We start from the raw sequence: 71,299 nt of genomic DNA on the forward strand, positions 1-71,299 counted from the left end.
TAATTTGTGATTGGTTGGTGCATGTGTTGCATCAACATTAAAGGAGATAGAATGGAATGTGCAAGGCAAAGGTATAACCTATAGGGCATTTCATTTCACCGGTCTAAGTTGATTATAGAAGTGCTTAACTAGATTTAGGATAGATAGCCGTACTATAAAGAGAGAAAATCTTTTAGTTGTAACGGTTATCTAGTGCCACTAAGTGTGAGTCTCATTTGCATATGCATTGCGCTTAGTGATGTGGTGAGGTGCAAGAGAAAAGCCTTTCAAAATGATTGAGAAATGCTAACTCACAAACTTGACTTGTTGAACACTTAGTGGAGTTGAGCACATTGAAAAGGCCTTAAAAATGAAGTTTGGTGGGCTATTTCTATGTTCCTCGAAATTTCCAAGCTTGTCTCGGAATGTCTAAGAGGGTCCAAATATCCAAAGAAATTTCCGACCAACCTTCTCTGTTTGGTTTGTGATTTTTGACTTGGATATTCTAAATTTGGACAAACGCGCCTAGATATTCTGAACCTGGACGAATGCGCTTGGATATTCCAAACCTAGATGAACGCACCTGGATATTCTAAACCTAGACAAATGCGCCTGGATATTTTGAATCTAGACGAACACGCTTGGATATTCTAAGGCAGGAGCTCCCCAACGGTCAGGAGGACCGTTGGTTGAGGGGACGCTCCAAAATATCCAAGCCAATATCCAAGTCATGCTTGGACATTCCAAGGTGGGAGTCAGTTGGGCTGCTAGTTAAAAGGGGTGCCTTCCCCTTTCCCCATTCACCCTTTTGGCCATTGTTGTTCCATTTGAGCTAGGGTTCATCCCTCCTCTCTCCCTCTCCCATGCTATGTGCTAATTTCTAGTGAGGGATTGAGAGCCCTTTGTGGGTGTGGATGAGATATTGAAGATCCACCACCTCCCCTTCCTGTCATTCTCAAGCTTGGTGCAAATTTGAATGAGGGATTGAGAGCCTAGTGTTTGTGCATTTGAGAATTGCATTTGGTGGCACTAGGAAATCTTTGTGATTGGGGGATTTCTTGTTACTCTTAATGATTGGCATTGCCTAGATGGCTTAGTGGATTGTGGTCTCCATTGTGAAGTCCATGTGAAGATTGTGTGTGGCTCCGGAGAAGGATTTATGAGGGGTGTTGTGCTCGTCCCGTGGGAGCTACGAAGAACAACTCTAGTAGAGCGTGTCATTGAGCTACCCTCACTTTTGGAGATAGGTTCTTGCAGTGCCAATGTGTGGGCTAGGTTTGTGAAACACCTATTTATAACACCCTAGGTGTTACGAGCTTGCTTAGCACTTGAGATTTAGCTCCGAGAGGAATTAGCCAAACAAGTTTTTGGGTTTTCAAAATTTATAATGCACGTGAAATGTTAAACAAATTCTATGTGACTCACTTTTATGGTTGAGAAAAATCAAAATAAATAGTATTAACTAGTGCTCTTAGGAGCTCAAAAATCAAATTTGACGTTAAGATAAGCTCTTTTTGTTAAGTCGGCAAACACTTGAACTATTGTTAAAATACCATTTTTGGCTGAATTATTATGAGCAAAATAGTTAAATGGTGCTTAAATATTTTGCTACTATGGGTTAGTATAAGGTATGGAGTATTGCATGAAGTATTTGTGGTTGAAGTTAACAAGGTTTAGATCTATTAAAATTGCGATAAAAGAGTTAATGGTTACTTAGCCTCGATGGAAATCCTTAAATTTCCTAAGTATGGAAAAGTAGTAAGACAATGCTATTTTGACATTTAATTTCTAACAAAAATGTTTAAACACTGGCAGCATGTTTTGGTATTATTGAGTGCATCAAAGTGAGTACATGAGCATGGTGTTGGTCAAAGTTATGTTGGATGTCACGTTGCTCTCGTAAAAACTGTCCCAAACCTCCTTAGAATGCGTTGTAACCATGTTGTTGGTGCTCTGTTCATGAACCAGGCAGCTCCAGCGATGAACCCTAAGTTGGCACCCTTGTATCTCCCTCTTTGATTGCTCTTGGGTCATGACAATTGCTCTGCTACCTAGCTGGTAGTGTCGACTTTAGGTTAGTAGGATTGATTGAACTTCGGTTGAGATTATCGGCATCCTTTGCTTCGCTTTAAAAGTCATGCATGTCATATGTCTGGCTCATGTGCGTGGTCACCTCGTGTAGCCGCTCGTGTTATGTGGCTAGCCACAATCCTGCACACCGCGATGCCGAGCCCAGGTCGGCCTAACTAGCCATGGGTGGCCGTGACCGGCCCTAGCGGGCCGCTGTCATCGCCTAGTTGTGGCGGGTCGCTGCGCTACTGCCCCACGCCAGTGGTTGCGGTTGCATTAGCTCGGTCGACGTGGCATCCGCCTAACCCCTCGTATCACCTACCTGCATCATGCCCTTGGTGTATGCCTGCCATCATCATGTTTGGTTGATGGCCTGCTCACAGTGGTGATGGGATGCCTTCCTGCCTCACTTGCCCTCGCTAACCGATGCCGGTGCGATCGGCTTGGGTTCGGTCACTCCACTTCAAGCATGTCGCACCAATCCCTCCACTGTCTCGCCACCTATGCGCATGTGCTTGTGTTGCAGCTATCGATAGGAGCTGCTCGTCTTAATCTGCTCGTGCTTACTTGTGTGCTCCTCCACGGCTTGATCTCTGCTTTTTCGCCCTCCAATTTGCCTAGCGTCAGCGGCTTCGCTATTCAATTCCTTGCTCTAGTAGGGAGCTTAGGAAGTAGGCTAGCCATCTCCTTCCCCTCAAGCTCGATCATGCCCTATCGACCGATAATTTGGCCTTGTGCTCATCGCTGGTCATGGGCGTCGCCGAATTGGTGGGTTGGGAGGTAAGGCATGTAGGAGTGATAGCAGTTCAATTGATCATAACCCTGAGCTCACATTGACTCCCTCTATTCGGTGCTCGCATCTATTTTGGCAAGGGTGCCCATCGTTGGTGGGGTGACGTGTCGGTGTCCATCGTAGAGCACCGCCGCCCCACCCGGTCTCATGTGGCCAAACCGTTGCAGTGCTCCCCTACTTCAACCGTCAGTAGGGAATGCACCACGGTGAGCTACTGATGCTCCTCCGCCATCTCTATCTTTCTGTGAGGTCGTAGGCTCGCCAGAATAGAAGTGCCACCACCGTGGATAGCCGCTCACCGCTGCTAACCCACGACAGTGCGCCTCCAAGTCCCTAACCGCCACCCATCCATGCATGTTTAATTGTACAAGGTGGTCGACCTCTTACTTCCATCGTAGAACACCTAGGTTTCTCGGCGTAACCGCCTTATGCCATCGGCGCCGCGTCGGCGCACGTGGGGATCCCTAGGGACCTCCCCGTGGTAAAGGCAAAAATATCCGAGGGTTTGGTTGCAAAGTTACTACCGGTAGGAATAGTATGTATAGTAGAAATGTTATTATCTAAAAGCGCGGGGTCTTTTCTACAAAGCCATCATCGCGTGCGGGCACCCCGGCCTTGGGTCGTTGCTGAGCCACCGCGACACACACGTAGCCACGCCGCGCTAGGCTGCCGGGCCTGAGAGGGTTGTTGCTGGTTCTTTTTCTAATGTATTTTCTAATTTAGTTTCTAAGGTAAACTTGTAAATTCAGTATAAAATTGTGTAGTTAACAAAAAATTATGAAGCTAATTTTGTTAGGTTTCTAAAATCATGATCTATCTGCTAGAATATTTTGTTCACTTAGTTTTATAATATTTTCTAGAGTTATCTAATTAATTTGAGATGCTTAATATTGTTAAGATATAAACTTGAAGGAATTTTTTGAGATAAATCGGTGATAGTGTTGACTCTAAAATTTTCACAGTAAATTCCTCACATTATTAGGTGCTCACTATAATTTTTATAGCTCCATAATAATTAGTTTGCTAAAGTAGCTAAATGATCCTGGTTCGAAAATATATGTTTAATCAATAAAATGCCAAAACACCTTGGGATTTTAGAACTAAAACATTTTTTCTGGAGACAAAGCCTTACTTGATGACATGGATACGTAGACTAGTATGTTACTCATTAAATCTAACTCATTGGCTTGCGGAGCATAATCGTATTTATAAGAGTTTCGGTTTCCGTTGATTATTTACATCTCTGCGTTGCATCCATGTGTATCATAATAGGAACAACGATGGATCATAGAGTCGACTGAAGTAGCAGAAAAGATGATGCCTTGATGATCGTGTCACTACGATGGAATGCTAACTTTTGGTTATATCTTACACAGGCAAGCCCTGGTGCATAACCCCTATTATTCTATACTTTATTTTATGCTTGTGTATTAAGTTTTAAGGAGTTGAATGAAAACCACTTGCATATATATATCCTTATCCTATGAGTCCTACTAGTATATCAAGATCATGTAGATTGCTGTGGTAGAACCACCCGAAATAACACACTTACGGCGGCGCTCGTCTTTCACCAGACACTAAGCACCCCGAAAGCAAGCTACAGTGGACGGTATCCATCGGGCACACCCTAAGGAAGAACCCAAAAGATCTACATTTTTCTCCAAGGATCCAATAGTGAGAATGAGTTACAATACTTAATCCATTTCATACATCCAGAGTTCTTAAAAATTACATTATTACATTTCCAAAGTCAAAATGTGGAATATTAAACAGCGGAATAAAAATAAACATCTAACAATAAGGAACAAGGATCTATCTATGCCCACCAGAAGAATCTTTCACATAATGGTACTCCTCAAGCATTACCTGCAATAGGGGTAAATAAACTCTAAGTACACAATGTACTCGCAAGACTTATCCGACTAGTGGAAATAATTTCCTAACTCCAAAGGATATGCAAAGCTTTATGATTTGCTGGTTTTCTTTTTACAGAAAGCAATACTAATAGTGAGTCCTTATTTATGTTATTATTATCAGCCATGATTAATTTATTATCTAGCCATTATATGAAAGCACATGTTCTACTTTCAAGCAAGAGTTGAGCAATCAGTTCTATTTCATCACCTTTCCTCTTTCAGTTCTTACTACGATGCTAGACCCAAAACAAGTTATACCGGATTGCCCAGCGATTCGCGAATCAATGCCCCCAGCTGGGTACCCTCGAAAACTCATGCCCCACTTGTACCCCAGGCACAAGCAGGACCAACCCATCACCCTCCAATCATGGGGTCCAGGTCCCCATCCAAACTTGGACTTCAAGCCCCCACTTCTAAGTCCCTGGATTTAGTGCGGTGCAAGGACCTCCTAGCATCTCCTGCCTCCAATCAGTCGGTCTAGAAAGAGCTGGAACCCACGATAAGAGAGCAACAAGTCTTCTCTTTGCACATACTCAAGTATATGCTCTGGATAATAAATCTGTGTCTTACCTCGAGACTTATGCAACGGACCGATCCTTAACCGAACATAGACAGGAAAAAAGTATAACCAAGCTATGCCTTGTTGGCCACAGGACACAACCTCTTACACCCACTAATATCCTAAACCATATCCCTACCCGGTCACCACTTTTTCTTTCCACCACTTTACCCTGAGTAATCATAATCATCACCTATTGTGAGTAACGACTAGGTTACTCACGCTACCGATACCCTGAGCATAGCAGCTACTTGACCTATACTAGTAGGACTCATAGATAGATATATTTATTGCAGGTAGTTTCCATAAAATGACTATAACATAAATGCACATCATATATATATTCAGTGATCATTAAAAATACGGATTATGCACCGGGGCTTGCCTTGGGCAGATGGTGGGTCAACAAAGTCAGCAACAAAAGGCTTCGTGGCTCCCTCCTGCACTGAGGATCTCCTCCTCGTACTCCTCAATGACCTCCTCGTAGTCTTGTTCCTCCATAGGCACGAACTCTACCAACTCAGTGATCTACATGCATGAAATGATGATGCAACACTTAGTAATACGGCAATAGCAGCTCTTAAAATATAATACAACTATCAAGTTACTAAGCTAGTCCTACCGACTAAGGTGCTAAGTTACCTACTGTTACCACTAACAAGTATGAAGCATGACATATATTATCTTAGCAACTAAAGGTATTCTTACTCTTAATACTGATTTACTCTTATATGATAAAACAAGGGGTACTAGCTACTCTATTTATCAACCTACCTAGGCCTACAAAAATTACAATGAGTACATAATAATCTAATGATCCTACTTTAAAAATTTCATGGCTACAGCTATCATCAATTTGCCACAAAAATTCCTACAAATATTAATCTATATAATACTAAACTCTCTAATTTGAATTTCTGAACCTATCATTATCATAGCTAACTATAAACTAACTACACTAACAGATAGAGGGCATTTTTGTGAACCCAATAAATTTTGTTTCACTATTTTTGGACTTTTATAAGATTTACTACAATTTATCAAAGTTTAGCTCAAAACTAAATTGAATAAGCATTTATTACCTTACTAGGAAAATGGAAAACTCAATTCTACCGTGTGGCCCAACACGAGCGGCTCAGCCCACGCGGGCGACGATGGCCTGTGACGGGGAGGCCCGCGCACGCTGGTCATCTTGCGAAAATGCCCTCGGACTTCCTAGTAATAGCATGAGCACTAAGCACACTATTCTAATAGTCAGCTAACTTACAATTCGACCCCTCCCCTTTTCTTCTTTACCACGGCCATACCCTCAACCTCCCGTGCACGCACCGGCATGGCGGCGTTGGCACTGGGCGGTTACGCCGACCACACCAGTCCCTCCCCGCCCTATCTACGGAGCCGATACCTTACTAGGCTTGAACATGAAGCACTGGGCGAAGGAAGCGCGAGCTGGGATGCCGTAGTAAGGCTGATCCATGGCGGTGGAGCTCCTGCACTGAAACGATGACGTTCTGGTGAGCTACAACAACGCCAAGGCAAATAGGACAGCGGGTGAGCTCCAGGTACTCAACACGGACCCAAAAGAGGTGGCGGTTTGATCAGAGGTGGCCCAAGCCAAGCTAGCCGCGTGCGCACGGACGGTGCGGTGGCGCACGGCGGTGGCAAGGCTACGTCAGGTAAGGCTAGGTGGTGGTAGTGATTAGGCAAAGGTGCGTAGGGTGACGAGCAGGTGGAGGCGAAGTTGGTGGTGCGACGAATTGACACGAGCTACACTAGATAGGGAGCTGGCCTTCGACGCGTGCCACGGCGGTCTTAATGACCCGGCGAGGGAAAACTCTGAATTGGAGCATGCCACGACGAGGCTCGCTGCAAGGTGGGGTTGGGCGGTTGGCTGGCTACACGACGGAGTTGCGGACAGGGGTTAATTGAACTGAGATGGCTCCACTACTGGCGAATTTAGAGGAAGCGGGTTCCGGCGACCACGACGCCAGAAGAATAGGGGAGACAGGCATGGCGTGGCCCTGTCGCTGCCGTGGTAGGACGTGGCTGTACCACTTTGGTGCACAATCACGATACGGCTATAGGACGATGGGGAAAACAGGCCAACGCGTTTAGGACGGTGGGCCAGCACGGCCATAATTTACAAACTGACGACGACGGCTCGGCTCTGCGTGTCGTAGTGGCATGGCGCCGATCAGAGGAGGCAGCAGCGTAGCATCATCGAGCGCCGACGTGACGGCAAGGCAGACGAGGCAAGGCGACGTGCGAGCAATGCCAAATGTGGCTACGTGCTCACTGGCACTGCACAGGCGAGCGCGAGGCGGTAGGTGGACTCGATGGCGGTGGTAGAGCGCACAGTGGGCGACTTCGCACAAGCGGCCGTGGCTAGCAGCAGCGCAGTGGCGTGACGCGTGGGAACAGCAACACGGTGAAGCGGCGCCAGTGGCCGAGCTAGGGCAACGGGCCCGCGACGACGGTGGTGCTGGCCGAGTGGCCAGGTCACTGGGCGCGGCGTGCGCGTGTGGGTGCTTGCACGAGCGCGGCACTGGTGGTGCGGGTGTGCACGCCAGGGCGCGGCAATAGTGGGGCGGGTTCGCGCGTCAGGGCGCGGCAGCGGTGGGGCGGGTGCGCGGCTGGGCAAGCCAGAGCCACGGGGCCGAGCCAAACCGAGACAATGACCGCGTCCAAATGCTGACACCGACCGGAACATGCCATGCACGATTTTTAAAGCTGCCCCAAAACCCACCTCAATGCTTGAATTGCTAAACCAACTATTTTACGCTCGAGATGGTATATCAAATTACTAAAACAAACTCTAAGACCACACCACTACTTAACCCGATTCTTCTATAAAAATTCCCAAACTTACCTTCGTCGATCCAATTTTTTACTTAAGAAAATGACTAAGTTTTTGTTCGGATTCGCGTCAACTTCGGTTTCCAGGCTATTAAGTAAGCTATCTAGCGAATCTCGTTCTCGACCGCAAGTATTTCATCGTCGCCTACGAAGTTCATACTACAAACTTTACTAAAGTTTCGTATAGGCATTCTATAGCATTCTCTTTCAGTAAAAATTCGTTTAGAACACTAAGTATTTCATCCAGCTCGTTGATCTAAGAAAAGGAAAAAACCCATGGTCTAAGAAAAGAGAAAAAATATATAAAATAAAAACAGGACTGTTGACAAATCGCAGTATCATTTTTTCCTTTTCAAATAGAAGCCAGGAAATCGGTTGCAAATCGATTATACAGTAGATTTAAAGATAGCACATCATTCAAGGAGTCACCTTCAGTTCTTGTTGGCTGAGCCTGAGCTCCATCTGACGAAACAGATAGTAATAATATCAACAGAAACCGATCCATATAGCAGATCAGAAGATAACATCTTTGTACAACTGACATTTTCTTCGATAACCGATGGGTATCTTGTTCCTTGAACCTGATCTCCACCTCTTTGAGAAAAAAAAAAGTTAAATCTGAGCATGCTGTTAAGTGTCATTGATAACCTGTAAACTATCATTTGCTTGAGAAGTGCATTCTCAGATTCTAATTGGTGCCATGGTTTGGCTATCTAGGTCTGCATTCTAAGTAAACGGTCATATGCAAGACGAAGACAACTTACATTGCCAAGGTGCTGCTGTTGCATATGCACAGAAGGGAGGGCAGCAATAGGTCGGGAACCCAGCAAGCTGCAACTAATGACCCCTTCCTCACAATGAACTGAAAATCAGTAACAGCGGCTCCTAAGTAGACACACACATTCAGTAAATGCAACTACAGTCTGTAAATGCCATGTATCAAGCACACATTGGATTGTGTCTCCAAACTGAAAGAAAGGAGGGAACCAAGCCAACCTATCTTGGCGAGGCTTGGGCTTCGTGTTTATATATAGTCCAAAGGACAACAGATTACATCCAGGCGTTTACAACTTCAGGAGCAAGTCACGGTCTATCTCTACCATATTTGGTTCTACCATAATTAGGAGTCCTAACTCAACCGTGACATGCATACCTGACGGTTCAACCGTGAGTACTACTCACGTGTTGCTACATGTTACAGCCATGCCATACTTTAGATAATTACATGTTTAACACCCTCCTGCAATCTTAACTTGGTTTCTTAACCAGATTTATATTGTTTCTAAATCTCTCAAACTCCCGACTAGGCAATGCTTTTGTAAATCCATCAGCGAGTTGATCTTTCGAAGGAATAAATCTGACCTCCAACTGACGCCTTGCAACTCTTTCTCTTACGAAGTGAAAATCAATCTCAATATGTTTTGCTCTAGCATGAAACACGGGATTTGCTGATAAATATGTCGCACCGAGATTGTCACACCACAGACACGGCAGCTCCTTCAGTCTTACGCCCAATTCAGTCAATAGTTTCTGAACCCACACGGTTTCAGCAGTGACATTGGCCAAGGCCTTGTATTCTGCTTCGGTACTGGACCGAGACACTGTTGGCTGTTTCTTTGCACTCCATGAGATCAAATTTGGACCGAAATAGACTGCAAATCCTCCTGTAGATCGCCTATCATCAATATCACCAGCCCAATCCGCATCGGAAAAAGCACTTAGCAAAGTTGAATGAGAACTCCAAATCTTAAATCCCGTATCAATAGTTCCTTTTACAAATCTTAAGATCCTTTTTACTGCCGACCAATGAGCTACGGTTGGAGCATGCAGAAACTGGCACACCTTATTAACAACAAATGCTAAATCAGGACGTGTGAGTGTTAAATATTGTAATGCTCCAACAATACTACGATATTTTGTACTGTCTTCAAGTGATAGCAATGCCCCATCTCTGACAGATAGCTTCTCGGTTGCAGCTAAAGGAGTCGACACTGGTTTGCACTTCGTCATGTGAACCCGTTTTAGGATATCCGACGCATACTTTGACTGCGATAGCACAATACCATGTTGTGTCGGCTTGACTTCAATTCCAAGAAAGTAATTCAGATTTCCCAAATCTTTCAGCGCAAAATCAGCTCGAAGATCCCTTAATAATGCGGAGATTGCTTCCATAGAAGACCCGGTAACAATTATGTCATCAACATATATGAGCATAAATATAACTGTATTTGACTTTGAATAAATAAAGAGTGACGTATCTGATTTAGACGCCACAAAACCGAGGCTAAGCAATTTTGAACTTAGCCTCGAGTACCACGCTCTTGGTGCTTGTTTTAATCCATAGATCGCTTTATCAAGCTTGCAAACATAATTGGGAAACCTTGCATCTTCAAATCCTGGAGGTTGTCGCATATAGACTTCTTCCTCAAGAACGCCATGAAGAAACGCGTTCTGCACATCTAACTGCCGAAGGCACCATCCACGTGATACTGCAATTGATAGAACAAGACGAATCGTGGCAATTTTTACCACTGGGCTGAACGTGTCTTCATAATCAATACCGTATCGCTGCTTGAACCCTTTTGCGACCAACCTTGCTTTGTAGCGATCTATACTACCATCAGCCTTCCTTTTCAATTTATATACCCATTTGCAATCAATAAGATTGTTACCTTTGGAGGGAGGCACAAGATGCCAAGTGTTATTTTTGTGAAGTGCTGTGATCTCATCCTGCATTGCATTTGCCCATCTTTGATTCCCAAGAGCTTCTTGTAATGTCTGTGGCTCTCCTGTAGAAGAGAAAAATGTATATCTGATAGTACCATCAGTAAAAATCTTAGGCTTGCTAATACCGCTTTGAGAACGTGTCCTGGGTCGAGGTGCACTTGATTCGCCTACAGTTGTGTCCTCTGTGGCGGATCCGGCCTGGAGAATACCGTGCCCAGTGCTGCGAGATGATCCTCCCGGGGGCTCGTGCGCCGTACTGACACGAGGCAGCCCTCCTGCACTTGGAGGCGAGGCGGACGCAGGACTGGTGCTCGGCAAATTTGTGGTTGAAGAATGGGAGTCCAGGGCTGGTGCGCTGCTGTCGCTCACAAAATCCTCCGCGGAATCGAAGCCATTGCTGGCAGGCAAATCAGGCTCGATATCTGCACTAGTAGGAACCCCTTCTGCAGCGTGTTGTTCTGGAGTCAAATGAGCACCAAATTGAGCACGGTTTTCTTCAACAAGCTCCTGCACACATGGCGAATCACTGGAAGCATCATTGTGATTATGATCATTAGAAGCATCAGCATTACAACTTACATCCCCCATATTATTCAAAAGATGAGAAGGCAAAAGAAGGATCTCATTGCGAAGGCGAGCACCGGCATTTTTATGGAGGCTCTCAAACGGAAAAACTGATTCATCAAAGACCACATCCCTTGAGATGTAGACACGGCCAGTCGAGATATCAAGGCATTTATATCCTTTATGCATAGAACTATATCCAAGAAAAGCACATCGCTGGGATCGAAAAGCAAGTTTTCTTGGATTGAAAGGTCGAAGGTTTGGCCAACACGCGCATCCAAAGACACGCAAGGAAGAATAATTCGGTTTCTCTTTGAACAGAAGCTCGACCGGTGTCTTGTAATTGATAACTCTGCTAGGCAAAAGATTAATCAAATATGTGGTAGTGAGAAAAGCCTCGTCCCAGAACTTGAGAGGCATGGAAGCGTTTGCTAAAAGAGCAAGGCCAATTTCTACAATATGCCGATGCTTTCTCTCAGACGAGCCATTTTGCTGATGGGCATGAGGACATGACACCCTATGGGCTATTCCAATTTGCTGGAAGAAGGAATTTAGGCTCTCATATTCTCCTCCCCAGTCGGTTTGCATGGACAAGATTTTCCTATTGAATTTGCGTTCAACGAGACTTTGGAAATTTCGGAAAACATGGAAAACATCAGACTTCTTGCGCAGGAGGTAGATCCAAGTATACTTGCTATAGTCATCTATAAAACTTACATAATAGGTGTGTCTACCAACGGACTCAGGAGCAGGCCCCCACACATCAGAGTGAATTAACTGGAGAGGGTAGGTAGACATATTATTTGTATTCGCATAAGGCAATTGATGACTCTTAGCTCTTTGACACGGATCACAAACTGACTTCTCACTAGCATCATCTAAGAATGATAACTCATTATTCTTTAAAACATGCCTAACAATGGGAAAGGAAGGATGACCTAAACGACTATGCCATCTATACATAGACGGCTTATTGACTCCAAACACCACTCTGGATTTTTTTTCTTTGGTTGCGCCAGGAACAAGGGGATAAAGGCCGCCTTCACACTTTCCTCGATGAAGAGTTTTCTTCGTTGCCTTGTCCTTAATGAGAAAAAAATTGGGATGAAACTCCAGAAAAACATTATTATCGGAAGTAAAATGATGAACGGAGGCAAGGCTTTTATGAGCACTAGGCACATGCAAGATATTCTTAAGCAAAAAATTGCGAGATGGGGTATGTAAAGTTGAATGACCAATGCCACTAATTTTCATACCTGAGCCGCTGGCGGTGTGAACTTGATCATGACCACCATATTTTTCTCGAATAGTCATCTTTTCCAATTCGCTTGTAACATGGTCGGATGCTCCACTATCCATATACCAATTGGTGTCAATGCCATAAGCAGCTGTGCTGAATTTGCTGCTATTATTGCTGTTGGGTGGCTGATAGTCCTCCTCAAATCTGTAGTAACAATCTATGGCCGAGTGGTTTGTTCTTCCACAAATCTGGCAAGGGGCACGGTTGGATTGATTTCCACCTTGTGAATTCCTGTTTCCTGAGAAATTTCCATTGCCTCTTCCTTGAAACCCGTGGCCTCCAGGGCGCCCACGGTTGCTGTTGTTGCCACGACCCCGTGGATTGAATGAGCCACGACCTCTTCCACGAGAAGCCGAGTTTGCTGATGATTGATACTTGCTGCCTGAACCTTGATCAAACATCTCAAGACGCATCTCAAATGCCATGATTTGGGCATACAGATCATTAATACTGATTGGATCTGTCCGACCAAGAATAGAAGATACAATGGGGTTATACTCAAAATCTAAACCATTCAGAATAAAGGATACCATCTCATCATTATCGATGGGTTTTCCAGCAGCAGCGATTTCATCTCCCAATGTCTTCATCTTGTCGAAATACGCAGCAACGTTCATGCTTCCCTTCTTGAGGCTTGCAAGTTGCATACGTAGGTTTGTCACTCGTGCACGAGATTGTGCCGAGTACATGTTCTCCAGAGCCGCCCAAACTTCAGATGATGTTGTCAAGGTTGCTACCTGCGCCAGAATTGTAGGTGACAGGGAGTTGACGAGGAAGGCAAGCACCTGCTGATCTTGTGCCAGCCATGTCGCATATGCTGGATTGGGGACTTCTTCTGTTTTGTCTCCCTTTTCTGCCTTAATGGTCTTTGCTGGTGGAGGCGTGGTACCATCGAGGATGCCGAGAAATTGTGCTCCCCTGATTGGCGGCAACACCTGAGCCTTCCATAAGATGTAGTTGTCCCTTGTCAACTTTTCAGAGACCGCCGGACCAAGATGGTTTGTCGACGATGATGAGGATGAAGCCATGGCAGATTAGATGTGTTTCTTGAGGGGTTTGGCTCTGATAACCATGAAAGAAAGGAGGGAACCAAGCCAACCTATCTTGGCGAGGCTTGGGCTTCGTGTTTATATATAGTCCAAAGGACAACAGATTACATCCAGGCGTTTACAACTTCAGGAGCAAGTCACGGTCTATCTCTACCATATTTGGTTCTACCATAATTAGGAGTCCTAACTCAACCGTGACATGCATACCTGACGGTTCAACCGTGAGTACTACTCACGTGTTGCTACATGTTACAGCCATGCCATACTTTAGATAATTACATGTTTAACACAAACCATATCCGTTCGCTTCGCTGAAAAAACAAGCCGAAACACTGTTCCGGCTGATTTGTTGTGAGAGAAAAACACTGTTCCGGCTGAACAAACAAGCTGAAAAAGACGGATTATAAAAGAAGCGAACATGGTAAAGATATATTCTTCAGGCAGACATTTTAGAATCCACCAGTTCCATGAACTTTAAATCGCCATCGATCACACGCAGTGGAATCATCCAAACATGTATAGGTTAAATAACGGAGCAGGTTCCTTAACCCAATTACCACTAATCTAAACAGCATCAGATTCTCAATAGCAAGCTTTTTATCAGCACGGATGACATATGAACTGTAAGTAGAAAGCAGTTAGCTCATGGCCATAAATATTGAACCTCTTATGCATGTTGAAGGCACACCTAACAAAGATTCATAACCAGAAACCAACAAAATGGAATTATCTTTATTTTCTTATTTCGGGAGAGTAAGCAACATGGTCAATCAATACGACAAAAAACAGGAAAACCCCAATTTATGCATGTTCAAGTTCTGCAAACAGCGTGTCAAGGAGAATGCTTGGCAGACAATTTAGTAAAGAATGGCATGAGCACATCATATGATTTCTTCTTCAATTCACCGCTGAAACATATAATTTGCTTAGCCCCAGACTGCCACCTCTCTAATGTGTATGACATACAGTTCTATCAGACGGAAGGTCACCAACAACTGTGTATACAAACTACTAATGCCTGCCCAAACCTTTCGCACAAGATCCATCTCAACAACCTCTGAATGAGTAAATAAAAGTCAACTATAAACAATACAGAGTTGCTGGGAGCACAGCCTTATGGACCACATCACAGCAAAACAGAAGGAAAATCAGTATGCATATAGTCGTCTAAAAAAATGGGAATTTTACATATTTACCATTATTAAGATCGCCACTCATCCGTTTCTCATCCTTATGATGGCTCTTAAAGATTTAGCATCTTTAAAAATTATGCGTCTTCGTTTTGCCATATTTGCTCGTCTGGCACGCCACGGCGACATGTCACAGTCAGCAGTGCCCTGCAAAAAGACTTGGCTGCCCCTGCCCATTTGCTCGCCCGCTCAAAGACAGGAAAACTGGCCGGCCCAGGCGCTCGCTCGCCCATTCTATTTCCCCCAGGCCTGGAACTGTCATGTTGTCTGTGTTTGAATAAATCATATGGCAATAAAAAAAATAAGAACATTTTGGCCATGCTAATTAAGAGAGGCAAATTGTGGCCATCTAAAATAAGAGAGGCACATTGTGTCCATGCAAAGTAATAGAGGCACATTACATAGTATCACATATGACAACCAAATAAGATAGGCACATCAGCTATGAAAAATTAAGATCACTATATAAAGTACTTGTTTCTGACAACCAAATAGGGGCACATTGTGGCCATACATATAGAGTTTTTGGCATTTGCCCATTACACACGACTAGGGATGAAAACGGATCGGATACGGACGGATATCACCGATATTATATTTGTTTTCATATTTCTGTCCGGATTATGATTCGAATACGGATAGTGTCAACTATGTCGGATAGGATACGATTGGATATCGCCATCATAAATATGCGATTTGAGTATTCGAATACAGATACGGTATCGGATGTTGGATATCCGGACTCGGATACGGACAGATCTCAACCTCTCTAAACGGATTCGGTTTCGAATACGGTCGGAAAATATCCGTACCGTTTCATCCCTGCACACGACAGCATGCTGATAGTTATGCCCATTTGATTACAATAGAAGGCCATGCAAAATAAAAGTTCTGGCCAATTACACATATTATCAAGAGTTCAAGCTCTTAGCAAAATAAAAGCAATGTTCTGGTTCATCTTAAGTTCCCAGTTCATCCTTAGTTCTTCCTCACTTTCTTTGCCAACTTCTTCTTCCTAGGTGTCATTTTCTTGACAGGCTCAATTTGCAGTTCATCTTCTGAGAATAGGTTCCTGTTCAAAACAATAAAAGTCATGGTACAGCAAGGGACATGAACTCCTAGCTGTAGACTCAATAGCATACCTCCTAGCTTTTGTAGTTTCTGGGACATCAACCTCTAAAGCCAAGGCTTCCAGGACATCTTCCTGTGCATGAGTTGCAGATAACTCATTTCTTGTATTCTCAATTTCTTCCCTAGTTGCTGCTTCTGCTGCTTGTCTTGCTGCCGCAGCCTTGAGTTCAGCTTCTTCAACATCCCTTCTTGCTTTTGCTGCAGCTTCCCTTGCTAGTGCTCTTCTGGTAACACTTACCAAGACGGGCAGTCACTGCTTGCCATTGTGACCTCGATTGATTGATGCCACCTACTACATCAGAATCCTACGAAGCAAAAAAAATGGATGGAGATAAAGTGAGCAACCATTAGTGGCGGAGCCAGAACCAAAATATGGGGGGATGAAAAGCAGCAGCCAGCTCAGACTTGTTCAGAGCTTATGACGAGGCAGTGATAGCAGCCATCAGCATATGATTTTTTATCAGTATGTATGTTGATAGATGCTAACTTGCATTTTTTTCTGATAGCTCATGAATGGGGGGGGGAATGTAAAAAAAATCAGACACATATTCCTAATGATACATAGTATTTTCTGTAATTTACGTATATTTTTTAGCTAACGTATGGATCACTAGAAAAATTTGTGAAGTAAATTAAAAAATGAACACAGACGTACACAACCAATCACTAGCTTCTCGTTTCTATGCGGGCAGCGGCCACAAACAGGATTGCGGGCTTGCGGCCGCTGCGTCAAAGGATGCACTCACGTACGCGGCTGAATACGGCCGCCCCAGAAGCCCGCGAACGAGGACGCGGCGCTTGCGGACGCAGGATGGGCTGCCCGCCATGCGTACACCCATGAACCCTAACCCTAAATGCCGTGGAATGTGGGTGCAAAGGGGGCGACAGGGGCCACGTACCTTCGATCCGTCGCGAGCAGCAGCTGGCGGCCGTGGCTCAGGGACAGCCGGAGGGGAGCAGGCGTGGTGGCGGCGGGCGAGCTAGAGAAGAAGGGGACCGAGAAAAAGCAGGCGGCGACGGTGTTCAGGGGGAAGAAGAGAACGCGTCGGGCGTCAGCGTTGCCCGCACGAGAAAATGGGCGAGCGAGCGACTGGCCCGGCCCGTTTTCCCTTCTTCCAAATAGCCAGGGCAGGCAGGTCATTTTGCTGCGCCCTGCTGACTATGCGCCACCGTGTCATGTCGCCGTGGCGTGCCAGACGAGCAAATATGGCAACACGAAGACGCACGATTTTTAAAGATGCTAAATACGTAAGAGCCATCGTAAGGATGAGAAACGGATAAGTGGCGATCTTAACAATGGTAAATATGTAAAATTCCCTTAAAAAATCAGGTGGACATGTGACGGTAAACAGTTCCAATACTGCACTGTAACATTTTTTGGGGGCTCGGAATTCTCTTGGAGCAAGCTATTTTAGTGATATGCTAATTTGTGCCATCCTAAATAAAAGATGCTTCATGTACAGAATGGAACCTAAAGTCGAAACATTTAAGGAGCTATCAGATGCAAGTGCAAGTAGGCAATAAGCTGCATATTTCTATAGCCTTGAGTTGGAAGCTGTGTTTCTTGCTAAAAAAAATCTATAAATCAGACACCTCAGTTTTATCTTAGTATAAGAAATGAAAGCTGTATACAAGAATTCAATAAGCATGAATTAAAACATAGGCAAAGAAGATGCGAACTCACTCCGTATAGGGTGATAAGCTCGTGAAGCCCTTTGGCAACATCATCCTTCTAAGTTATCACATCCTCACAACAAATCTGTGAAATAACAATGACAGCGAAAGTATGCTGCAGCAATGAAGAAGGCAAGAATCTTTTTTTTTTGGAATGAAGACAGGATTTTTAGAGGCCTCACAAGCATAGCCGTCATCATTTGTTCATCAACTTGGAGCTTCAAGGCATGCTGACAACCGGTTTACCCTAAAAAATTGCATGATATAAGCAACAGCCATGCCACGAACCTCGCAAGCGAATGAACATCAGAACAGATCAATGAGCAACAGATACAGAATTTTCATCACAGGCTGAAGAAGGGAAAAATGGCAAATGGCAAACGATGAGAACATCGAAGAGGCGTTCAGCAGGGGCGGAGCGGCGATGGGGCGGCGCTGGGAGGCGGCGAAGCAGGGGCATAGCAAACCGGGGGTGCCGCCGGCCCGGCAGCACGCAACGTCGGTGCCCGCCCGATCTGGGACGGCCGGTGACGGAGAGGCGAAACCCTAGGTCGGCGCCACCGCCGTGCTGGGGCCCCTCCGTCGCCATGCGGCGCGAGGGGGCGTGGAGGAGGAGAAGGACGGTCGCCGCCGTGCCGAGTCCCGACCACCGTGGAGGTCCGCTCGCGCCGCCACCAGCGTCGAGAGAGCTAGGGAGAGAGAGAGGGATGGGAAGAGAAGAGGCTGCCGGGACTCACCAACGCGAAGGACGGAGGGGGAGGGGGCTGGCGTTGCTCCGGACCTGGGGGACGCCATCGCCCGCCGTGGCCGCCTCAGGAGAGATTGAGAGGGAGGAGCCTTTTAAATGTGTGTCATTAAAGGAGTATGTAATTACACACAAGCTATTAAAAAAAGTTGACCCTACAAAGGTGCCACTGCTCTAAACTTCTTTGCCGTACAAGTCATTTCGTCATTGTTCTGTTTGTTTTTCAACGTTTGGTAGCCCTTACAGGTAGGACCGGCCAGTGAAATTGCCCATATTGCCCTTGGACTAGTACAGAGACCGAGAGACGTGCGAAGAACTTCCTGCTCGCCTTCTTGCTCCTCCTCCTCCGCGGCAGCGGCGACGGCCACCACCTCGCCCTCCTCACGACGTCCGTGGCCGCCCGCTGCTCGTCCTCGCACTCCCGCTCGCCTTCTTGCTCCTGCTCCTCCTCCGTGGCTGCGGCGACGGCCACCACCTCGCCCTCCTCACGGCGTCCGTGGCCGCCCACTGCTTGTCCTCGCGCTCCCGCTCGCCTTCCTTCTCCTGCTCCTCCTGCTCCTCCGCGGCGGCGGCGGCGATGGCCACCACCTCGCCCTCCTCGCGGCGTCCGCGGCCGCCGCGCTCGCCGCCGCCGCGGGGGCCGCTCGCCTGCTCCGAGGACGCCTGTGCCTGCACCGCTCGCCGGGCTATGGCTCCGTCAAGTGGTTCATCGGGGACGACGACGACAAGCCGCGAAAGTGGGCGGACAAGGCCGCCACGCCGCACGGACGCATCGTGCAGGAGGGCATCGAGTTCTACAGCAATGGGGACTGCTACGAGGGTGAGTTCCACAAGGGCCACTGCAACGGCACGCGGCCGTTGGAGCACAGGTCGCGGCCGCCGGGAGGCGCTGGGGCTCGAGGTGAGACCACGGGGCCGTCGGGGTTCGCCGCACGACCGCCTGGGAGGTCGTCGACCGAGACATGGGTCGGGTCGCCGGGGAGCAGGCGCTGGCGCGCGGCCGGCGTGGCTGCCGATGCGGGCCTGGAGCGTGCGCGGTCGCCGGGGGCATGGGGCCGGGCTGCCACCGCCAAGGGTGTAGGGCGATGCCGGGGCTAGGAGCGTGGGGCTAGGCCGTCGGGGTCGTAGGGCGGGGCTAGTACCGGAGCCGTCGGGGGCGAAGGGCGGGGCCGAGGCCTGGAGGTGCCGGGGGCACAGGGCCGGGGCACCGGGCGCGGTGCTGACGACGCGCAAGCCGTGTTGCGGTGCATAGGAGCGTCGGGGTCGTGGGAAGAAGATAAGGAGGAAGAATCGTACACGGTTTCCATCGCCCAAGGGCAACATGGATAATTTCACTGGCCAGTCCCACCTGTAAGGGCTACCAAAAGGTGAAAAATAAACAGAACAAGGACAGAATGGCTTGTAAGGTAAAAAAGTTTAGAGCAATGGCACCTGTGTGCGGTCAACTTTTTTAATGGCTTATGTGTAATTACAAACTTTTTTAATGGCACACATATAAAAGGCTCGAGAGAGAGACGACAAGGAGCGGTGTGCGTGTGTGCCTTTTTTCGATGAGAAGGGGGAGAGCGCGGGATATTTTATTTCTGTGAAGGAGGTTTTCCGGACGATGTGGGTGCACGGTGGCCAAGCAAACGAATTTCAGGAGACGTGGATAGCGTGGTTGAATTCCGGGTGACGTGGCCGGTGTGAGAGATCGCAGGGAAACATATAGGTTTGAAGAGGTGAATATCTGATTATAGTTTGCCTGGTTCTGCCAAAGTCCCATTTAAAAAAAATCTAATAAAACCGGTCTAAATTTTTACCTGCAAAAATGCCAAGATGCCACGATTCCTGAGTGCCTGAAATAAATCACTGTAAACCAGCGCTAACTATAAGCAAAAATCGATGTGTTCAGGAGCTATAAACATTTTTTAACCCATACATAGCATAAATCTTGACACAAAATCTAAGATCACAAAGTGGATGACGGGTCCAGCGATATACAGACGGAGAGATGCACCTCGTACAGGAAAGCTAGAGCAGATTCGGTAAAAAAAAATTAAATGGATTCGGCACTTTTCGCATGTGCGAAAAAAAGAGAGGAAAAGAAAATTGTGGAAAAGGAAAGGAAAACACCCGGCACGAAATTATCCATCAAAAGATGTCAAATCCTATGAGATCCTATGAGGCGCATATTTTGAAAAGCAGACGAGTGAGACGACGGTCCACCAAAAGTAATAACCATTTCTTGAAATACAGTATTCTTCACCAACGTTTTTTTCATGCATGTGTGGTAAACAACATTGCCTCGCCGGACACGAAGCTAACCAGCTAGCTGCTACTCACCACAGGCATATCTGGCGCCGCCCTGTCGAGAATCGCTGGAGCGATCTCGTCGCCGTGGGGGGTGGACGATGTCGGCGACGGCGTGGTGAAAAGAGATGCCGACCGCCAGACCGGCGCCTGCACCGATCGACAGCACGGCCGGGAGCTGTGAGCACACCCGCCACCCGGACGTCGACCTCAGGCACGGCCTGGCCGAGGACAGCACGGGAGCTACGTTCCTAACTACTACTAGGCATGTACGTATATTTTCTTCTACTAAAAATCTGATACTCCTATTTTATTACAGTAGCTTTTTAGTCCGCTATCCTACCAAAGTTTAGTCGAACTTCGCTTCAATTTATCAGAATGTTTTCTCTCACAATAAATCAACATAAACTGACTTATTAGCCAAAAAAAAAAAAAAAAAAACATCGGCCGATAAGGACAGTCCCACGTTCGAGCGTCAAGGCTCATTACTTGCTGGTCGATTTCGAGTCAGCAAGTGACACCTGACAGGTCCCAACTCACAACTCCCAAATGAAAATCATAGCCTAGCCTAAACCTTCGGCTTCATCTCAGTAATAACACTCAAATAGAGTGTGCTTAACAAATAGCATGGGATGGTTAATCCACAACAGCACCACGCCACAATGCGGCACAGCCGCCCGACCATGGATCACCTCGTCACGTAGGCGACGAGCTCGTCCAGGTCCCACCTGGACGACCCGCCCTCGGCCACGGCGCCGCTCCTAGGGGCGCACGAGCACGCCGGCGTGGAGGTACTTGCAGACGAGCTCGGCGTCCCAGGGCTGGTCGCTGTGCATGGGCCACGCCAGGATGGGCTTCCCGTGGCTGAGGCTCTCCACGGTGGAGTTCCAGCCGCAGTGGCTCATGAACGCCGCCGTCGCGCCGTGCGCCGGGATCTCCAGTTGCGGCGCCCACCCGGTGACCACCACGCCAACGCGGGCGTCGCCAAGGCCGAGCTCGGACGCCGCGGTGGCACGGAGGGTCTCGGCCGCGGCATCCCCTTCCCCGCCACCACGCAGGTCCACGCGGTCGGCGTCGCGTAGCACCCACACGAAGCGCGCCCTGCTGTCCCGCAGCGCGGCGGCCAGCTTGCGCACCTGCTCTAGGCGCAGCGACGACGTCGTGCCGAATGAGACGTACAGCACCGACGGCGGCGGCTGCGCGTCGAGCCAGTCCAGGCACTCGTGCCACCGCGAGCTCCCGCTGCCAGTCCCACTGCTTGCGCCGGCACCGGGGAGGAGCACCGGACTGAGAGGCCCGACGGCGAACAGCCTGCGGCCGTCAGAAGACGGGATCCCCTGGAGCGCGTCGAGGAAGTCGCCATCGAGCGCGCGACAGGTGTTGACGACCATGCTGGCGCCGGGCACGCACCGGTGCTCCTGCACCATCCGCCTGGCGAGCGCGACGAACTCCGGGGTGGCGCAAGCGCAGGCGGGTGGAACACGAGGCCGTGGCGGCGCAGCAGGGCGTGCTCCCGGTCCGCCCACCCGACGTTGTAGGAGGCGGCGAGGCAGTGCACGCCGAGGGCCTCAGCCACCGCGAACACCGCCATGCGGTCGTGGAGGACAACGACGCGGCGGTGGGTCGCGGCGAGCTCCGCCAGGAGCGCGGCCAGCGGGGCCCGCGCGCCGATGCAGTAGGCCTCGAAGAGCGGCTGCATGTGCGCCGGGAAAGGGGAGCGCGGGTCCAGGGCAGGGGACTCATGCGCGGGCACGTCCAGCGCGCGGAAGTGCACCGCCACGGGGAGGGTCTGTGCAGGCGCGCGCGGGCCTCCTGGAGGTGCGGCTCTGGCGCCGCGAAGTGGACGGGGAGCCCCCGCGTGGCGAGGAGCATGGACAGGTGTAGCAGCTGGTTCAGGTGGCCCTGCGCCGAGAACGGCACCGTCACGATGGCCACGACGGCGGATTCCATTTCCATCGCCGGGTTGGGGTGCGGCCTTGGCTTGGACTGGATGTGATTGTGATGTGAGAGCTGAAAGCCTGAACCTGACCCTGAGAGGAAGGTCGCGGCGCCGGCGAGGGTGCTCGTTTAGGGGGTGTTTAGTTTGCGAAATGAAAATTTTTGGATGTCACATCGGATGTTTTGGAGATGTTGGAAAGGGGTTTTCGGATACTAATAAAAAAACTAATTACATAGCTCGGCGAGACGAATTTATTAAGCCTAATTAATCCATCATTTACGCATGTTAGTTACTGTAGCACTTATGGCTAATCATGGCCTAATTAGTCTTAAAACATTCGTTTCGCGATTTCCAACCAAACTGTGCAATTAGTTTTTTTTTTCTATATCTAGTACTCCATGAATGTGCCACAAGATTCGATGTGATAGTTTGGGGTAAAAATTTTTGGAAACTAAACCAGGCCTTAGTAACCCAAACCTTTACGGTTTTTTAATGGAAAAGATTGAGAAAAAGTTTTGCCATTGCCAGCCCAGCTCCACTGACGTGTGATGAAGAAACTGAAGAGGAAGGAGCTCGGCCGTTTGACCGTTTCGTGGCAAGATGCTCGCCTCGCCGCCCGCGCGACACACGGCGGCGCGCCACTCCCGCCGCGCCCGCCCGCACCCGCCACACCACGAACGCCAGCGCGCCACGGCCGCCCGCTGCGCCCGCCGCGTCCGCACGTCGGTGTGCCACCCCCTCCGGCCGCCCGCCGCATCCTCCGGCCACGCACATAGGTATTTGTAAAATTCAGCTAGCTTTTGTAAAATTCATATAGGTATTTGTTAGGGATATCAAGAGTCTCGTGTGCAATAAATTCTGCAAGTATATTTTGTTAAATTTCTTTTATAAAATATATTCATCACCTTTCGTTTTAGAGTTGGCAAAGAAGCTTCTGGTATATATTTTATTATCGTGGGGCTATGGTTATCTTTATATATTATCTGTATTTATTTTTATTTTAAAGTTAGCAAAGAATTTTTTAGCATACTCAGCGACACGAAACCATGGTTTTGTTTTCCTAAATTGTCCATAGATACGTTCACCCGCCCATAGATACATTCATCTGTTTTTGTATTGCAGTTAGTAACGAAACCTCTAGCATACTCATTAGCACGGTGTCGTGAATAGCTTTCCATATTATCCGTATTCGTTTTCATTCTAAAGTTGGCAACGAAGCTTTTAGCGTACTCGCTAGCGTGAAGCCGTGGCTTTAATTTGTCTTTTCAAGTTGGGCGTAAATGCTGAAATATGGGGAGCGAGTGGGGAAAGGGCGTCGCTTCTGGTGGATGAAAACGGGCTATCATGAGAGAAAAAAAGGAAAGCTATATAGCAAATGCAGTTATAACATCTCCCCAATTATAGATTGTGTAAATTATATAGTGTAAATCAATAGTGCAATGAAAAAGAAAGAAAAGCTATATGGCAAATGCAGTTATGGCATCTTCTAGTTGTCTTGTGTCTGAACAGCTATACATAGAAGTTGCTTATTTTTCTAGTGAAGTTGTTAAATATGTTTGTTAATGTTACTTTGAATATATACATGTGCTTTCATATTGTGTTCGTATTGCATAACAAGTAGTTCAAATTTTATAATGCTATATAATATTAATTTGAATACTCTAACCCTTTGTTTATCAATTTATAACAGGATGACCCCTCTCACGTAGCACCACTTGTACCCTCTTCTTGAGGTAGAGTACAACGACCCGTATCGAGCACACTTCTTGACTGACACCGATGCAGAGGTGTCATTGCCTCCTTTGAGGTCCCGCACGCATACCAGGACGCACCAGTGGGACGAGCGTTATGTGTCGTACATACGGTGTGTCGGCTTCCTCGAGCTTGTCTGTGTTGTCAACTACGATCTTCTGTCCCTTGACCCAGCACTACTTACCGCAGTTACAGACAGATACGCGTGCCTTCATTGTACGTAAACATTCTTATAATAAATTTGAGGTAACTAACAGTCGTTCTATTCTTATAACAGGTGGAGGCCTGAGATCCACTAGTTCCACCCACCTTGCGGCGAGATGACTTTGACCATACAGGACGTGAAGGCTATCTTTGGCCTTCGGTTAGGGGAACTTCCCGTGATAGGTATAGTTGACAACGATCACCAGAGGGAGTTGGTGGCTCAGTTCACTGGCTTTTTTTTCACCGAACAACGAGGTTTTTAAGAAAAATAAGTGAGCAATTCAATGCTATTTAATACTTGCATTGTTTTTATGCAGCAATCGGGTCTCATTTTCTTTGGTGAATTTTAGAAAAAGTTTCGGTGTTTCGTCATCGTGGATCACAGAGCGCTTTGATTACTTGGACCTACAGGCTAATGAGGCTCAGATCGACAGGTTCGCTAGAGTGTGGCTCTGGCTCTTCCTTGGTGCTTTCCTATTCCTAGACGCATCGGGCAACACCATCAGCTGGATCTTTCTTGACATACTACGCTAGCCGTGCGATAACATAGCGGCGTACAACTGGGGTAGCGCAGTCCTAGCATGGACGTATCGACAGCTTGCGTTGCCTACTATCGCACCTCAGGGTATGCAAACCTTGGGGTTGCTCCTATCTACTCCAGGTTTGGTGTTGAGAACGATGGCCCGTTGGAAGGCCCCTTGTTACTGGTTTCCCTGTAAGTACTTCGGTTCACTATATTCTTTGAAGCAATTACATGTGATGAAATTATTAATGGCTAATTCATTATCGTATTCAATGCAGTATTGGAACGGACAGGATACACTGTCTACAGCTCTATATATCTGGACGCAAGCAGAGTTAGTTAGAGGGAATACGAGATGCAAGTACAAGGAGTACACGGACTGTCTCGACGTCCTGACACAGCACCAGGTTACGCTCTCTTTACTATCATACATGTGTCTTGTTCGATGTACACTGTATCATAACCTAACTCAATTACGAAATGTTCAGGTACATTGGTGTCCTTAGGATGCTCCGGAGCTCCATGACTATCTGAGTCCTGTCACTAGGGATAAGTCAGACGAGTATCGCTGCAACATCCCTCTTTATTTTCTTTCACGTGGGTTGAGATTCACTTGCCCATCAGGGTTTGCAGGTAGTTTGGAAGAATGACAGACTATCTACCACCGCTTTACTCTACCAACCAAAAATTGCACGGGTGCGTTTTCGATTAATAACAAAGCTATAATTCCGAGGACACATATCAAGCCCCTGTATACTGAGGAGGCGATTGACGAGGACGACGAGGAAGATGTGATCGAAGATGTGTAAAGCATTGCCACTAGAGACGATACACAACTACTGAGAGCTCTGCTTCAAAGATACATGGTAAGATACTCGAATGGTACAATTTGTTATCCATTTGGTATTAAGTATGTGTACTAAAACTATCCAGCCGCATTTCTATACCCAAGCGACACAATTGTCAAGACTGTCCAACGAAGCAGCGTTTCGGCTTCACGAGTCTAGAGGGTAGGGGCCAGACGTTCTCAAGGCTTTTGTGGAGGTAAACATAAACTTGTCCGTTCTAAAAATGTTTCTTTAGTGTATATGCGTTTGAGAAATGCACTAACTTTAACGTCTATTTATGCAGAAGGTGAAGCGGAGTTGTAGGAAGCTAGCTCAGAAGTTGAGCTGCATGGACACTCCTTGGGTGAAACCCGATTACCCGGCGCGGTCGGGTGGCGCGTCTTCTGACTCTTTGAGGACACCAACCGACTCTTCTCAGCTGGTGATAGGTGCCGCTTTCGTTGTGCGTACACCACCACATTATAGCGCTGGGAAGGACCTTGCAAATAAGGACGACGATGACGATGACGACGACGACCACTCGGACTTCCGCATACAGCACCACCAGTGAGACCCTTGGCAGCAGGACGAGATCGGCATGTCTCAGCTAGGTGGTGCCCCGCTTAGTACCCAAAGAGCCTCACAGGTAGTAACAAAGATAGTTTCTTTAAATACGTAGGTTTCATGAACTAACAATAAAAAAGATTATAAGTAATCGTGCATATCATATACTTGCAGAGTACGAGCCATACGCACCGGCAACGCGACCACACCGACATTGGCTACACTCCCAATGTGTTGCCTACAAATCCGAAGAGACAGAGGCGTCTGAGGGATCCTTACACTCCTGAGACTTAGTTGGTTATGTCGAACTTATGTCGAATGAATATTATCGTCTGAAACTTGTCGACTTAGTTGGTTATGTCGAACTTATGTCGAACCAATGAAAATGTTGTGTGGCAACTTGTTAACTTGCGCACAGACTTCATTTATTTGCTTCATATTCGTTTCAATGCGTCGCGGTAGCACTCGTAGTTGTTCAGCTCCCGTACAATTACAATTGAGACTGGTCAGCTTTTGTCTGTGTCCAGGTCCTGCCGCGCCGTGGACCTTGGCGCGTCAGTGCCGCGCTAAGATCGGTGGCGCGGCTGACCCTGCCACGTCACCGGTCAGCGCCCCGGTCGTCGCCACGTCATCCCTCTCGCCGCGCCACCATGCATGGCGCGGCACAGGCGTTTCGTCGCGTCAGGGAAATAGGCACGGGCAAAAGTGTTGATTTTGGAAGAAAAAAATAAAACAGCGTTAGATTTAAAATTAATTTACAAAAAGTGTTAAAAATAAAAAAATCTAGATGACAACCTTTCCAAATCTGAAGAGATATTTCTGACTTGTTTAGTTAAGATCAATCAACGTGCTATCGGCAACCATGCATTTCGTGTCTGATCACCAGTTTCAACAAATTAATTTACCCTGCCGTCTGATGCAGTTAATTTTGATGAATAACTTCCGCACTGTGCCTTCAACGTGCAGGTGCAGGGTTCTGAAAAAAACGGTTACTATTTGTGCCATGACTGACGAGCATTTGTCCACTGTCTCCGCTCTCAAAAAAAAAGAAATCCTTGCTAGAAGCTAGAAGCATGTTAAAACCAGTCCGTTTAGTTTCCAATTTCCATTTTTAGGCAGGTCCATCCTGCTCTTTTTTTTTTCTTTTCATTGCAGACGACATCAGGTCGAGTCAAATCAGTTTTTTTCGTCCGAGCCGGTCGGGTGGCTCATGAAAAACAATGATTACATTTGGTTGCCCAACTTGGCTAGAGGTTGCTCATCTTAGTTTATCTTTCTCGTGGTGAGTATACTCTATGACCTTAACTCTTTTGATCTGTGAACAAGGGAATAGGAAAATCATTCACCACTCACCAGTCACCAGGGACCATGCAAGTAACTAGTATTGAGTCTCAGTCAGTCCACCATCGTCCAGCTCCATCATCATCAAGCAGAGAAAGAAAAGGCCGAGTTTTTTTTCCACCTTCTTCAATTTTTCACCAAGCTGGGGTTGGGACACGAGTCGCGCCGTAGCCCACCACCAGAAGGCCGGCTTGCCTTTGCCAGAACCACAGCCTCTCGTCTCCCCTCTCCTCGAAAGCAACCTCGGTTCGTTCCCTTCCCTCCGGACTCCTGACTCCTGAGCCCTGAGCCTGAGCAGCTTCGCGATAAGACTATAAATCCAACGGCTCTCGCGATAAGCCAATCCTCTCCCTTCCCAGGGCCGTAGCGGCGACTGACTGGGGGCGGGCGAGGCATTCCTCCCTCTGCGCTTCGCCGGCGACGGCGACGAATAGGTGCGCCGCCCCTTTCCCTTCCGTTCCTGTCGTACGGGGCTGGGCTGGGCGATGCGCGACGCCGGGCTGCGGCCGTGCGGGGGTGACGCGGCGCCGGCGGCAGGATGGGGATTCGTTTCGTGCCGTCAGGCAGCCGCGTCTTTTCCTGTAGGCAGTGTGAGATGTTTTGTCTGTTGCTTGGTTGGGTAGCCATGTACATTTCGTCGGGAGTCCTGTTTGGCTCCAATATCACCACCATATTCTGATGTTCGTGTTCACAATCGACAGCTTTCGTTTATAGCGAGTGCTATGTGTCATCAAGCTTTCCAGGGCCTAGGGGGTGAGGTGTAGATTGAATTCAGTTTGCGCTTTGCCTGTATGAATGAACATAAGCAACTTCTTCACTTCTTCCCGAGCCTGAACATAGATCAAGAGAGCATTCTTGTTTGGTTGGTACTATGCTTGAAATGCTACTCTTGTGCAGTGAAGCAATGATGCCTTGGGCTTAAAGTCCCATGCGGTTTTCAATTTTTGTTTGGTAGGAATACTTGCTGTAGGTGGCATGCTCTATCTATTTATTTCCCACAAACATGATGGTATTAACAAGGACCTCCTTGCATTATTTTCTCTAACGACTTACCTCTGCTGCGCAGGGTTCTGAAGGGACTGAGATTCTGGATACCTCATTCCCTTGATTCAAAATGACTCCAGTGAGTCATTGCTCCGTTGGCAATATCAGCCTGTTTCACATCGGAAGCTTCAGGATCAGCCGAGAAATCCAAATAAGAAGGTTCCAGGGCTCGGCGAGGTACTCGAGAGTAGCATCGCCGTCGCCTCGGAGACTGCTGCAGCCACAGACAGCGTTCCACCTGATCAGTATCTACAAGAGAAGAAGCTGGTCCTCTGCCCAGAGGCCAAGAACCCTGTCCGCGGCGACCGTGGGGACTGATGTCACGGTGGAGGATCAAAATCCGGAAACTTCAGTTGAAAACTCTGAGGCTGCACCTGACGCCGTCGAAGCGAGCGAGCAGGCCGAGGCTAGCACGGGACAAGCTTCTTCTCCTCGCAAGTTGGGACGCAACATTCGGAAGAGCGAGATGCCTCCGCTGAATGAGGAGGATCTGGTGCCTGGTGCATCTTTTACTGGGAAGGTGATGTCTATCAAGCCATTTGGAGTTTTCGTTGACATTGGAGCATATACAGAAGGCCTTGTTCATATCTCCAGAGTAAGTGATGGGTTTGTAAAAGATATATCTTCCCTCTTCACTGTTGGACAAGAGGTGTCAGTCAGGTTGCTTGAAGCAAATAAGGAAACGAAGCGTATCTCTCTGACGATGAGGGAAGGTGATGACTACGTCAAGCCTAAAAAAGAAACACCTAAGGCTGCAAACGGTGGGCGCAGTGCCACCGCAACTCCAAGGCAAACAAGGGAAAGGCAGGAAGCCAAGGAGACGGTCGAGGCAAAGTATGTACCAGGGCAGTCTCTGAATGGCACTGTGAAAAGTACGACGAGAGCAGGGACATTTGTGACATTGCCTGATGGGAGTGAAGGATTCCTTCCCAGAGAAGAGGAAGCACTGGCATTGTTTACCCTTATTGGACAATCTGCAATGGAAGTTGGTAAACAGATAAGGGTTAAAGTACTGAATGTAGCACAAGGTCAGGCCACTTTGACAATGAAACGGGTGGAAGATGATGAAGACGATCTGAAGACGCTAAACATGGAGCTTAAGCGGGACTGGTCCAGAGGGACCAATGCGTTCGAGTTGGCTTTCCGTAGGAACAAGGAGATCTCTGCATTCTTGGATCAGAGGGAAAAGACAAATGTGCCGGAAGTACAAGCAGCTGCTGAGGAAAGTAGCAAAGAATTGAGCTCTGTGTCAGAAGTAGCAACTGGTGTTCCTGCTCCTGTATCTGATCCCTCTTCTCAGGTGGGAATCGAGGATTCTAGTTCTGTGGCAACTGCTGCTGAGGACCAAACTGTAGAATCTGAAAGCTCACCTGTAATTAGTGTTGAACTGTCCTCCAACGGGGTCCCAGATAGCACTAGTGTGTCTTCAGTTTCAGAAACTGCGGAGAAACCTGCTGAACCTGAAGAATCTTCAGCAGTTGAAGAGGTCCTTGTAACTGCAAGTAGCGAGGTGGAGAAAGAACCAGCTGCTGCTGCTACTGGAGTTGCACAAACAAGCACCACAACAGGTCTGTAGTAATTTTATCAGTGAGTCAGTGATGGTATCCCCTAAAGGCTTTGACATGCAATATTCTGATAAGCCATGCCTTATCTGTAAAAGCCTCTTGAAGAAGCAACGCTGCCTAATTAGAATAGAATAGGGGATGCTATAATAGATTGCAAGAAACCTGTTTAAGCTACTGTTTTTTTCCAGTTACTCATTTTAATTTTTTGTTACATGGTTGTTTCACACATTGGTACCAATCCTTGAGTTCTGCCCCTGGTAGCCAAAAGGGTTGATCTGATTGTTATTTTTTTTGTCTCTACAAGATCATACATAGTTCATTTTCATCTCACCTTCTAATGTATTCTTTAGATCAATCATTTCTCCACATTTGCAAATATTTTTTTCTTTGATTTATGTTTCTTGTGACATGTCAGCTGCATAGTTTTGCTCATACTATTTTTATAAGACAAAAACATGTTACTTGTCTGCTGACGCTTTAAATGGAGGCAAGACTGACTTCCTGATGGTATATGAAGTTGTTATGTGGCTGCTAGGATTGAGAGGGAGAGAGCTGAGGGAGAGGCAGCGTCTGGCGGGCTACAGTACCGGCGTTGCTACAGTAAAACGGGTACAGTCGCGGCCATAATTGTGGCGGCTGGGGCTGCGAGGGAGGCAGGAGGCCGGCTGGGGGCCTTGCCCACGGCCGAGCAAGAGGGAAGGGATTTCTTTCTTAATTCTTGCTTCCTTAGATTAATACATCTCCTCTCCTTATATAGAGAGGTTTACTTGACTCACAAGCAAGGCTTACTTGACCCTTAAGCAAGCGACCCTTATCTCTAATTAACCCTAACACTAGCGGGCTATACCGCCAGTCCAGGCCCAATAGGCTCATGACGTACTCTAAGAGAAGTCCTATAGCTTGGCCTACCACAGTGTTTCTTGAAATAAGTAATTGCTTGGTTCAAAATTTTATTTCTGTCGATTTTTGTTAATTGGACAATGTAACCCTGAAACATAATTCTGTAACTTGTCTATTGAATTTGTGCCAATTAAGAGTGATAATAAAGTCTTGCATCTTGATTTTTCATTTCTTATAATTACTTCAATCTCCTTTGTGGACATGCTGTACCCTGCATTTTCCTTAGCAAAAGTTCACCGCATATTGCAATTTGTTGACAAACCATTGCTAAGACAGCACAAGGAAGATTTTGATAATCTTTTCTGCACTTGAGCAGCCATTATTTCTCCTGCCCTTGTCAAGCAATTGCGCGAGGCAACTGGAGCAGGCATGATGGACTGCAAAAAGGCTCTTGCTGAAACAGCAGGTGACATTGATAAAGCTCAAGAATTCCTACGAAAGAAAGGGTTGGCGGCTGCTGACAAGAGGGCCGGCAGAGCAACAGCTGAGGGAAGAGTTGGCTCTTACATACATGACAGCAGAATCGGGGTCCTTATTGAAGTGAATTGTGAGACTGACTTTGTGTCCCGAGGCGACATCTTCAAAGAGTTAGTTGATGATCTTGCCATGCAAGTTGCTGCCTGCCCTCAAGTACAGTACATCTCTATTGATGACGTCCCTGAGGAGTTTGTGAAGAAGGAGACCGAGCTGGAGATGCAGAGGGAGGACCTTTTGTCAAAGCCCGGGCAGATTCGGGCTAAGATCGTTGAAGGGCGTGTAAAGAAGAGGCTTGGAGAATTTGCATTGTTTGAACAGCCATTCATCAAGAATGACAAGGTCACAATAAGTGAGTGGCTGAAGCAAACTATAGCTACAACCGGAGAGAATATGAAGGTCAAGAGATTTGCCCGATACAACCTAGGTGAAGGGTTGGAGAAGAAAAGCCAGGATTTTGCTGCTGAAGTTGCAGCCCAGACAGCAGTGAAGGCTCCTCCATCTGCTCCTCCAAAGGATGACAAGCCTGCTGAAACAACAGAATCCGCCGAGAAGTAATCTCCCTCCTCATGCTTTTTCATTCCTTTGTGCTCATGTTTATGAGTGTGCGCACAAGATGTGCATCAGTGTGTGTTTAGGCATTTCTAACTGAAAACTACACTGTTATGCCTCTTAGAGACAACACCACTTACATTTGACACACATGTTTCCAGGAAGCCGGCTGTTGCAGTTTCAGCTTCATTGGTAAAGCAACTCCGAAATGAAACCGGTGCTGGTATGATGGACTGCAAGAAAGCTCTGGCTGAGTCTGATGGTGACCTTCAGAAGGCTCAGGAGTTCCTCAGGAAGAAGGGCCTCTCATCTGCAGACAAGAAATCTTCTCGGCTAGCTGCTGAAGGACTGATTGGCTCCTACATCCACGACAACCGCATCGGATGCATGATTGAGGTCAACTCCGAGACCGACTTTGTGGCTCGCAACGAGAAGTTCAAGGAGCTTGTGAACGACCTCGCGATGCAAGTGGTGGCATGTCCACAGGTCGACTATGTCTCGGTGGAGGACATCCCACAGAGCATCATCAGCAAAGAGAAGGAGATTGAGATGCAGAGGGACGACCTGCAGTCAAAACCCGAGAACATCAGGGAGAAGATCGTCGAAGGGCGGATAGCAAAGAGGCTCGGAGTGATGGCCCTCCTGGAGCAGCCCTATATCAAGGATGACAGCAAGACAGTGAAGGATCTCGTGAAGGAGATGATCGCCTCGCTTGGGGAGAACATCAAGGTGCGGAGGTTTGTCCGGTACACCCTGGGTGAGAACTGAGTGGTGTGTGGCGGTGATCTTATTCAGAGTCCTGACATGGGAAGTTGGGCACATTTTGGTTCAAGGAGGTGCATAGCTGTTGTTAGTCTGTACTCAGTTCCATCTGTAATTCCGTATCACCTGTTACTGCTGTTCCTGGTTCAAAAGAGTGAACTTTAGTACTTTGTAGATGATATAAGATGGTTCAGTATGTCCATCAAAGCATTACAACATTACGGCAAATTAAATTTTGTATCTTTTCCTGTGCTTCGTTTCAAATTTTCTTGCAATCCTTCATTTTACAACAGATGGGGTTCTCTTTGTACCAGATGTGAGGGGTAAGTCAGTGGGCTGTGCCTGTGCATGCATCAGTTATACTGTTTAGCAACTTGTAATGCACTGTAAATGCTGAATTCTGCTTTTCTCAATCATGTTGCCCTTATTGACCTTTGCTGTGCACCTCGTTCTGAAATAGGCCTAGTTTGATGTCAGGAAATTACGTTTTATTCAGGCATCGAGCATTTCTGAATATTTCTGGAGAGGGTCGATGCGCCTTCTTCAAAACATCATTGAATTGTAGTATCGTCTTGGCCAATGTCAAGTCTCGCTCATGTGGTTCCATGAAGGCCACGTTCATCGTCAGCAGGCAGTGACGTGCAGGCAGATTACTTCTTCCCGGCGTGCCACCGAGTATGAGGATCTGGAATCATGTTTTTCAATGCTATGGATTCAGTTCAAATTTGTAACGACTGTTTTGGTCAAAATGCAAACCCATCCTGACCCCTGCGTCGCCCGTATGGGCGGCTCGGGCGGAGCCCCTCACCCCCCACCGCCAGGCCTCCCCCTCCCCACCCCCGTCCCCTCGCCGCCGCCGGAGCGTGCCACCGATGGCCGATGGCCACAAGGAGGGCGGCGGCGGGGCGTTTTCTGGCAGCGCGAGCAACTATGGCGGGGTGGTGGCGGCGGCGCTGCCGCCTCCGCCCTCTAGTGGTTCCGGCGTCCGCTGGTCGGGGTCTGCGCGGATCCAGTGCCCCCCGGCGTGGATCTATGGCGGCGCGGCTACGGCGACGACCAAGGCCAGGGCGTCGATGCGGGCGCGGCAGTGGCTGCGGCATAGGCCCGTGCGCCTGCACGGGCGTGGCGGCAAGGCTGCTCCGGCTCCCTTTCCTCCAGATCTGGCCATCCCGCGGCTGCAGCTGCTGCCACCCATGCGGATCTGGCCGGAACTCGCTGGTGCGGGCGGTGATGCGGTCGATGTGGCGTGGGGCGACGGTGGAGGGCAGGGGTGGCGTGACTTCAAGGCTCTCTATTTTGGTTGTGCTGGATGTGGGCAAGCACCGGCGAAAGCCATGTCGGATCTGCCGGCAAGACGACGGCGACGCCTTCGGGCGTCGTCTTCCTCCTTGGAGGCGTTGTCATGGTGTTTTCCCGCTTCGGCCGCCTGCAGAGGTGCGTCGGCTGTGCCGTGGTGGCGTGGACGACAACGGCTTGCTTGGATGAGTCCCAGTGCCGCCGTGGTGGTGTGGCTGGCAGTAGCCAAGCAGGGACACCAGTGGTGCCATGGTGGCGTGGCTGGTGGAACCTGGCTGCTGCTTCAAGGCCAAGAGGTTGTGGCTCGGCGCGGCGCGAGGAAGGCATCAAGGGGGCCGCGGAGGTGTTTGTATGGTGGCAGCGAGTGGGCAGCAAGGCCCGGCGACAGAAACGAAGTGGAGGCTCATGTCGATGACCTAATCCAACCGAGCGGAGTTTTTATTTCCATTGAGGCTTGTGTCGATGTCCCAATCTGACCGGGCTTGACTGGGTGAGGAGAAGGCCAAGGTGGTGAGCTGTGTCTCTGAAAGCTTTGTGTTCGTGCACGTGGTGCAGCTGAGATTCCGGTGGCGGCGAGACGAAGGTGAAGTTAATGGAGCAACTCGGTGGTACCAAGTCACCCCGACGGCAAAGCAAGCCCGGATCCTCGGAGAGTCTAGCAGCAAGAGTGGCGAGGTCCCCGTGCGCTTTAAGGTGGTGTGTCCGAGGAGTGGTGTGCGGTGGTGGATGTGGCGAGGCCCCCACGCGTTTGAGTTGCCTTGGAGGTCTAGGATCCGGTGCGGTGTTTCGGTCGTTTGGTGTGTAAGGTGCAGCAGCGGTACTTCGGCGAGGGGTCCTGCATGGCGATGGCCTCTTCGGTGTGGTGCGGTGGGCTTCTCTTCTTACTTCTTCCAACACATGGCCGTGGTTGGGAGATTGACGATCATGTGCGCATGACCTGAAGACAACGACGTCATGGTGGGGGAGTTGTGGTACCTTCACGGCTTGCAGCGGACTGCGACGGCTAGTTCTGCATGGCAGCGACTGGTTGGCGTGGTCGTCGGTAACGATGGCGCTTGTGAGGGCTACTTTTCAGCTCTACCCTTGGTTTGTGGGGGTGCGGCGTGGAGAACTGTTTGGAGTTGAGTGGAGTTGGTGTGCCCGTGTTATGTCTCAATCCAACCGGCAGTTGTTGAGTCCGAGTGCTGTTGTGTGGCGCAGGTTGAGGTACCGGTCCAACTGGCCGCTTTCTTTTTCTGAGCTTTGTTGTTGTCATAGTTTTCTTCCATTTGTTGTTTTGCCCAGTTTGGGTTTACTTCTGCTTTTTAATACAATTGGCAGCTCTTCTGTCTGATTCGTTTAAAAAAATTGCAAACCGAGCCTGTTTCAACTTCAGTCAAATTTCTTCACTTGAAAAGCTGCCATGCTAGTCCAGTTGGTTAGTAGTTCTGGAGGCACCTCTCAGGTCTTGAGTTCGAACTCCCATGAGAGCGAATTTTAGGCTGAGAGTAAAAAAAATCCCCCCGCTCGCCCCAGGCCAAAGCATAGGTTAAGAGATAGTCCTTCTCACGGGTGGCGGCTCTCCGTGTATGGATGTGGCGGAAGTTTGGAAATTTTCTCGGTCTGTGAGCCTCTTCTTAGTCACAGTACCGTAAGGGGTGGTCATGACCCCCGAAGGCCGACTCTTTTTTTCTTGAAAAGCTAGAACGAGTGTGACTGCATAATTGTGCGACTTTGTACCTACCGTGAGCGCACACACACAAAAAAGGTTCAAAATTCTTCTATTCCAAAGCTGTTCTGCCGTGATGTCTTCAAGGGTGAGGCGGGTCTAGCAGTCTTCACAAACAATTCATCAGCTCAAATTCAAACTGGTACAAGGATTTGGATCAATTTCTATCACAAAATATGCCTATCGCCCTGAGCCCCTGACACTGACTCAATCGAAGGCGGTCTTCAGCAAACTGAACAAGAGCCATCTTTTTATTTATTTTTAATCCTTTTTTATTTAATATTTTAATAATGATCGTTTCTAAAAATATCTTGCGGATTTGGCCTTTTTGTCACGCCAGTGGGGCTAGCGCGACCATATAACGCTATCACGCTACATGCGTTGGCGCAACAAGATGTGCCACGTTGGACGGCGTTTTTGACGTGGAAAACCTTAGTTGCGCTACTCCCATTGGTCCGACAGTTCAGTCTTGTCACGCCACCGGAAGTAGCGTGGCAAAACTGAATTTTCAAACAATCATAACTCTTCAATACGACGCCAGATGAAGATGTTTTTATATAAAAATGGTAGATTCATCTACAACTTTCTAATTTTGAAGTTTTTCAATTAAGGACATTAAAATGCTTAAAAAATTATATAAGATTTCAGCAGCATAATAATCGCGTACTAGCGCTTATCGTATTAGAAAAATAATATCTTTTTTAAAAGGTGCCACATAAAGATACTTTTTATATAAAAATTATAGCTCTCAATGCGATCTACAACTCTATAGTTTTAAGATTTTACATTTGAAGTTGTTAAGATGCACGAAAAAATAATATAAAGTTTCAGTTGCATATTAATCGAGATACTTTATATTATTTTCTCGAGCATCTAACAACTTCAAATGTAAAAACTTAAAACTATTAAATTATAGATCACACTAAAAGCTACAACTTTAATATAAAATGCATCTTTATTTGATACCTTATAGAAAAGATATTATTTTTCTAATACGATAAGCGTCATTACGCGATCATTATACTGCTGAAATCTTATATAATTTTTTTGAGAATCTTAACATTTTTCAATGAAAAAACTCAAAATTAGAAAGTTGTAGATCTCATCGAGATCTATAATTTTTATATAGAAATCATCTTCATTCGACATCATATTGAAGAGTTATGATTTTTCAAAAATTCAGTCTCATCGTGCCACTGCCGGTGGCGCCATAATACTGAAATGCCATGCCGGCGGGGCGCGACAAGTGTTCGAAACGCCGTCGAACGTCACACATCTTGTCGTGCCGACGCACGTGTCGCGATAGACTGGCGCGACCAAAGGGACCGATCTAAATTTTTTTTTGAGCGGTTATTATTAAAATATTTAATAAAAATGATTAAAATATAAAAATTCTTCCATAGAAGACCGGCCGAGGGCGAAGCAAGAGGAGAGGCCGCCGCCATGGACACTGAGACTGAGAGGAAGGCGGCGGTGGTCGAGGAGACGAGGGAGTGGTGCGTCGCTCTCCCCAAGGTGGAGCTCCACGCGCACCTCAACGGCTCCGTCCGCAATTCCACCCTTCTGTCAGTGCTCCGCTCCGCACCGCCCCCCACCCATCTCCCCCTCTCTCCCCTGGCCTCCCGGTTCTTGATTTTTACCCACCGGTAGGGGTAGCTTAGCTCCTCCAGGTTCTTGATTCGATGCTAGAGCAGCGCCAATCCATGACTTCAGCCAATCCTTGGGCAACATCTGTAGTCTGTTCCATGACAATTATGATTTTGTGACAAAGTTTGGGAGAGGAACTTGCTAGGAAATTGGTGGCTCGAATCTGATCTTGTTTACCAGCAAGCAAATCTGGTTTGCTTGCAAACTGTGAGATTGTAGGCATTGTAGCTTTTTAGGAAGCAGGGCATACAGTAGCAGTGTGCAGACATGTGGACTCATTGCATTGTATTAACGTGAGGGCTCATGTAGGTGAGAACCTTTGCTTGTTTTGATGACAAAAGAAAATTTCTAATGGAGCTTTTGGTTCACACAAATCACAGATGACTTGACCTCCTTGAAAATGACCTTATTAGTTATTACTTATATATGAGATAATTGAAGATAGGTCTCAAAATTATGTTTGTCGTTGGAGTAAACAAATGTGCCATGTGTTACATGGTTGGCTAGTTCAACTAAGACATTACATGTTTACAGAGATGCTCTGTTTCCCCTTTTTTCTATTTCTTTTACAAAATATTCAGATCCTTTAGTGAGTGCAATGCTAGTTCACAGGTTGGTTCTTTTTGTTTGAATATGTAATTCTAGGCTCTAGCTATTTATATTTGGACTAAACAGCTTACATACCATTTAAAACACCTATGCTTATTTTCTGGAGAATATATTGGCAATATTATGCTTAGCATATTATAAGTTTTACCAATGTTCTCTCCTTTCTGGACATCATATTATCATTATTAACATACAAAGTTGACCTTTCAAGTGGTAAATTTGAACAGAGAACTTGCAAAACAGCTAGGTGACAAAGGAGTCATTGTCTTCGAAGATGTTAAGGATGTGATCATGAAGAGTTAGTGTCCAATTCCCTTGAAATTGTTTTCTAATACAGTTACTAATATAAATTGTATCAAAACTCTTATATGGAATCTTGGTACTTTTGCTTTACAATCGCAATATGTATACGAGGCTTCTAACTGTGTCTTCAAGTGATAAACGTTAAACAGGTGATAGGTCTCTTCCAGAGTGTTTCAAGCTTTTTGACCTGTTTCATATACTTACAACTGACCATGATACAGTAACAAGGGTTGCTAAGGAGGTATCTACCATTATGATTACAAGATTGCATTTTTTTTGTATTACCGTTGTACACTCAGTTACTTATTAAATTAACCCAGACAAAATTAACAGGTTGTGGAAGATTTTGCTGCAGAGAATGTTGTATATTTGGAAATAAGAACAACACCTAAGGTACTACTTTTTTTTTTGCGTATTTTGTGCAATTTTCTAAGCAATACGACAATATTGTGAATCGTTTTATGATTTTTCTTTTGCTCACATATCGTCCAGAACAATGAAGCAAAGGGGATGACCAAGAGGTCTTACATGGATGCTGTTATTAAAGGTCTGAAAGAAGTTGAAGCTGTTGATGTCGCATTATTTGATTCTAATTTCAGAACAAATGAAACACTAAATTCTAAGCTGTTGGATGGTGATGCAAAGAAAAAGAAGATATATGTTAGGCTCCTTCTTAGTATTGATCGCCGTGAGACAACTTCGGCTGCAATGGATACCGTATGTTAATATTTTTCACACCAACCAATATTCTGAACTAATACAGGCGGGGCCTATTGAGAATCTGCACAAATCATTTATTTCTCTTGGTCAGGTTAATTTAGCCATGGAAATGAAGGACCAAGGTGTCATAGGCATCGATCTTTCTGGCAATCCAGTTGTGGGGGAATGGTAAAAGCATTTTTCATCTGGCTAAAACTAGTTGGAAACGTGCTAAATATCTATGTGCTTATATGCCTCGACATTGCAACATTTTATGTAGGGAAACATACTTGCCTGCCCTACAACATGCTAAAAATCTTGGAATCCCCATTACAATTCACTGTGGAGAGGTTTGGGAAAACATGCCATCAACTCCAAAACCACTCTTTCCTTATAGATCTTTATTTGGTTGCAGCAACATTTGTAAATCTTTCCCTATACTATTTGACCAACAAAGCAAAGATTAGTGACAATAGGTAGCAAATCGGAAGGAAATCCAAGCAGTGCTGGACTTCTTCCCTCAGAGGTTGGGTCATGTATGCTGTCTGAATGATGTAGAATGGGAGAAGCTCAAGTCTCTTATGATTCCGGTAAACTTATTTTTATCCATTGCATGTCTAATGGTCAATTAGGTGTGACATGTAAATATGCTTAACTCAAAAGACAAAATGCAGGTCGAGATATGTTTAACTTCAAATGTTATGACAGGAGGTGCTCCTTCCCTAGAGCTTCATCACTTTGGTTGGTCCCTAGACTTACAGAACTCAAAAGTTCATATCAAGAATCATCATCTTCTCAGCACTGAATTTTGCCATACTGAAATTGTGCAGCTGACCTCTATAATGCAAAGCACCCTCTGTCCCTGTGCACAGATGATTCTGGACTGTTCTCAACAAGCCTCTCAAATGAGTATTACCTTGTTGCAACGACTTTCGGTATGCCCTCTACTACTTGCAAATAAGGATCCGTTTCTGATTCAGACCTGACTGACACGCATGCTTTTGGTAGGTCTCAGCAAGTCCGAGCTGTTTCAGCTAGCCCAGGATGCAGCACAGTTTGTTTTTGCTGATGATGTGGTGAAGAAGTCTCTGAAGGAGGTGTTCAAGCATGCTGAGAAGGGACTACTCATGCAGGATGAACTTGCTGCACCAAACTAACGTGTGTGTCCGTTATTAGATCAGTATGTATCAACCCAATTGTATGATTTATGGTGCAAAGAAATGTACTGGCTGTGTAACCTCGTTTATGTACCCTTTTTCAAAATCTTATTAGAAGAAGAATCATAGTAATATTCCTTAAAAAAAGAATCACAGTAATGATTATTATTAACGTAATTCCATACATTTCTTTGCTATTTGGTATATAGAAGGAAACTTCGACTCTTCGACGGGCCGGCCCAATTATACATCTCAAACTAACATGGGCTTATTCTGTCGAGGGGGGCGAACCAGACTAGGCCACCAACGGGCCCAAACAAGCCCACTTCCTCCCCTGGTCCGTATCCGTATCGTCCCCAGCTTCATCGAGTATACGGCAACCGGCAATTCGCCGATTCACTTTTCGGCGCAAGATGATCGACATGACCGGATAAATAGACTTTCCTGTTCTCTATTGCAGGCCGATCTATCTGCATAGAAGGAGGTCAGAGGACGTTGAAAAGGATAAAATAAGGTAAGGCGATGGGACCGGATGATATTTCAATTGAGGTGTGGAGATACTTTGGTGACATAGCTATAGTATGGCTAACCAAGCTGTTCAACCATATTTTTCGATCGAACAAGATGTCTGATGAGTGGAGGAGAAGTATATTGGTACCGATCTACGAGAATAAAGGGAATATTCAAAGTTGTACTAATTACTGGGGAATTAAGTTAATGAGCTATACTATGAAGCTATGGGAGAGAGTTATCGAGCATCGCTTGAGAGCAATAATACGGGTCTCTATGAACCAATTTGGTTTCATGTCCAGAAGGTCAACCATGGAAGCTATTTTTTTAATAAGACAAGTTATGGAGCGGTATAGGGAGAAGAAGGACTACACATGATTTTTATTAACTTGGAGAAGGCTTATGATAAAATATCAAAAAATGTTATGTGGTGGGCTTTGGACAAACATAAAATTCCAACGAAGTACGTCGGACTCATTAAGGGCATATACAACAATGTTGTGACTAAGTTCGAATAAGTGGTGGAGACACGGATGACTTCCCGATTAGGATAGGACTTCATCAAGGGTTAGCTTTGAGCCCTTATTTGTTTGCCTTAGTGATGGATGAGGTCACAAGGGACATACTATGGGATATCCCTTGGTGTATGCTTTTCGCGGACGATGTAGTGCTAGTTGATGAAAGTCGGACATGAGTGAATCAAAAACTAAAGTTATGGCGGGAGACTTTGGAGTCCAAATGTTTTAGACTTAGTAGAACTAAAACTGAGTATATGAGATGTAACTTCGGCACTACTACTCGGGAGGAGGAAGATATTAGTTTGAAAGGTCAAGTAGTGCCTAGGAAGGATATCTTTCGATATTTAGGATCAATGCTATAGAGAGACGGAGATATTGATGAAGATATTAGCCATAGAATCAAAGCAGGGTGGATAAAGTGGCGGCAAGCATCTGGTGTCCTATGTGACAAAAGGGTACCACAGAAGATAAAAGGTAAGTTTTATAGGACAACGATTAGACATGATATATTGTATGATGCAGAATGTTGACCTACGAAAAGACGACATTTTCAACATGTCGGGTACCTTAGAACGGGGTACCCCGAGCGAACATCAAAGAGGTCACTTAAGTCCCATCAAGAAACAAAACAAGAAGGTAAGCCGTGGGCCCCTCACCCGCCACGTCCAAGCCCACCAGGCCCTCTGCTTCACCTCGAGCCTCGCGCAGGAGGTCTCGACGTCCTGACGCGATCTCCGCCTCGCGCGAGGCTCTCCACAGGCGACCTCGGCAGGGAACGCAATCTCCGCCTCGCGCGAGGCTCCCCACGGAAGGCCTCGGCAGGGGGTGTATTCTCCGTGTCGCGCGAGGCCTCTCACAGAAGGCCTCGGCAAGGAGTCCGATCTCCGTCTCGCGCGAGGCCTCATTCTTCGTGTCGCTCGAGGCCAGTTCGTCCACGGCCCGTCGCCCGCCCGCCTCGGCTGACCTTTCCGACAGCACGTCATGTCTCATTAATACTTCAACCGCTCTCGCACTCTCAGCCGGACGATGGCTCGACGCCACAGAATGGCCGACGGGACCTGAGGTCGCATCAACGCCATACCAGCTAGGACAGGGCACGGCGGGGATTACCGGCCATTGTGTTCTGACGCTGTGCCCACGATCAGCACCCATACTACACTGTGTCCTGCGATCCCCGCCTCGAAAACAACATCGCACAGACAACTTGGCCCGAGTCATCACCACCTCCAAGCCGACGCACTGGGTCAGCCGCCCACTCGAGGCCTTGGCACTGTACACCAAGGTCTCGGCTATCTTGGGGTTTGTGCCTGCCGAGACCCCCCCACTGCGGTGCGGCCTCGGCGCCGGTCAAGCCTCGACCTCGCGCACAGTTCGTCCACGGTGATTTACACGTCCTCCACCGCACCCACTCTGAGGTAATCCCGGGGCTCCCACGACGCACAGGGTCGGATGGGACTACCACGCCACCCTAGTGCTCCAAGGATGGACCACTCCAACGACCACGCCGCCACAGGAACAGGCACAGGGCTCAGACATGCCACCCCTGTTGGTACGATGCCGTGTAGTTAGCACATGTACTGTCCTTGTCCTCCCTTCAGCTATAAAAGGAGAGGACTTGGGCCACTTAGAAAGGAGGAGGAACACATTGTAACACACACATCCAAGCCACCTGAGAGCAACGTCTCAGACGACCCACATGACACCCTACCGAGACCTAGGACTAGCTCCCTCTCTCCCCTAGCTTGTAACCCCCTACTATAAGCACTTCGGTGCAAAGAATACAAGATCGATCTCTCAGACTAGACGTAGGGCATTGATTGCCTGAACCAGTATAAACCTTGTGTCTCTTTGCATCACCATCCAGAATCAGGAGCACGCAGTTCAAATTCACTAGTTGGTTGAGGACCCCCCTGGTCCGAAACACCGACAGTTGGCGCACCAGGTAGGGGCATCTGCGTGTCAGTTTCGTCATCCCAACAGGTCCCAGATGGCAGACCCTGTATGACCATTGCGTTTCGGCACGGTGGTTTGGTTTGGGAGCCTAGCATTCATGTCCCTAGGGCATGAGTACGACATGGTACTCCTCACCCCTCGAGCCCCACCAACCGATGATGAAGTCACGCACCGGCAGCCCAGGCGCAGGCGGCGCCTGGGCGGCCGCTCTCACCGCGCTCGCCAGACACGACGCGAGCAAGACCACCCTGACGCTACGCGAATCCAGGGCGGCTCGCCGCTCCCCACCGATATCCTACGGTCAGCTGTTGGCACGGGGTCCCTGGCTCGAGACCTGTCTAGCCTAAGCTTGGACAAAGGAAAATCGCCGGTGGCACACGGCGATGCCCAGCCATCAAGCTCCGCTCCACCACTCCCCAAGGGGCCGATCCCGGTGGAGCAGAGTCTAGCGACGGCGCCATCCCCATACCCCTTTGGGTTGAGAAATGCCGCCGCCTCTTACGCCTACGCTTACACTGCCGCTCACGAGGATCCCTCGGAATGCCGCCAACGCTTCGCTCTTGACCTGAGCACCCACGCCGACTCCTCGGAGGAGGACGAGGCATGGCCCGGAGTGGATTTCTCTAGACTCCACGACCCCGAGGCTATGCGCCAGTTCTTGACCGCGAGCAACTACTACTTCGGCTACTCCGACTCCAACGATGAAGGTACCTACGACCCCACTCGCGAGTGTTTTCATGTCGAGCTCGGGATGCCGAGAGCGGGCGAGGAGGACGAGGGGGTAGGTAGCCGTTCCCCACTTCGCCCAGGTACAGGCGCCGCCACACCTCCATGCATTGTCCTGCCGGCCACACGAAACGAGACCCCTGCCCTTGCGCGACCTCAACGCCTAGACCTGGAGCAACTCTGTGAGCTCCAGGCCAAGGTCAAACAAGACCAACTCCTGCTACAGTAGCTTTAAGACACTCTCGAATAGGAACAGCGAGGTCATGGCGAAGGTGGGGGAGCCTGACGGAGGGCCCATGATGTGCATCACCGCATCCATGACGACAAAGGGAGTGAGCAACCCCTAGTCTTCAATCGCGCTAGCTAGAATGTCGTAGTTGCGGCAATGCTGGTCCACACAATGCTCGAGCCTTCTACCACGGAGGGGCGGCGGGTCCACGGTGAGCTCCGGGATCTCCTAGAGACCGCCGCGGTTCAGCAGGCCGAGAGTTCCGCCTCCCGATGGCACGGGGGCATCTCGAACCTACCCATGGCACCGCCTCGACAGGACAGGGAAGCCTCGGCTCATCCTGAACCTGCTCAAGCGCCGATAGCCCATAGGGTCCCTGTGCTTCTGGACCACCTCGGCAATCGACATGAGATGTAGGGAGACCATGAGGTGGTCAGCAGGCGGCGACGGCACGACAACGAGGGGCTCGCTCAGGGCTACCACCCACACCAAGGTGGTCGCTACGACAGCGAGGAGGACCACAGTCCTTCTCCTAAACTGCTAGGCCCTCGGGTCTTCAGTAGGGCCATCCGCGCTGCCCTTTTCCCGACCCAGTTTTGGCAACCAGCCAATCTCGCAAAATATAGCGGTGAGACCAACCTCGAACTCTGGCTTGCCGATTACCGCCTGGCCTGCTAGCTAGGTGGCACAGATGATGACCTGCTCATCATCCGCAACCTCCCCTTGCTCTTGTTAGACTCAGCACGAGCCTAGCTCGAGCACCTTCCTCCCTCACAAATCCACGACTGGCGCGACTTGGTTAGAATCTTCGTTGGGAACTTCCAAGGCACATACGTGCGCCCTGGGAATTCCTGGGACCTTAAAAGCTGTCGTCAGAAGCCGGACGAGTATCTCCGAGACTTCATCCGGCGCTTCTCCAAACAGTGCACCGAGTTGCCTAGCATCGGCGACTCGGAGATCATCCAGGCTTTCCTCTCCGGCACCACCTACCGAGACCTAGTTTGGGAGTTAGGTCAAAACGTGTCACGCATCGCTGCTGCGCTCCTCGACATCGCCACCAACTTCGTCTCGGGCGAGGAGGCTGTCGGAGCCATCTTCCCTGACAGCGACACCAAGGGAAAGCGGAGGGACGAGGCCCCCGAGGCCTCGGCCTCCCACCTCCCTAAGAGAAAGAAAAAGGGGCGCCTAGGGAAGCAAGAGGTTCTGGAGGCTGATCTGGTCGGGGCCGTAGAACGCAAGAATCCTCGAGGCCCCAAAGGCCCTAGGCCTTTCGACGACATGCTCAAGAAACCATGCCCTTATCACCAAGGCCCAGTCAAGCATGCCCTCGAGGATTGCTCCATGCTGCGACGTTACTACGCTAGGCTCGGGCTCCCCGATGATGACGCCAAGCAGAGGGATGCCGGCGACCGAGACAAAGACAAGGACGGTGGGTTCCCCGAGGTACGCAACGCCTTCATGATCTTCGGTGGACCCTCGGCGTGCCTTACGGCGCGACAGCGCAAGAGGGAACACCGAGAAGTCTTCTCGATCAAGGTGGCCACCCCCCAGTACCTTGACTGGTCTCGAGAGGCGATCACCTTTGATCGAGATGACCACCCTGACCATGTTCTGAATCCTAGGCAGTACCCACTGGTCGTTGGCCTGATCATCGGCAACACCCGACTCTCCAAGGTGTTGATGGACGGAGGCAGCAGCCTCAACATCCTCTACGTCAATACCCTAGAGCTCTTGGAGATCGACCAGGTCGAGGCTCCAAGGCGGCGTCGCCCCCTTCCACTGGCATCATACCAGGGAAGCGCACGTGACCCATCGGGCGCATCGACCTTCCCGTCTAGCTTCGGCACCCCCTCCAACTACCGCAAGGAAGTCCTTACCTTCGAGGTAGTCAGGGTTCGGGGGAGCCTACCACGCTATCCTGGGGCTGGCCGTGCTACGCCAAGTTCATGGCAGTACCCAACTATACCTACCTCAAGCTCAAGATGTCAGGCCCTAGCGGTGTCATCACGATTGAGTCCACGTACTGAACATGCATACGACTGCGACGTTGAGTGCATCGAGTATGCCGAGGCTCTTGCTGGAGGCCGAGACCCTCATCGCCCACCTCGACCAACTTAGTGGCGAGGTGCCTGACTCTAAGCGTCGCACAGGGGCGTTCGAGCCCGCAGGAAACCATCAAACTCAGTCCCTGGTCGACCCCGCCTGCCCCGACGACCGAGCACTAGGATCAGCGCCACCCTCGACATCAAATAGGAAGCCGTGCTCATTGACTTCCTTTGTGCGAATGCCGACATATTCGCATGGAGTCCCTCAGACATGCCGGGCATACCGAGGGAGGTCGCCGAGCATGCCCTGGACATCTAGGTCGGGTCTAGACCAACAAGACAACGCCTGCACCGCTTCGACGAGGAAAAGCGCAGGGCCATTAGAGAGGAGGTACAGAAACTCTTGGTGGCCGAGTTCATTAAGGAAGTGTCCCACCCAGAGTGGTTGGCTAACCCCGTGTTAGTCAAGAAGAAAAATGGGAAATGGAGGATATGTATAGACTACACCAGTTTGAACAAAGCCTGTCCAAAGGTTCCCTTCCCATTACCCTGAATCGATCAAATTGTTGATTCCACTATAGGGTGCGAGACCCTATCTTTCCTTGATGCGTATTCTGGTTACCATCAAATCAAGTTGAAAGAGTCCGACCAGCTCATGACTTCTTTCATCACACCATTCGGCATGTACTGCTACGTGACGATGCCCTTCGGCCTCAAAAATGCAGGTGCCACTGTACCAGCGGTGCATGACCCAGGTCTTTGGCGACAACATTGGGTGGACCATCGAGGCCTACGTAGATGACATCATGGTCAAGACCAGAAAGGCCGAGGGTCTCATCGATGACTTGAGGATAACCTTCAAATGCCTTAGAGAGAAGGGCATCAAGCTCAATCCTGAGAAGTGTGTGTTCGGGGTCCCCCGAGGCATGCTCTTGGGATTCATAGTCTCGGAACGCGGCATTGAAGCCAACCTAGAGAAGGTCTCGGCCATAACCAGCATGAGACCAATTAGAGACCTCAAGGGAGTATAGAGGGTCATGGGATGCCTTATGGCCCTGAGCCGCTTCATCTCACACCTCGGCGAAAAAGGCTTGCCTCTGTACCGACTCTTGAGAAAATCCGAGCATTTTTCTTGGACCCCCGAGGCTAAAGAAGCCCTCGACAGACTCAAGACGCTACTCACAAATCCTCCCGTCCTGGTACCCCCGGCCAGGGACGAGGCCCTCTTACTCTACATTGCCGCAACGACCCAAGTGGTCAGCGCTGCCATAGTGGTAGAAAGGCAGGAAGAGGGGCATGCCCTACCCACCCAACGACCTGTCTATTTCATCAGCGAGGTGCTCTCCTGAGACCAAAGCACGTTACCCCCACATCTAGAAGCTAATCTACGCCGTGGTCCTGGCCCAGCGTAAACTGCGTCACTACTTCGAGTCTCACCTAGTGACCTGTGGTATCATCTTTCCCCTGGGAGAGATAGTTCATAACCGGGAAGCCTCGGGCAGGGTAGCCAAGTGGGCCATCGAGCTTATGGGGGAAACCTTGACTTTTGCACCCCGAAAAGCGATCAAGTCTCAGGTCTTGGCCGATTTCGTGGCTGAGTGGACAGACACCCAACTGCCACCTGCTCAAATTCAGGCGGAGTGCTGGACCTTGTACTTCGACGGATCCCTGATGAAGACCGGGGCAGGCGTGGGTCTGCTCTTCATCTCGCCCCTCGAAGTACACATGCGCTACATGGTGCGACTCCACTTCACCGCCTCCAACAACTGTGGCCTGAATATGAGGCCCTCATCAACAGGCCTACAAGTCACCATCGAACTTGGGGCACGACGCCTCGACGTCTGAGGTGACTCACTGGCTCATCATTGATCAAGTGATGAAGGAATCAAATTGCCTCGACCCCAAAATGGAGGCGTACTGCAAGTTGGTACGACGCCTAGAAGACAAGTTCGATGGTCTTCGAACTAAATCACATCGCGCGGAAGTACAACGAGGCCACCGATGAGCTAGGCAAAGATGGCCTCGACATAGGGCCCCGGTCCCCCCGAACGTCTTCGCTAGAGACCTCCATAAGCCTTCCATTGACTACACCTCGACGACAGAGGTGGGCCCACCTGTGGGACCCATGGCAAAGCTCGACTGCCCCCTCTGCTGCCAAGACCCCCTCGACCGAGCCTGAGGTCATGGAAGTCAACACCGAGACTCCGCAGACTAATCAGGACACGGATTGGCGAATCCCAGTTCCTCGATTGGCTTGTTCGGGGGGAGCTTCCTAACGACAGAATCGAAGCACGACTGGCTTGCAGCGCCGAGCCAGGACCTACGCCCTCTACAATGACGAATTGTACTAGGCGAAGTCCCTCAGGTGTCCTCCAATGATGCATCACTACCGAGGCAGGGCCGAGCCCTACTTTGGGACTTGCACACAAGCGTCTGCGGGCACCATGCGGTGCCTCGGACGCTCATGGGGAATGCTTTCCACCAAGGGTTCTACTGGCCGACGGCGGTCGCTGACGCTACCAAGCTAGTACGCTCCTGCGAAGGATGCCTAGTACTATGCTCGGCAGACACATCTCCCGGCCCTGGCCCTGCAAACCATCCCCATCACATGGCTGTTCACCGTGTGGGGACTCAACATGGTCGAGCCTCTAGCAAAAGGCCCCAGGGGGCTACACCCATCTACTGTTATCAATCGACAAGTTCTCCAAATGGAATCAAGGCTCGCCCGATCAATCGAATCAAATCCGAGTAGGCGGTGCTATTCTTCACTGACATTATCCATAGGTTTGGGGTCCCCAACACCATCATCACCGACAACGGGACACAGTTCACCGGTAAAAAGTTCCTGAATTTTGCGACTGACCACCACATCTATGTGGCCTGGTCGGCCATAGGACACCCAAGGACCAACTGGCCAAGTAGAGCATGCCAACGGCATGATCCTACAAGGCCTCAAGCCAAGGATTCACAATCGGTTGAAAAAGTTTGGCAAGAAATAGCTCGCCGAACTCCCGTCAGGTGATCTAGAGCCTAAGGAACACTCCAAGCCGAGCCACGGGGTTCACGCTTTTCTTCCTAGTCTATGGGCCCGAGGCCATCCTCCCCACTGACCTGGAATATGGTTCCCCGAGGCTACAAGCATATAACGAACAAAGTAACCACACCACCCGAGAGGACACCCCCTAATCAACTAGAGGAAGCCCGAGACGTTGCGCTACTACACTCAGCCAAATACCAGCAGAGCCTATGGCGCTATCAGGCCCGACGCGTCCGAGGTCGAGACTTGAAGGTAGGCGACCTAGTGTTGAGGCTAGCACAGAGCAATAAGGGTCGCCACAAGCTAACCCCTCCATGGGAAGGACCATACATCATCGCCCAAGTACTAAAGCCCGGGACCTACAAGCTGGCCAACGAGAAGGGCGAAGTCTTCACCAACGCTTGGAACATAGAATAGCTACGTCGCTTTTATCTCTAAATTTCCAAGCATTGTATATGTCAGTTTCTCGAAATACAATTAAAGAGCGTTCTTTAGTTGGTCTAATTTTTCAAGAAACCCCTCGAGCCCATCGTAGGTCTCGGCAGTACTAGTAACACGACAAGGGAGACTCGGCTTTGCCTCGGCAAAACCAAGCCTCCCTCGGGGGCTAGATGGGGGACTTCCCCCTAGGTCACACGCACCATTCTTTAGTTGTTTTTCGCAAAAATTCCTACGCCAAGACTCTAGCAGGCTCTGATGAATCAGTTATAAAAACTCCTCGGACCAAGGTCTGTTTCCTAAGCAAGAGGCTGGTAGAGTCGCGAGACGGCCTACGCCTCCAGGCTATGGCACTCCCTCACTACCTCTCGCTCCAGGGACGGCTTAGGCCCCAAGGGGTGTTTTGCAAATGAAATCCGATCAGGGGCAATAGAGGACAGAGGCTCGGAAACATAAGAAAAACAACTAAGAAACACATGCACCATTCTTCAGTTGTTTTTTGCAAAAATTCCTACGCTAAGACTCTAGCAGGCTCTGACGAATTAGTTGTAAAAACTCCTCGGACCAAGGTCTATTTCCTAAGCAAGAGGCCGGTAGAGTCGCGAGATGGCCTACGCCTCTGGGCTATGGCACTCCCTCACTACCTCTCGCTCAAGGGACGGCTTAGGCCCCAAGGGGGTGTTTTGCAAACAAAATCCGATTAGGGGCAACAGAGGGCAGAGGCTCAGAAACATAAGAAAAACAACTAAGAAACACAAATACTTCAAAAATAAAGGCCTCGACGGCCACAAGCATTACGATGCAAAAAATAACCCCTATTCTACTTTTACATAGCCTCCGGGGCACAGATCAAGGCTCAGGGCCTTTAGCACCGGCAGATGGTAAGGGAGGAACCACCACCTCTTCGAAGAGCGTCGCTAGCGCCGTGCCAGGGCCTTCCGCCGCCTCCATCAGCTTCGTGACCACCGCGCCCGCCTCCTCCTCCTCATCAGGCAGGACATACCCATCGCTGATGGCCGAGAGGTCGACGCCGACGTAGTGAGAAGAGATGACAGCCAGCGCATGCTTGACACCCATGTGCAGCGCTCCTTGGAGCCGCTCGCGCATCTAGTTGCTCAGCGCGATCAGACGGCTCCCCAGGGAGCTGCCTGACTGAACCCCCTCAACCTCTAAGGCCTCGCAGGCAGGAAAGGGCAACACAGTTTCAGCGCCTTCGTGCTCCCCGATCTCGGTCTCGAGCACCGTCTGCACCGCACTAGAAGCCTCGGTGGCCCGAGTGATCTCCGCCTCCTGACTCTGCACCGAGGAAAATGGAATGAGGCCGAGCGAGGGAAAAAACAACCTAAGTTAGGGACGGAAGCCCACGGAACTCACCCTTGGCCTTCTGCTCCCAGCGTCGGGTCTCGACCTGACAGGTCTTGGCTTTCTCCTTCCAGCACAGGGCCTCGGCCTGGGAGGCCTTGACCTTCTCCTTCAACCGCTGGGCCTCGACCCAAGAAGCCTCGGCCGCCCTGGAAGCTTCACTCCCTAGCTCTACGTCACGTAAGGGAATTAGGGAGTGAACATAAGAAAAAGAAAACAAAATAAGGGGACTAAAACTCACCCTCGACCGTCCACCTCCAAACCATAGCCTCGGTCTGCTGAGGCCTCAGCTGCAGCAAGGGCCTCATCCAAGGCACCTTTCGTCAGCTGGTGTGCCCTCTGTTCCACCCCCTAGCTACCCCGCGAGATCCACGGCCGAGGCCGTAGCTTCAACGGCTCAACCCCTAAAGGCATCCCAATCTCTGACCGCGTGGGTGAGCTCCTCCTCCAACTCCTTCACCCGTGTCGCCAGAGGGGCGAGCTGCGTCTGGGCCATGGCCGCCTCGACCTTCACGTCGGCACAACGAAGGTGGAGGTCCTCTACCTTCGTGCTCCATGCTGACAGAAGCTCGTTGGCGTCGACAAGAAGACCCTTCTGCCGCTGAAGCTGGTCCCAGACGCCCCTCTCCTGCCGGAGAAAGACCGACTTCCCAAGCAACTAGGTCTCGAGCTCCTAGGGAAGCAGAACAAGGGTCATTGACTGCAACAAAACCAGAAAAGGATAACGTCGCGCGAGAAAGGAAAACACGAACCTGGGTGACTCCAGGCAGTTCATCGGCCACCACGGACAGCGTTGTCCATAGCGACCGCTCCGCCAGCTGGTAGTATTGCTCAAAGGTGCTCCAACACCTGCCCTCGGCCGCGTCCTCAAGGGTGAACAAAGGCTCCCCCTCAGGGTCTTCCTGGCTCCGCCATAGTACCCGCGGGTGATCCCACCCGCGAGGCTCGGGTCGCACCCGCACGAGGGCTGAGCTTCCCTCGTCCAAGAGCGGCGCCATCTGCTCCACGACATCGGTCTCCTCGGCGTCGACCACCTCCCGTGCCTGGGAAGTATCGTCGGAGGAGATTGGATAGACCCCCGCCTCCCGGGCGCTCTCTCGCAACAATGGCGGGCCCCGAACCAAGGGCACCACCGAGGCCTCCGCTGCCTTCATCTCTGCCTCCTGAATAGACGGCCCCATCACCATCACGATGGCCTTGGTGATCTCGGGGGCTTCGACCTCTGCAATTATGGCCTCGATGGTCTCGGGGGCTTTGGCATCCACCGTTGTGGCTTCGGCAGACATAGAGACACCGACCACGGCCACTGCAGTCTCGGTGGTCATGGGCACCGTGGCCTCCATCGCCTTAGCCTCGGAGACCCCAGAGGCCTCGGCAACCCCTCCTTGGGCGGCCAACCCCTATGGGTCGACCCTCACCGACGCCGTGCCGCGTTGGATAGCGGCTTGTGCCTCTGCCACCTAGTGGGTGGAGGAGCCAGGGCTCGCCTTAAGCACCTTAAGGGGCGCCAAGGGGAGCTCATCCGCAGGCCACTTTCGACTAAGGAAAAATAACCTACAGGGTCAGCGTGAGACCAAAAAGGTGAACGGAATGCATTATGACCCCACCAAAAATACGCTAACCTTGAACGGGGCGGCAACCGTTTCGCCACGGCGAACCTCGTCCACAACGGTGGAGGCGGCGGTAGAGGCATCGCCTCCATATCCATCGGTGCCGGTTGGTCCTCAATGGACCTCGGTGCCCCTTCGGTCCTCTGCGGGGGCGGTGGCATCATCTCCACCGCCACTCGCTCCACCACGGCCGCCGAGCCCACCGGGCTGACGGCGCATTTGCCCAACGCCCGCGCCTCGGGCGTGTCGGCCTCGGCCCTGGAGCGGGCAACCGCCGGCCCTGGGTCTGCTTCTCCTCGTCCTCTCGGGAGTGCCGGGCTGCTGGCCAGTGCCCCGGGCACCACCTCCACTACGTCAGGAAGGTGGTCTGGGGGACCTCACCCCGCCTCGCCCCCGTCATCCCCGTCCGAGGCCTCCATCGTCAGCGACATCGATGGGGATTCCTCCAGCGGGAGACCCACCTTCCTTTGTTGATGGCGGTGCTTATCTAGCTCCTCACGCGCGAGGAGTTGCTTCGTGCGTTTTGCCGCCTTGGCGTCTTTCCGTTTTTTCTACGCGTCGGTGTGCGCGTGGTTGATCACCCGCCGCCTCGCGTCCTCGAGAATGGGCAGAGGAGAGGAGCGCACGTCCCTCATCCCCTACAAGAACGATGGACGCGCATAAGGAAACAAGGGGTAAGGGGAGATTGAGGAGGCTCGGAGGCTACAGCGGCATATGACTTACTAGCGAAAGGAACCCCCGCGACGGCCGCATCGCGATAGGGGTCAAGTTGCCGCCCCACAGCTTTGCCTCTACCATCTCCCCCACCCGATGAAGAATTTCCTCGTCAGAAAGGGCAGAGGAGGACATCCGAGTGCCCTCAATGGGCTCACCTGGCTTCATCTCGAACAGCCGCCGGCGCCGAGCCATCAACAGTAGCACCCTCTGGTGGTGGAAGGCGGCCACGACCACAGCCACGGTGAGACCGTGGCCTCGTAGCCTCGCCAGCCTGTCCAGAAGTGGCTGTAGCTTGGGCTAGTCATCCTTCGGGACGCCGTACTTCCATCTCTCTAGGCAACTCTCCACAATCCACCCAGTGTAAGGGGGAAGTCCCCTATCGTCGTTGCGGAGGTAGAACCAACTTGTGTACCACCGGCGATTGGAGGACACGAGTTGGGCTGGGATGTAGAGGTGCAGGCGGTCCTAGCGCACCTGGAGAGTGCAGCTGCTAGCCCTTGTCGCCTTCCTCTTACCCGACGTGCCCGTTGGCTTGGTAGTATGCCCCACCTAGATTAGGTGGAGCCACAACTCCTAATGGGGAGCGATCCCCAAATACCCCTCACAGACGGCAACAAAGATAGCCGCTTGAGCGATGGAGTTGGGATTGAAGTTGTGGAGCTCCATGCCATAGTAGTGCGGGAGCGCCCGCATGAACTGGTCTGCTAGGACGCCGAGGCCGTGCTCATGAAGGGAGACGAAACTCATGACGTAGCCGTCGCGAGGCCTCGGCTCCGGCTCGCTGTACGGAGCAATCCACTCTGGCCTACTGGGGTCTGTCACCGGGCGGAGGAGTCCACCGTCGACAAGCGACTGAAGCATCTCCTCGGTGACATTCGACGGATCTCAGGGGTCCGCCTCAACAATGATGATGTCACCGGCCATGGGTGCGATGGAGGAATCGAGTGCGACGGTGAGTTTTTTCTCTCTCTCCCACGCTCCCGCTTTTTTCTCGCTTTCTCCCTAGGCTCGCTCCCCTCTCATCTTCTTCTCGGCACCCGCTGCTCTAGCGATGGCTCGACGGAGGTGATGCTAATGCAGGCAAGGTAAGACGAGGAGGGGCGAGACTCTTTGGGTATTTATGTAGGGAGGAGGCAAAACGAACGGGCGACAAAATCGGGGAGGTTTTCCCCCTGATCCGGCGCGGTTAACCACGAGCCGATTTCGCCGGCCCACGAGCCCACGCCTCCCGCATTAAATGCAAGGACAGTTGTGTCCCATCCACCACGTCATGCTCGGCCACTATGGCAGCAGGCGTCATTTCGCCTCCCCATGAAACCGCCTCTAAAGGCATGCCACCCGTTGCCGAGCCAATAAGGAAGATACTCCCCGTGGCCTATTCCTTTCGTATGAAGGAACCAGGCACTGAGCCTATTACGATCCAGGGGTTCGAAGGCTGGGCCCCAAAAGGGTTTCAACAGCCGCCCTAGGATAATAGAGTCAGGGACGACCGCGGGTGAGCCTATACGAGGCCAAGGCCCAAGTAAGCGAAACGCTTGGGACGCCCAAAGTTGTGTCCGACACCGGTAGGAAAGTATCCGAATGGGATCCCACCGTAGGGAGGCACCGAGCCACCGAGGCCCAGCGAACGGCCTCGGCACCCACTAGAGACATCCTCTGGTACTCTTGGAGTGTGTCTCTAGACCGCTAGCCGTCCCCTAGTGAACGGGGTTCGGGCCTCCACTCGGACTACCTGATAACAGCTCATCGAAAGTGCCACCGCTCGTGCCCACCAAGGGTAGCGAGGCACATTCCACCCCTCCTTCCGAGCGAAAAGAAAGCGTGAGGGTCACACAAAAAGTTAGGGGAACCCCTGACGGCCTTCTCGTTCTATGCAGAGGCTAGGGGGCTCTTCCTGCAACCTTGCCGAGACCTAGTGACCCTGGCTCGCACTCAAAGGGGCTCGGCAAAACAAACCCTCCTTCCGAGCGAAAAGGAAGCGTGAGGGTCGTACAAAAAGATAGGAGAGCTCCTGACGGCCCTCTCACCCTGTGCAGAGGCTAGGGGGCTCTTCCTGCAAATACGCCGAGACCCCACAACTCAGGCTCGCACCCAAAAGGGGCCTCGGCAAACAAACCCTCATGCGCGAGGGGCGTATAAAAAGTCAGGGGAACTCCCGATGGCCCTCTCGCTCCACGCAGAGGCTAGGGGCTCTTCCTGCAACCTTGCCGAGACTAGAATGGGCTTGGCAAACAAACCCTCCATCCGAACGAAAAGGATATGTGAGGGTCGGATAAAATAGTCAAGGGACCCCCGACCGCCCTCTTGCTCCAGGCGGAGGCTTGGGGGCTCCTCTTGCACCCAAGACCAAGACAAACGGTCCAAGCCCATGCCAGAGGTTTCATTACAAACCACGATAAAGGGCACCGAGCCCGTTATGGTCCAGGGGTTCGAAGGCTGGGCCTCTAAGAGGTTTCGACAGCCGCCCCTAGAGCAACAGAGTCAGGGACGACTTTGGGGTGAGCCTACGAATGGCCTAGGCCCGAGCGAACAGTCGCTCGGGGTGTTCTAAGTCGTGTCCGAGACCGGTAGGGAAGTATCCGAATGGGATCCCACCGTAGGGAGGCACCGAGCCACCGAGGCCTAGCTAACAGCCTCGGCACCCACTAGAGAAACCCTCTGGTACTCTTGGAGTGCATCTCTAGACCGCTAGCCATCCCCTAGCGAATGGGGTACGGGCCTCCACTCGGACTACCCGATAACAGCTCACCGGAAGTGTCCACGCTCGTGCCCATCGAGGGTAGCCTGGCATATTCCACCCCTCCTTCCGAGTGAAAGGAAGCGTGAGGGTCATACCCAAAGTCAGGGGGGGCCCTGACGAACCTCTCGCTCCGTGCGGAGGCTAGAGGGCTTTTTCCTGCAACCTCGCCGAGACCCCCGCAACCCGAACTTGCGCCTATGGGCTCGGCAAATGCAATAAGAACTACTCGTTCAAACACAAAAATAAAAAAAGCCCCTGGAGGAGTAACTCCACTCCTCTAGGGCCTTAGGGGCTACACCCAGCGGGTGCGCTCGAGCGCACCCACCGGAACCTCAAGATACAAAACCCAATTCCTACAGGAGCGGGTACGAACCAAGTCTCGGCAAACCCTCAGGGAGAGTGCACGCACTCCCCTAGAGGTTCGGGGGCTACTGTCGGGTACCTTAGAACGGGGTACCCCGAGCAAACATCAAAGAGGTCACTTAAGTCCCATCAAGAAACAAAACAAGAAGGTAAGCCGTGGGCCCCTCACCTGCCATGTCTGAGCCCACCAGGCCCTCTGCTTCGCCTCGAGCCTCGCGTAGGAGGTCTCAGCGTCCTGACGCGATCTTCGCCTTGCGCGAGGCTCTCCATAGGAGGCCTCGGTAGGGAACGCAATCTCCACCTCGCGCGAGGCTCCCCACGGAAGGCCTTGGCAGGGGGTGTATTCTTCGTGTCGCGCGAGGCCTCTCACGGAAGGCCTTGGCAAGGAGTCCGATCTCTGTCTCGCGCAAGGCCTCATTCTCTGTGTCGCTCGAGGCCGGTTCGTTCGCGGCCCGTCGCCCCCCCCACCTCGGCCGACCTTCCCGACAGCACATCATGTCTCATTAATACTTCAACCGCTCCCGCACTCTCAGCCGGACGATGGCTCGATGCCACAGAATGGCCGACGGGACCTGAGGTCGCATCAACACCATACCGGCTTGGACAGGGCACGGTGGGGATTACCAGCCACTGTGTTCTGACTGCTGTACCCATGATCAGCGCCCATACTACACTATGTCCCATGATCCCCGCCTCAAAAACAACATCGCATAGACAACTTGGCCCGAGTCATCACCGCCTCCAAGCTGACGCACTGGGTCAGCCGCCCACTCGAGGCCTCGGCACTGTACACCAAGGTCTCGGCTATCTTGGGGTTCGTGCCTACCGAGACCCCCCTCACTGCGGTGTGGCCTCGGCGTCGGTCAAGCCTCGGCCTCACGCACAGTTCGTCCATGGTGATTTGCACGTCCTCCGCCGCACCCACTCCGAGGTAATCCCGGGGCTCCCACGACGCACAGGGTCGGATGGGACTACCACGCCACCCTAGTGCTCCAAGGACGGACCACTCCGACAACCCCGCCGCCACAGGAACAGGCACAGGGCTCAGACATGCCACCCCTGTTGGCACGACATCGTGTAGTTAGCACATGTACTGTCCTTGTCCTCCCTTCAGCTATAAAAGGAGAGGACTTGGGCCACTTAGAAAGGAGGAGGAACACATTGTAACACACACATCCCAGCCGCCTAAGAGCAACGTCTCAGACGACCCACACGACACCCTACCGAGACCTAGGACTAGCTCCCTCTCTCCCCTAGCTTGTAACCCCCTACTATGAGCACTTTGGTGCAAGGAATACAAGATCGATCTCTCAGACTGGACATAGGGCATCGATTGCCTGAACCAGTATAAACCTTGTATCTCTTTGCATCACCATCCGGAATTAGGAGCACATAGTTCAAATTCACTGGTTGGTTGAGGACCCCCTAGTCCAAAACACCGACACAACAAATAAGTGTCGCGGAAATACGTATGTTGTGTTGGATTTGCGGTCATACAAGAAGGGATCGAGTTCAAAACGATGATATACGTGATAGATTAGGGGTAGCACCAATTGAAGAAAAGCTTGTCCAACACTGGTTGAGATGGTTTTGACATGTCCAACGAAGACCTCTAGAGGCACCAGTGCGTAGTGGAATCCAAAGCTAGGATAGTAATGTGAAGAGAGGTAGAGGAAGACCGAAGTTAACATGGATAGAGGCAATAAAAGGAGACTTGAAAGGATGGAATATACCAAAGACTTAGCCTTAGGTAGGAGTGCTTGGAAGATAGCTATTCACATGCCTGAACCTTGATTGCTTCTGCTGGGTTTCAACTCTAGCCTACCCCAACTTATTTGGGACTTAAAGGCTTTGTTGTTGTTGTTGTTCTTCCATAATGATGTGTTGCTCATTTTGTATCTACACTGCACAAGAGAATTCGACTCGACTCAACTCGTTTTGAGTTCTACGATGCATAGCCCATTTTTTCTCGAAAACATAGGAGAGCTATGCTTCATTAAATTAAGAAGAGAATAAAGGGCAAGAGCCTAAACAACACCTCACACACCACACACACGCACACATCCCAACAGTTTCAAGGATTACACTCGCGTCGGTGACATAAACACACAAGACGACCACTACTAAGAACACTCTAACTACCGGGGAGGAGGGCAGTCAAGAAAGATAATCCTCGAGCCCCTACCATAGACCACAAGTGATGGTCCTCGCTAGCTAAAATCAGAGCACCAGCTAAGCTTGGAGCTGCTCCATCAAAAACACACCCATTGCGATGGTTCGAAATAGTCCATGCTCCAAGTATAATAAGTGAATTAACTCCTTGCCTTATCAGCCCATCAACGGTGCTGCTGCTAGCTTTCTCCTACCAAGCATGGAAGCACAACTCTATAGGCTGAGGGGACAGGATTTGAAGATCAACCTGTCTAAGCAGATTGAACCAAAATTCTCTTACGAACACACACTGGACAAGGAGATGGTCAATAGTATCTTCTTCTTGGTTACAGAGAGGACAATATTCAGGATGAGGCAACCCACGACATGCCAGGTGATCAGCCGTCCAACACTTGTTGTGCATGACCAGCCACATAAAGAAGCGACACTTAGGCTGTGCCTAAGATTTCTTGATTCTTTCCCATGGTCCAAAAAGAGTAGAACCCAAAAAGAACCCATCATATGCCGACTTAGCCGAGTATTGTCCATTGGAGGAGAGCCTCGATATGTGTCTATCCTCAACCTCTGGCTATAGCTGAAAATCCATCAATAAATCCCATAATTGGAGAAATTCCACCAACACACCAATTGTACAAGCTCCCTGAATGTCTGAAATCCAAGCCTGGTTAGTGAGAGCGTCCTAGACAGTGCGCTTCTTGACCCTCCTCTTGGGAATAGCCCTAAAAAGGCGAGGGGCAAGGTATGCAATGCATTGCCCATGGAGCCACCTATCTGACTAGAAAAGAGTATTTGCACCATCTCCAACTATAGAATTCATAGCTATAGAGAAGAAGGCTCTCACTTGCTCAGGCACATGTAATGGGAGAGCAGCCCAAGGACGATGAGGTTCTATTTTCTACAGCCAAACCCATCTCATGTGCAGGGACCAGCCAAGAGACTTGAGATCTAAAATTCCCAAACCTCCTAGCTCTGGTGGTCGATAAACTTTGACATAGGCCACCAAACAATGTGCACCTTTTGCATCTTTACGCCCTCTCCAAAGAAAACCATGCCGAATTTTATCCACCGCTTTGAAAGCCCATGGAGGAAAATCAAAGGCCATAGCCAAGTAAATGAGCATCCCAGTAAGAACAGATTGTACTAGTACCCTTCTTCCAGCCCTTGTCACTAGATCTGCCTTCCAACTAGGTAGTTGATCTACAATGCGGTCAATAATGGGCTACACTTGTTCTTTAGTTAGTTTTCTTAAAGATAGGGGCACACCTAAGTATTTGCATGGGAACTCTGAAAGAGGGCAGGGTAGCAGGTTTTGTATGGTAGCAATCTCCAAATCAGCACACCTGATAGGGAGCACAATACTTTTTTGTAGATTAGTCTTGAGCCCAGAAGCTTCACCGAATAGATTAAGAATATCCATGGTTGTAGTGATATCCCCAGACTTCGGGCAAAGAAAGAGGGCCACATCATCAGCATAAATAGAGATACGGTGTTGTAAACCATGAGATGACAGGGGTAGCAGCAAACCCTCACTGGTGGCCTTAGTAATCATATGCCCCAACACATCCATTATCAAGATAGCGAGGACGAAAGTTCAAGCGGGTTGCTACGCGGGTGGGACCACTCCTAGGAAGAGTGAGCCTGGGCCATGTATGTCGGGACTGGACGTTACATTTGGTATCAGAGCCGACTCTCGAGGTTTCACGGGCACGTGGGGACGACTGCGCGGGTATGTTGTGTGCATGTGTGTGGGCCCGTTGTGGACACGGCATGGCATACACATACACGGCACGGGGCCACACAAACGTGTTGAAGAGAGGAGGATCCTGGATTAAATGTCCCAAAAGGGTAAGCTGATCTGGCATTCGACGGGGACGTCGAATCTTTAGGGGGGATGATTGTAACATCCTAATGGGCCAAAGTGGGCCCAATTAAATTTCAGTATGGGCCAGTGCTACCGTAGCAGAGGGTGTCGGGTACTGTAGCAGATGGACTCCAGGTTACTGCTCACCGAAACACTGTTCACCCAAAATGGGCCGGCCAAATTCGAAGTACTGTTCACGCGGTACTGTAGCACCAAGAGCATGGGAGAGAGGGGGTCACCTTGCCGCAATCCTCGGCGATGATGAATAAGATCCCTAGGCACCCCATTTAAAAGAACTTGGGTTGAAGATGAGGAGAGCAGCCCACTAATGATATCTCTCCATAATTGCCCGAAACCAAGCTACTGCAGTACCTCCAGGAGGAAAGACCATGACATAGAATCAAAGGCCTTGGAGATATCTATCTTGAGAAGAATCCGAGGCTGCTTTTGTTGGTGAAGAAACCTCACTGTTTGCTAAATCAACATGAAGTTATCATGTATGAATCGCCCTTTTATGAAGGCACTTTGAATAGGAGAGACCATTTGCTGTAGATGACCAGCAAGGTGATTAGCCATCATTTTTGTGATTAATTTGGCGAAGCTATGAACTAGACTTATGGGTCAAAAATCTTTAGGCTGATCAGCACCATCTTTTTTAGGGAGGAGAGTTGTCGGTGCAGAAAGTGACCAACAAGTAAATATTTGTAGTTTTGTCGTACGTTGTGATCGGAGGTGGACTAACACTCAATGACACAGGGTTTATATTGGTTCAGGCAACGTGCCCTATGTCCAGTTTGAGTTGATCGGTGACTTTATTCCTGAGGCTAGGTGCTCGAAGTTTGTAGTCGGATTACAAATGAGAAGGAGGCAGATGGGGGGTATAAGAGGCCCGGTTGGACTCCGATCGGAAGGGCCAAGAGCGACAGGAGCTCCACTATGAGCTAAGTGTTCAAGTGTGTCGATGAAATATGGTCGGTAGTCTACCTAGGAGTATGCCCAAGGTAGTAGATTGTCGGCAGATAGATGCACAAGCCACAAACAAGACGGTGATGCAAGACAGACACGTGGTTTTATCCAGGTTCGGCCGCTAAGAAGGCGTAATACCTACGTCCTGTGTCTGATTGTATTATTGTATGTCAATGAGAGATGTTTTTTAGAGGGGTCCCCTGCCCGCCTTATATAGTCCAGAGAGCAGGGTTACAGATCTGGAAACTAATCCTAGCCAGTTACAATTACCATAGGTGGCCGGATAAGGATTCCTATTCTAACCGACCAGGGTCTTGCTTAATTGCCAAATCTGTCTTGACTCCTTACGTGGGACTCCGAACAGGTTGGCCGGGCCACGTGTCGTCCTTTGGTGGACCGGACCCTCTGATCTAGGCCAGCCCAAGCCTAGCCGTAAGGGTATAGGGGTCAATACCCCCACAGCTAGTCCCCTGAGCACCATGTATTATGCTGCGACACGCCATTTTAACCTTCTCCGAACATTGAGGCTTGAGTTCTTGATGTCTCTAACCACCGTATTCAATTGGAGATGTAGGTTGTCCGAAGAATGTGTGGTGCTTTTAAGAAAAAAGAAAAAGACTTCTGTCCTAGGAAGTGTGCCCACTTGTATTTCTGAAAAGAAATGTAAGTGTGTCTCGAAGCGTAGCGTCCTTGATCATCATAGGCGTAGTAGTCAAAAAACAAACACATTCACCACAAGGTGAAGTGTGCCCACTTAGTCCCCAAGCCTGGTAGTAGGTGATGTAGGCACGTGGTGCTAGGGTCCAAAAAGAATTCCCAGTTAAGCTGAGAACCCAATCGTCGTACAGGCGATACGAGATGCACCGACAGGTGCATCGTACCGATGTAGTCCCCGAGCTTGCTGGAAGGCGAAGTATGAGCTTTGTAGCAAGGTCTAAATAAATGTATCTCAACTGTATGTGAGTACAAACCACATCTAGCTAAGGAGAACAGTCTCTGAGCAGTGGTCGGGATAGTTCCTGAGCACGATAGTAATCCTAACAAATCAGTCATAGCATAGGGGTCGATTAAATAAACACATTCACCGCAAGGTGAAGTGTGCCCACTTAGTCCCCGAGCCTGATAGTAGGTGACGTAGGCACGTGGTGCCAGGGTCCAAAAAGAATTTCCACTGGAGTTAAAAATCCAATCGTCTTATAGGTGATACGAGATGCACCGACAGGTGCATCGTACCGATGTAGTCCCTGAGCTTGCTAGAAAGTGAAGTATGAGCCTTGTAGCAAGGTCTAAATAAATGTCTCTCAACTGTATGTGAGTACAAATCACATGTAGCCGAGGAGAATAGTCTCCGAGCAGTGGTCGGGATAGTTCCCGAGCACAGCAGTGGTTGGAGCAGTCCCCGAGCACGGAAGTAGTCTAGGCAGTCCCCGAGCACAGAAGTGGTCTGGGCAGTCCCCGAGCATGGTAGTGGCCAAAGCAGTCACCGAGCATGGAAGTGGTCAGAGCAGTCCCCGAGCACGGCAGTGGTCGGAGCAATCCCCGAGCACAAGACATGCAGCGAAAGAAAAGAACGCCTCTTGTATTATTATTTGGTGTATTTATTTATCTTCTTACTTTGTCAAGTCCAATCTGACACGCCTCGTCAAAAAAGCAGATGGGTATAGCACGTCACACTATCTTCTTGTCCTTTCTAGCAAACAGTCGCTTGGCACCTATAAGGAGGTGCATCAGTGTGGGCCCTCTCACACTAGCAATGAAGAGGCGCGTACACTAGTAACGAAGGGGCGTGTTTATTGGTGTAGATCTCGAGGTTGTGAAAACAACCGTCTACAGCGCGATGCGCACGTCTCCCAAGAATCTTGGGTGGACGAAATGGCAGAACTCTTGGTTATTTATAATATAGAACTGGTAAGTTATTTTTTACCGACCCCCATTACCATTCGCCGCCGCAACCTTCTTCATCCTCTTGCCAAACCCTATACCTCCAAGATCATCACTAATCACCCCTCCACCGTATCCACCCCTTTAGCAAGGATAGATTAATGGTGAAGAGAGACACCCAGAAGAAAGCCGGAGTCATGGCGAAGGAGTGGTGGAAGTCAAGGAGCAACGAGCAGACCATCGAAGACCTCGTCACCATGGGAGTGCTCCACAACAAGGCACTCGCGGGATGGCGTGCACCGGAAAGGAGAAAGCTACCCCGATCCATAACCAGGTGAGATTGTGGTTTTCGAGGATTTCTTCAAGCGGGGTTTTGGGGTTCCAGTGCACCCTTTCCTTCAGGGGCTCTGTTTGTATTACGAGATTGGGATTTGCAATCTGCATCCCAACTTGATTCTTCTTGTCTCCACCTTCATCCATCTTTGCGAAGCATATGGTGGCTTCCAGCCCCATTTCGACCTCTTTCGCCATCTATTCTATCTATCGAAGAAAGGAAGCGGCGACTCGAAGATAGCCGGAGGCGTATACCTCAATCTGCGTGACAGGATGAAGGCCTAGTACTTGCACTGCTCTTGGAACACATCACTGGATGACTGGTACAAGAAGTGGCTCTACATCCGCTGAAGAGCTGAACACGATCACCCTGTGTGACGTGGGTTTCATTCCGAAGAAGAAGAACAGCTGGTCGGAGAAACCCGAGCACTTGGAACAGATCGCAGAACTGCTTGGGATGATCCCATGGGAGAAACTGGATGGTCCAAGTGTGGTCGGGAACTTTATTAGCTGAAGGATCTAGCCCTATCAGAGGAGGGTACACCCTGGCTATGAATACCAGGATAGCGCAGATCCAACGAGGACTAGGAAAGAGGCGCTTGACAAGATCAAAGTCAAAGCCAGGATTGGAGAGCTATTCAACTTAGTCGATCCAAATTATGTCAGATTGAACGACATCGAGCATGCTTTCAAGCTCGCCCGACCTCCCCCAAAGGTAAATCATTCTACCTTGTACTCATAGTGCTACGTTGTAACAGAAACTTACTATGTTATCGCCTGTATATTTATCAGATTAATGGCCATGATAGAGCAGTAGTGTTCATGTCTCCACCCCCTGGCGTAGAGTGGCCACAAGTTGCCGGCCCAACCGCCCAGACCAGCACCAGGACTGAAGACATCGACTGGGCGGTGCTCAGAGTTGGAGAGGAGGCAACAGCCAGAGCTGCTAGCAAGCAGCCGGTGGCTAGCAAGCATCGTCAGGCCATCTTCCCACTATCAGATGATGAAACAGAGGATGCAGACATCTTCCGACTCATCCCTCGAAAGAGGAGGAGACAACTGGAGTCGACGGAGCAGGGTGGCTCCTCCGTGCCAGCAGGGATCGCATCATCGACCATTGCAACACAGAGGACGAGCAGCCAAGGGGTCAAGCACCAAACCCCGGCACCGGTACTGGTCGTGGAAAGAGACCCGATGACACCTGCAGAGCACATGGAGCAAGCACAAACGAAGAGACGCGCCTTCGCCACATCATTCCATGCTTCTAAGCTGTAAGTATTTGTAACCTTGATGTAAGCTTACAATTTATATTTGAATATTGTTGCCCTCTTGACTTATCTCTGATACATTAGGTCGGCATCCACTGAAAATCCTGACTAGCTAGCCGGGTGCGGCATGGCTTTGCCAACAATGGCGGAGAGAACTGCCCAGCAGCCAGCCGTGGAGGAACCTATAGAAGAAAATCCATCGGAACCTCAGTAGACGAGCGGTCAGATGACAGTCCCTGAGCAGCTGGTCGAGCAGAGAGCCGAGCCAAGTTCAAGTGCTCTGAGCACTAACCCTACTGAAGGGGATACTTCGGTGCCAAGGGGATCTAACCAAGCCGAGGAGCAGTAGCCGGAGGTGGCACAGAGCATGTTTGCCGATGCTACGGCTCATGGGAAAGCCATAGTGATCGTAGAGACTACAAACTCTAGACCAGCACCACTTCCTAAACAAGAGGCCGAAGAGGACAAAGTAGAAGAGGTCCTGGGCCGTCCCCAAGACAAACGACAACATGTATATGTGTCGCGCTAGCAGAACGACCAGTGGGTTATGCATGAGGAAATCCTAGAGGTCAAAGAGACCATGAAAGTTGAACGAGCGGCAAAACATCTGGTGACAGAAGTCCAGGTATGTTTGGCTTGACCACTTGATCTTGCTATCCAGTCATATTTTCTGACTTAGCTTTTTTACATGCAGGACTTGATGAAGACCGCAAGGTACTGAAAAAAGTGCTTCGACCAGATTGAGGGGATCACAAGCAAGCAATAGAGAACTAGTAGCCGAGGTGGAACGCTTGCACCACCAACTTGAAGCCGCTGACCAGGAGAGGACGGAACAAGAGGCACAAAACCAGAACCTAGTCATCCAGCTCAGTAACAAAGAGCAGGAAAAAATAAGTAAGTTGTCATTTTATCACAGCAAGTGCATGACACGTATTGCTGCATTATTGGTAGTAATAGCTGTAGTGTAGGCTTAGAAGCTGAAGTAGTCCAGTCTCCAAGAGGAGAATAGCCGTGTGGCCACAGAGTGTGGTCGCCTGAAGGAGGACAACGAGAAACTGGCATGCGACCAGTCTCAACTCTGGGACCGCACAACTAAGATGAAGGAGGAACTGAAAAGTAAGTGTTCCAGACCACCTTGCTCACTCTGTTGCCCACCTTATCTTGTCGTGGCGTGACATTTTAATGTCTTGTGCGGTTTGCAGTTTTAAAAGTCAATGCCAAGAAACATCTAGAAGCTATGATGAAAGATCGTGACGGCTGGAAAGCGCGATGCCTAGAGACCACCGAGGATCGGGACACATGGAAGAACCGGTGCCAGGAGGTGGCAACTGGCATCATGCCCATCCTTGACCTTATCGACCTAGCGCTTACAAAGGAAGTGCCGAGGACGCCGCAGCTCGAACTGGTCGAGAGGTGCCGAAAGGCATGGGGATGGTTCCAAGAGTTCGTGAAGGAGGCGGGTGAGTACACAGGTGCACATGTGCTAAGCATGGTGCGTGCCCACTACCCCCTGATCGATCTCAAGCACCTAGAGGCTGGGTACCCAAAGGAGGTAGACCTAGACAAGGCTGAGGAGCTTCAGATGACCTAGCCAGACCTATCTTCAAAGATAATTGGCGACATTAACCTGTGTGGAGGTGGGACAACACCTGTACAGGGGATGCCATCGACAAGTCAGCTAGAAATGCCATCAGTTGCGAGCCAACTGACGAAACCTATGGTCTCGACTAGCCAGGCATTGGCGGGGCCATCCTCTTCAGCTCGACCAGTACAAGAGTCCCCGAGACTCGAGCAGGATATTGGAAGCAGTGAGCAGCGGGTGCCGTGTGCCCCGACCAGCCAATAGAATAGGCTAGAGCTATAGAAGAAGGACGTAGTTGTGTTATTGTAAACTTGGGCCCCTTCAAGCAAGCTTATAATAACATAACTATATATCATCATAAGCTTGTTTGCTTTGTATAAAACGTATTTAAGCTTGAAACTCATGTTGGTGTAACTAAGTAAGAACATGTTAACGTTCTGTTTAGTTGTACCATTGTACTCAACACGTCATCCTAAAAAGTTTGTGCGGCCCTAGTTTGCCATGTGGTCGGAGTGTGAGGTGTGTGACCTATGCACACGTAGACGCGGACAAGTCAAACCAGGGGGACCTACCGATCACCCGTAGCGTAGAGAGCGGATCCCATGCACGCATTGGGAGGAACCAGAGATAGGGCCTACTCCGAAAACCATAGAAGGAATGGTGGTCAGCTTTTACTGGCTAAGTTAAAATAACCGTAAAATTCAAAGTGACACATTAGAGTGGTCGGAGAAATCATAATAGCTTTATTGAAGTAAATCGAAAGTACAAGAGGAGTACATATCTCAGTAGTTAAGCATAGAAATGTCTAAGCTTGTCGATATGCCATGAATTTGGTATGTCCGTACCGTCTAGGTGAGCTAACCTGTAAGACGTTGGTCGTGTGACTTCCTTGATCATGAAGGGCCCCTCCCATGGGGTTGCGAGTTTATGGACATCAGCCTGATTCATCTTCCACTTCAGGACCAGGTCCCCGACCATGAAGAACCGCTCTTTAACGTTCTTGTTGTAGTACCTACGCAAAACAGCAAGGTATTTGCCTGTACGTACATAAGAATCGAGACGCTTCTCTTCTGCACTATTCACTTCTAGCTCCCATACTTCATTGACCTTGCCCTCGTCGAAGTTCTCTACCCATGCTAATCTAAAAGCTATATCTGTTGGGAGGACTGCCTCAGCACCGTAAACCATAAAGTATGGTGAGACGCCGGTGTTACGACTGGGCTGAGTTCTGAGGCCCCAGACCATGGCTGGCAACTCTTTAAGCCATCTTCTGGGAGCTTTGTCATTTTCTCTGTACATCCTCTTCTTCAATGCATCTAAGATCATGCCGTTTGCCCGCTCGACTTGCCCATTAGCTCTAGGGTGCGCCACCAAGACGTATTTTACTACTATGCTCCTTTCATCGCAGAAGTCCCAAAAAGCGTTCTCGGTGAACTGAGTACCTAGATCAGTGATGATGTTGTTGGGTATGCCGAAACGGTGGATGACCTGGTCGAGGAACGTGACAGCCTTTTCTAAGGATGCCTGTACCAGAGGCATGTATTCTATCCACTTAGAAAATTTGTCGATCAGCATAAAGACGCATGTAAATTTCCTAGGAGCTGGTTTGAAGGGCCCGATCATATCCAGTCCCCAGCATGCAATGGGCCAAGAGGCTGGTATTGTCTAGATCTCATGTGCTGGTACATAGATTCTCTTGGCGAAGAACTGACAACCCTCACATTGGCGGACTAGCTTCTCTGCGTCGGCTACTGCTGACGGCTAATAGAACCCTGCTCGAAAAGCCTTACCGATCAGCGTTCTTGAGGCCGCGTGGTTGCCACAGGAGCCAGAGTGGATTTGGTCAAGGAGATGTTCACCATCCTCCTGGGTTAAACACTTCATCAAGATTTCCTCCTTTGCGTTCTTGTGCCATAACTTGCCATCGACGAGCAGGTACTGCTTACTGTGACGCATCAGGCGCTTGTTTTCTGTCCGATCAGTGTATCCGCTGCCATCTGTTAAGTACTTGATGAAAGGTATTCTCTAGTCAGGCTCATGAGTGGTCGGAGGCGGCTCGGTGGTGCTTGACGCCGGAACCGTAGCCACCAATTACTGGTCTAGAGGCTTGTCGACCATGTAATTTTCCTCTCCAATGGAAGGCATGAGCAGGTCTTAGACGAATACGCCATGTGGGACTTTGGCTCGAGATGATCCTAACTTTGACAGCGCATTTGCTGCTTGATTTTTGTCCCGGACCACGTGTATGTACTCGATGCCATAGAACCTGCCTTCTAGCTTTCTGATCGATTTGCAGTATGCATCCATATTTTTGCTGGTCGTGTCCCAGTCCTTGTTGAGTTGGTTGATGACCAGAGCCGAGTCTCCATAGACATAGAGACGTTTAACGCCGAGCTCAACCGCAATGCGCAAACCCTGTAGGCATGTTTCGTACTCAGCGGCATTATTAGACGCTGGGAAATAAATCCTGAGGACATACCAGAGCTGCTCCTTGGATGGTGACACAAAAAGGACTCCTGCTCCCATGCCGTCAATGTTGAGAGAGCCGTCGAAGTACATCATCCAATACTCGTTGGACCCCAGAGAGGTAGGCGCGCTTAAGTCTGTCCACTCGACGATGAAATCGACGAGTGCCTAAGACTTGATTGTAGTACGGCTTGCAAATTCCAAGGAGAAGGGGCATAGCTCCATTGCCCATTTGACGATGCGCCCATTCGCATCCTTGTTGCTAATGATGTCTCGTAGAGGGTACTCGGTCATGACCACCACACGATATCCGTCGAAGTAATGTTTCAACTTTTGGGATGTTATTAGTATGGCGTAGATCAACTTCTGAATCTATGGGTACCTAGTCTTGGACTCATTGAGTACCTCACTGATGAAATAGATTGGTCGCTATACCTTGTAGATGTGGCCGGGCTCATCACGCTCGACCACCATGGCCGTGGAGACCACTCGATTAGTAGCCACAATGTAAAGCAGGAGTGTTTTGTCTTCTCTGGGAGCAGTGAGGACTGGAGGTGATGTAAGGTATTGTTTCAGCTATGTAAAAGCAGCGTCTGCTTCCTCCGACCACTCAAACTTTTCGGATGCTTTGAGCAGTTTGAAGAATGGTAATCCTTTTTCACCTAATCTTGATATGAAACGGCTAAGGGTGGCCATGCATCCGATAAGCTTCTGAATATCCTTCACCTTTTTGGGCGGCTTCATATCCAAGATAGCTTTGACTTTCTCCAGGTTAGGGCGTATGCCATCGTGACTGACGACGTTGCCAAGTAGTATGCCAAAAGGAACACCAAAGATGCACTTTTTTGGGTTACCACTGGAATGTGTTAAGGCCTGTAAAGGTGCGCTCTAGGTTTTCAACAAGGGTATGTGCTTCCTTGGTTTTGACAACTATATCATCAACATAAGCCTCAACAAGGTCGTCTTTTATCTCGTCTTTGAGGCAGGCCTGTATAGCGCGTTGGTAGGTAGCCCCAGCGTTCTTAAGCCCGAACGACATTGTCGTGTAGCAGTAGGCGCCGAAAGACGTGATAAAAGATGTCTTGATCTAGTCGTCCTTTTTGAGAGCAATCTAGTGATAACTAGAGTAGCAATCAAGAAAGGAAAGCAGCTCACAACCAACGGTTGAATCTATGACCTTGTCTATGCGAGGTAAGCCGAAGGGGTCCTTAGGGCAGTGTTTGTTGAGATCAGTGTAATCAACGCACATTCTCCATTCATTATTCTTTTTACGTACAAGAATCAGGTTGGCTAACCACTCCAGATGATACACTTCTTTGATAAATCCGGCTGCCAAAAGCCATGTAACTTCTACCCTAATCGCCTCCTTTTTGTCGCGAGCGAACCATCATAGCTTCTGCCTGATAGGTTTGGCCTTGCCGTTGACATTCAAGGAGTGCTCGATCAAGTTCCGAGGTACACTAGGCATGTCAGCCGGTTTTCATGCGAACACATCCACATTGCTCCTCAAGAACCTGACGAGCGCATCTTCCTATTTGGGATCCAGGTTGGCCCTAATAAGGGCCATTCTGCTAGGATCACCGTCGACTAGCTGGATCACCTTGTGCTCCTTGGACTTGATGTTCTTGCATGGAGCCTCGAGCTCTAGGATCTCCAGGTGGTCGGCCGATGTCTTCTTGGCATCAAGCATGGTCTTGGCCATACGAATAGAGAGGTTGTGAGCCTCTGCTATTTTGAAACTGTCGTCCTCGTAGGTATAAGTTGCGTACATGTTGCCTTGGAGGGTTAGAACTCCTTTCTCGGTAGGCATC

The 71,299-nt window shown here is 49.7% G+C and overlaps 2 protein-coding genes, 1 non-coding gene and 1 pseudogene across 3 annotated transcripts; 2 read left to right on the forward strand and 2 right to left on the reverse strand.

The window, feature by feature from the left end:
* Positions 1-13,176: 13,176 nt before the first annotated feature.
* On the reverse strand, positions 13,177-13,315 carry LOC136553093 (small nucleolar RNA Z247). The gene has a single exon (XR_010783001.1). It is a non-coding gene; the product is annotated as a small nucleolar RNA Z247 (small nucleolar RNA).
* Positions 13,316-21,533: 8,218 nt separating this feature from the next.
* LOC136552861 (cis-zeatin O-glucosyltransferase 1-like) lies at positions 21,534-22,910 on the reverse strand (annotated as a pseudogene).
* Positions 22,911-28,236: 5,326 nt separating this feature from the next.
* On the forward strand, positions 28,237-33,543 carry LOC136550538 (polyprotein of EF-Ts, chloroplastic-like). The gene is made up of 4 exons (XM_066542141.1): positions 28,237-28,429; positions 29,062-30,607; positions 31,821-32,532; positions 32,692-33,543. Exons 2-4 carry the CDS (start codon positions 29,110-29,112, stop codon positions 33,296-33,298), a joined length of 2,817 nt encoding a protein of 938 aa, XP_066398238.1. The 5' UTR covers positions 28,237-28,429; positions 29,062-29,109; the 3' UTR covers positions 33,299-33,543.
* Positions 33,544-37,689: 4,146 nt separating this feature from the next.
* LOC136552862 (N6-mAMP deaminase-like) lies at positions 37,690-40,871 on the forward strand. The gene is made up of 11 exons (XM_066544433.1): positions 37,690-37,861; positions 38,780-38,850; positions 39,005-39,096; positions 39,189-39,248; positions 39,348-39,572; positions 39,667-39,743; positions 39,835-39,904; positions 40,031-40,144; positions 40,229-40,295; positions 40,385-40,489; positions 40,563-40,871. Exons 1-11 carry the CDS (start codon positions 37,740-37,742, stop codon positions 40,709-40,711), a joined length of 1,152 nt encoding a protein of 383 aa, XP_066400530.1. The 5' UTR covers positions 37,690-37,739; the 3' UTR covers positions 40,712-40,871.
* Positions 40,872-71,299: the final 30,428 nt, after the last annotated feature.

Source organism: Miscanthus floridulus, chromosome 4 (assembly GCF_019320115.1).
Source record: "Miscanthus floridulus cultivar M001 chromosome 4, ASM1932011v1, whole genome shotgun sequence".
NCBI classification, from domain to species: domain Eukaryota; kingdom Viridiplantae; phylum Streptophyta; class Magnoliopsida; order Poales; family Poaceae; genus Miscanthus; species Miscanthus floridulus.

What these genes read in the sequence shown, in the direction of transcription:
- LOC136550538 (XM_066542141.1), top strand. Translation starts at nt 29,110, where the DNA reads ATGACTCCAGTGAGTCATTGCTCCGTTGGCAATATCAGCCTGTTTCAC. An exon ending in ACAAACAAGCACCACAACAG is followed by an intron (nt 30,608 to 31,820) that starts GTCTGTAGTAAT and finishes GCACTTGAGCAG; the next exon opens with CCATTATTTCTCCTGCCCTT. An exon ending in ACAACAGAATCCGCCGAGAA is followed by an intron (nt 32,533 to 32,691) that starts GTAATCTCCCTC and finishes ACATGTTTCCAG; the next exon opens with GAAGCCGGCTGTTGCAGTTT.
- LOC136552862 (XM_066544433.1), top strand. Translation starts at nt 37,740, where the DNA reads ATGGACACTGAGACTGAGAGGAAGGCGGCGGTGGTCGAGGAGACGAGG. An exon ending in AATCCAGTTGTGGGGGAATG is followed by an intron (nt 39,744 to 39,834) that starts GTAAAAGCATTT and finishes CATTTTATGTAG; the next exon opens with GGAAACATACTTGCCTGCCC. An exon ending in CCTAGAGCTTCATCACTTTG is followed by an intron (nt 40,296 to 40,384) that starts GTTGGTCCCTAG and finishes GAAATTGTGCAG; the next exon opens with CTGACCTCTATAATGCAAAG.